This window comes from Micropterus salmoides, unplaced genomic scaffold (assembly GCF_014851395.1).
Source record: "Micropterus salmoides isolate LMB-PRFRI ecotype aquatic unplaced genomic scaffold, ASM1485139v1 Ms_hic_scaffold_8, whole genome shotgun sequence".
Taxonomy (NCBI): Eukaryota; Metazoa; Chordata; class Actinopteri; order Centrarchiformes; family Centrarchidae; genus Micropterus; species Micropterus salmoides.
Genome location: NW_024044570.1, coordinates 36944777 through 37007644, shown reverse-complemented (window position 1 = coordinate 37007644; position 62868 = coordinate 36944777). Strand labels below are relative to the sequence as shown.

Genomic DNA, 62868 nt, shown 5'->3' with positions numbered 1-62868 from the left:
GCTCTCTGCTTAGATCACTAAGGGTGTAGCGAAGGAAGTGGTCAATCACTTCTTTTGAGCATGCAAGGCGACTCCAGCTCTTTCAGGAACCTAAACGGGTTAGCTATGAAGGCAGTCTGCTTCTGGTTCTCTCTCTCCCCCTGTTCCTGTGCCATGCCAGGGTCCGAATCTGTCTCCGGGCCTGGCTCGTCCTGCGTCTCACCAGAAGTGGATTGTGTGTGTTGCGTTGCTCTCTCCAGTGCCAAGCATTTAATTCCAGCCTGATGTTGATGTTCTGTTTGTCATGGTTATAAGTAGGTGCCCAGCAGCAAATTTCTGTCCCAGGTCCACTAACAGGTTTATCCAGCCATGTGGACTTTTGCTTCATATCTATTTATAGTCATATGCATGCACCTAATGCAGTTTATTAAAATATATGTGAATGGATGATGAAGGCAGGACTTAGGCTGTTGTAAAGATAGCTTTCAGAATCAAGGTCATTTCCTGACACTGAAACCCCAATTAATAAAAACAGCAGCAACATGAAATACCTCTGTTACTCACTGGGACAACATCACACACACAAACACAAAGCCCACCACTTGTAGGAACCACACAGCGGGTGCATACTATTGATGTTCCTCACTGCAGATCACGGTTGTGACGTCAGCCTGTGTTTTTGTGCTGTTTTTTTAGCCTCTAGTAAACAGGAGTCCTGCCAGGCCTCACAGGGAGCAGGATCGAACCTGTTGCTGCTGCTGCGGCTGCTGATGGGGGATATAAGCAGCCTGGAACATTGGTCTGAACACACACACATGCTGCGACTGGACCGGCTGTTCTCACTGCAGCAGATATGGTAAGTGGAAACAAAGTATTTACGTTCAGTCTGTGAGGCTTTCTTTCATAACTGGGCTGATGTAGGTATGTCTTTTTTGGAAAAGTTATTTTCATGAAATTCAGTCTACATCTGAAATGTATTCGACTGATTTTGTTGAATTTCATTTGTGTAAAAATGACCAATTCACAGAAGAAAAAACTCTTAATTATATTTATTTGTTAAATTATTCATTCATATATTTATTTAACACATAATTATTAGTGATAATTAAATATTATTGTATTCTTAGACATATTGTTTTTTCCCAATACATCAATTTTGTATTTTATTTACGATTGTTACAATTGTTTGCTATTACACAAAATGATATCAGTTTTTAAACAGCTTTAATACAAATTTGTTTCCTGTGAAGCATTCACAGCTGGTATGAAATGAAGCAAAACAAGCAAACAGTATAATTAGAGAGGCTGACTTCAATATTTATTTTCACTTGATGAATGACTATTGAAATCAATAACCACTTCACACAATGAAGCTCCAAGTGCTTTACAAAAGACAAAAATGACCAGTGCATTTAAACAGCAGCTGCACTTTTAAAATATAGTTATATAGAAATAATCAAAATATAGTATAATAGCGGGAAACAGTACAATAAAGTACAATAAAGAACCGTTAAAAAAAGATAAAATAATGACGTGGTAACAACAGTAATAACCATAATGAGAACTACAAAAACCACTAACACCATGATTATAGCAATTGTAAATTCCTAAAATTGAACAGGCATGTGCATCATTTAACAGATCGAGATCAAATCAAGGCAGAAATTGAGTTTTTAGCAGGCACTTCAATTAATGATGTTGACCTCCGATTCAGAGGCATCTGCACTTCTCAGATACCAGAAGAATGGAAACACGAGGGCTGTGTTCAAAATCACTCTGCTGTTCACTCATCACTTCTCCCTATAGAGCAGAAACCCGAAGCACTCTGTAGTGAGCAGTGATGTCAGACACTTACTAATCCTCTTCATTCTTTGTCATCACTAACAGGTGGAGAGTCGCACTGTCATTTTTTGCTATTTCGATAAAACACAGAGCATTGTGGGATTGCAGAAAGTAGTGTACATGGATGGACATAACTTTTTGAGGGCTCTGTATAATGGATACAGTTATACACACTCACAAAATAGTGGACAGTAAATGTAGTGTACTATTTAGTAATTAGGGAGTGACTTCAGACACAGCCCTGTACAGTCTAATGCAGTATAATACATTAGTCCTACAATAAATCCTTCATGTATTTCCACTTTTGTTCGGTGTTTTAGAGGTGTTGATTCCACCTTATGGTCACTTTGTGCACTTATGCTGCTGAATAATATGGTGTTACTTTGAGGGGTTTCTAATGTTTTGTCTACTGTATGAAGATGACATTTTAATATGTGACACAAGGCATACTACTTTCCAGCGCCGTCGTTAGCCCTGGGCATCCGGGGCTATAGCCCCAGATGTTTTTTGAAAAGCCCCGGATCTCAGAAGGATTTTTAAAAAACAAACAACAAAAGGCTGAAAATTGAACTTGCTTAACTAGCGTTAATGCGAGAGAGATTATTGTTATTATTTATTCTGCTGCACATTAGCGGAGAATAAGATGATCCAGCTGTAGCTCTGTGTCTGTCCTCTCTGCTCCACCTGAAGCTTTGAGCTGCACTTTATCAGAGGCGCTGAAATTAACTTGTGGATTTGTGGTGAGGTTAATCACCTGATCTATGTTTGGTCCCCCTCTTTCCTAATGTAAAGTTTTATTTGGCATTGCCTTCCTGGCTCAGGCGATTTCGGAGCTGGCTCATATAGGAGGCGGTTTACTAAGAGACCAGTCACAAAATGTTGCCGATAGAAATGTTGAGGGAGGAAAATAAAGTTGCTCGATGCCGGTGCAGCTTCTTCTTTTGTGCTGCTGTTACTTCTAGCTGATACTGATACCTGTTACTGCCACAATCATTCTTTGCATTGTGAACATTATTTAGATGTTTCAGGAATAATCAGATTGTTTTGGCAGCCTGGTTTGGTTGGCTACATGTCCATAATAAAAAGCACAGGCAACAAAAGTTGGCTGGGCAGCAAAAGTGATACTTTAAAGTGATCTTATAAACACCTCCATGGAGATTTAAAAAGGAAAAGCTAAATAAGATAATACTTCACTGCATTTGCAGGAATATTTTATAATATATATATATAATAAGTTGCCTGGTCTGATGCAATAGACAGTCCATTTTTACTCTGATAGCCTATCTTGACTTTCCTCATGTGAACACATAAGGGCTGTGATCCTGCACAACAAAACATGCAAGAATTAAATCCACACACTACCATGGATCACTTCCACACGGTGCGGCACGCAGATGGACCACAGATTAATTGCAAAGTTTATGATGATTTATCCTGTTTGACCTCAATCAGGGCCGCCCATTAGAGGGGAAAAAGGGGAAAGCTTTCTGGGGCCCAGCTGCTAGGGGGGCCCATACAGTCCAGCACTAATGATCAACAAACAAACCAAATTTTATTTTGAATCAAAATACTCACCATTACTTATTAAAATAACAAAAAATTACAATTTATTTAATGTTTCTTTAGTAAAATATAGCCTGTTTCATAATGAAAACCCCCTCTCCTGAAAATGGTATGAGTAATGTTTGTTGTACCCAACATCCGAACATCAAAAGTGAGCCGCATGCGGCAGCCCATGTCTGTGTTTATGTAGGAGATAGAGAGAGAGCACAGCATGCATTGACATGAGTGAAGCAGATTTAGGGAGGGCCCATTAACTGGACCTTTTCAGGGGCCCAGTCATTTTTGTGGGCAGGCCTGGAGTCAATTATTATGTGAAGATATGAAGTTTTATGGGCTGGGCTAAGCCCCCAATGTTTCAAGATCCTAAAAACGCCCCTGCTACTTTCTGTGTGTTATGTATGTTTAGTAAAGCCCTGACTACACTGTCAACATCAGAGTAAGAAACTATGATCATAAATTATTTGTGCAGTTGATATCATTTGAAGTTTCCTGTTTTCAACATGTGTGTTCTCCAAGCCACATAAGTGATATGAGGGCACATTTCCCTACATCTTGTACGTATATATCCACATGAACTGTATGTCTTTCTGTGCGAATGGACACTATTGAATGCAGCTACTGTACATTACATTACACTACACTTTCATCCAAAGCAGCTTACAGTAAGTACATGCAATCCACTAAGGAACTAGAGCTAAATATCGACCAAATGGGAGTGTTTCCCATTTAAACAAATAACTGAAAGCATGTTCAGTGAGCAGTACAAGCGCTTAGAGATGTTTATTTTTCTTGAAAAGTGAGTGCTAGCAAGGGTTGTTTTTATTGATACTCCCGGTCACTGAGAGCTGCCAGATACATTTCGCTATATGGCTACAGTGACAAATTAAGTTTCTCTTGATGTAGCCTGAAAAGGTGGGGTTTTTAGCCTGCGGCGGAAGATGTGCAGTTATTCTGCTGTCCTGACTCCAGTGGGAAGCGCAGAACTGTGGAGTTAGACCAGAGAAGAGTCTGATGAGATGAGCGACGGCCGGGTATATGATTAGAGTTGTTTGCTTTTTGTTGTTCCAGAAGATTAAAGCCACAGTTGTCTGGACTTGTACTTTAGCCATCTCCCTGTTCGTAGAGTCCTGTCACACACACAAGGTAAAACTCACCAGCTACTCACATTTTCCATTGGTTTCCTGTACCACACCCTCTTACCAAAGCAAACTGTTGTCGTCTCTTTCAGCTGAACATCCACTGGGGTCCACAGTCCATGATGTACTTGAAGGGCAAACGTGAGTTAAAGCACAACGCAGTCTCTCTGCTGTCACGTTGATTAGAAGCAGAACTGGGCTGAAATACATTCATGTGAATCTATCGATCATGTCAACGTTTATCACCCTCCATATAGTCAAATTTCCAAATCTGGTCCAAATGTATTAGTTTGTATCATTATAACAGAGATTATATCTTTTGCCTGGTGCACCAGCTGAACATGCATTTGCTGTTACATCACTGCTAAATGTTGTATTGAGTTAATTTTGTTTGGATTTAACCTCTTGGATTTTCCCCTACATTTCCTCCTAAATAGTCTAGTTTATAATAAACTTCTAATTCTTCTTCTTTGTTAGGTTCTTCTTTGGTAACCCATTTTTCATGTTGTCAGTGTACTTATATACTGTTCCCTTTTCCCAACACATTTACAGAATGATAACACTTTGTCATACTGTTACTGGCTGTTAAAAATGTCTTATCCAAAGCACTTTTAGTCAATTTTGTCTGCAACATGCTGGCTTGACTGTTTCTTGCCCAAGGACACTTTGACATGTGAACAGGAGGAGCTGGAGATAGATCAGTGCACGACCCGCTCATCCTCCTGAAACACAGCCGCTCCATGTCCTCTATGGAAACCCCTTATGAATGTGGATCCAATTCTGATGTGTTATTACAATTAATAGCTGCAGATCTGGTAAAGCACCAGAACAAATGATCAGTTGTACCACAGATCTGTAATAAATCATCAGTCAGAGTGGGAACAAATCTTTTGTAGTAGAACTGGACTACAGTAAAAGAACTATCCTTCAGAATCAGGTATTTAAGCTAAAATCAGTTTAACCCTGTTCCCTGCTGTTCTTGTCTTCAGATGGCAGGAGGTTTGTGTCAGAGGATGACAACAGTGTTTTGAAGCGGGGTCTGCAGGGCTGGTATGCAGTGCTCAGAGGTACAGTATGACTTAACTTCATCTCAGTCTGTCATTTCAGACTAACTGGCTTTTTCCCCCTTTAAGCCTCACACAGTTGTTTCACAAAGAATCAACACTTGTTGACATTCGTAATCAATTAAACTCTGCAGCTCTACTGGCTATTTTTCAGCATATTTACTATAAGGTTCAGTCTGAGTACTCTCTCCAGCAGCAGGCAGCTGTTTTTACTGCAGTTAAAGCCGCTTTACACGACCTGCTCAGCAGCTAACAGCAGACTAAAGAGACAGATATTTCCCTCAGGAGGTGGTGGAGACCAAAGCAGAGAATCTTGGAAACAAACATGACTCCAAATGAACGCCAAGGTGTGTGTCTGTCTACTTCTGGTGTTATTCTGCCCCCTAAAGGACAATGATTGAGTAGTGCAGCTTAAACAACAGCTTAATATGAAAACGCTTTATTCTGAATGCCACTTTTGGAGCGTCATAGTCATTAATTATAACAGGCAGTGTGATTTACACCTGCACCAAGTGATCAGTGATCAAAAGAGACCCTGCACCAGCAGAACAACTAGGCCCTTAATAGGCGGGTTTCACAAAGATAGACCTGCACAAAGCTGTCTGATTACGTACGGCTCAGTGCCAGGTTACTGCACTCTCTAAACTCTTTCTCTTTTCATTCCCCGCCCAGCATCATTGTTAGCAATCCACAAATTATGAGCCATGTTATCCTCTTTTGTGTCATTTGCTGCCACTGATCAGCAGATGTCACTGATTGTTACCATGGAAACACTGGTCTGGCATATGATGCCCCCTCGAAACGCCTGGAGAGGCTCTTCACATGGAAAAACAGGACCTATTTATTACATACCCCAAAAGTGACTCTAAACTGAAATAGCCTGTCAGACAAACAGCAACGGCCAGTCAGGAGGAACAATGCAGGTGATGCTTGCCATGAATCAGATTGTGTGACTACTTAAGTTTCTACAATTCCATGATCTGTAAATTGTGTAAAAAGTTACTGGAGAATGAATTTAGACATGGCATCAATACATTTAAATGTTATACAGTGTTTGAAACAACAAGGTCGTCTTCAGGCAAACATGACGCTGCATTAATACCTACCTCTCCTCCTTTGTTTGCTGTTTTTTGTATTGCATATTGTCCTGGCGTTGGATTTGCACACTGTCCATCTTTTTTTCTTTTCATATGCGATAATGTGCCATCGTAGGTATAATAATTTATCATAGCATGTCCAGATCCATCAGGAGCCATTATGAAAAAATCACTATTTATTATAAGTGCATTTGAGTTAGCATTATGCTTCAAAGCTATGTTACAGTGATTCTTAACCCCTATGAAAACATTTATTATGGAGTAATAAATGTAATGCAATGTAATATTCTTGTCTCATGATTATAGGTCACCGGGTGTTTCACATTTGGCTGAGTGATGCATGTGACATACTGATGGGCATGAGAAAGTCAGGTTTGTGATTTTATTTTTGACATGGGCCTACTCTTGTGTGCAGGCATCCAGCGACTGCAGTCTCAGGAGTTCAGTAAACCCAGTCACATCATGAGCTCAGAGAAAGTCCTGATCCACGTCCTCCAGGAGAGATGAGACAGACTGTGTCAGAATGTAAACTAAGTAAACTAAACTAACAATTCACTGAGAACATAATAACAAAGACTTCAGTTCACAGCAGTCAGGGTCCTATTGTACGTGACAGGCACAAGTGGTGCTGCAACTCAGCCAGAACATCGGCAAGTTATCATGAAAGCTCTTGTGATGTTGTTACAGTATATGAATATTTAAATATGAAATATAAATATTTCACTCAGTTTTACAAAATTACTCAGTGAATTGTTATGTTTGACTCTTTGTATTTTTCACGCATGAATAATATACGTGTCCTCTGTACAGATATCTGCTTGCTGTATATAAAGCAACATAAAAATACAAAATGCTCTGAATAAATGAAGAAGATGGTCTTTACATCTTTTTTGTCTCGAACTTTCTGTCTCCATTGTGTCCTTTTGACCACCAGAGGGTAGCAGTCCATAATAGAAAGCCTGAATGTTGCACAGTATTCTCCAGAGGTGTTTTTACTCTGAGGAAAACAGTGAAGTAAAATTACTAGAGACATCAAAACTCTCAGCAGCTGGATCAAATATCATTGACCAGCAGCCTGCTGATATTCATTACAACACGCCTGGTTTGTGACTGCTGACTGAGACTTTTATCTTATCTGATTAGATGTAGGGAAGTATTAAATAAGCAAATCTTATTTGCTCAGTCTGACTAGTTACCATTAGAGCTAAACAAATTTGTTATAAAGCCCTAATGAATATTATCAGACTCACATGATGACAATACAACGCAAATTTGTGGTAAATTAATTACAAAACTATTTTTTGAAGCATTATTTTAACTGAAAGTAAGCTAAATGAATATGGGATACATATATTATTGTCTTATATTAGACCTAAAAACCCAGTTGCATTAGATGCCAGAACAGAGCAGTGACACAGAAGGACACAAAAAGTGAGCATGGTTTGTTGGGGGTATGGATATGACGCTGACCCAGGGCTTCACATCTCGTTGCATGCACATTTTTGTACTTAATATTTCCGAGTTTTTAATCTACATATGTTTATGTTTGTTGTGACATCTGGAACTTTTATTTGCTGGTAATTATAAATATTGAACTTTTAACGATTTGGATAGCACTCTACCTGGCATTTTCTATGATCCCAGGAAGTCTTGGACTAAATGGTGAAGGCCGAGACCGGCTTGTATATACAAGGGAACACCTGCTGACATTGAAGGCTCGAGATAGAGCTTTTGAGTCTCCACTGCCAAATGACCAAAGAAAGCAAAGAACAAGCTAAAGAAACAGCGTTCAAGAGGAGTCGCAGTTTCCCCTACCTCAAATTATACTCTCAAAAGTACGCTCCCTCCACAATAAATTGGATAAGTTAATCAGAATCAGCTTTATTGCCAATTTGACTCTGGATTATACAATGAGCAGCAATGCAATGAGCAGAGTGCAAAGGATGCAGGAGGAAATTATTATTACCATTATTGTTATTATTATGTACATGTCGGAGGTGGATGTGATATGCAGGTGCACATACACATACAAGCATGCATGCATACATGTACATATGTACACAGTGTGATGAGTGCAAAGAATGCTGGAATAAATAAGTATTATGTGCGGTGTTATGTACATGCGGTAGGTGGATTTGGTGTACAAGTTAATGCTATACGAGTTAATGCTAAGAGTGGGGTATGAAGGGGACTTATATCTTATCTCTTGTCCACAGAAGCAATCAATCAATCTGATTCCAAACACTAAACTAAGGCCAAGACCAAAGAGCTGTCCATGGATGTCAGGGACAAGATTGTAGACCTTCACAAGGCTGGAATGGGCTATAAGACCATCGCCAAGCAGCTCGGTGAGACAATGGAATTAACACAAAAGAACTGTCAGTCTCTCTCGGCCTATAGGATCTCACCTCATGGAGTTGCAATGATCATGAGAACGGTGAGGAATCAGTCCAGAACTTCACGGGAGGATTCTGTCAATGATTTCAAGGCAGCTGGGATGGTTGACGGGGCCATGTACCGTCAAATCTTGTGTGAGAATCTCCTTCCAGCCAGAGCATTGAAAATTGGTTGTGGATGGGTATTTCAGCATGACAATGACCCAAAACACATGGCAGAGGTTTCAAAGGAGTAGCTCAAGAAAACGCACATTAAGTATATAGTATATAGTCACCAGACCTTAACAACATAGTAAGCCTGTGGAAGGAGATGAAGGTTAGAGTTGCCAAGCATCAGCATCAAAACTTTAATGACTTGGCGAAGATCTGTAAAGAGAAGTGGAACAAAATCCCTCCTTAGATGTGTGCTGTCATGGAAATTATATTCCCGGTGAGGGGCTGAGCAAATAATTGAGTAACAACCAACCGTTGTCTTTGAAGAATTTATTTAACAAAAGAGAATAAACAGAAGTACTACAACACAAATCAGCCGGACCAGAGGTTCTGTCTCCTAAGACAGTCACTAACGTCTGGCCCCGAGCAAAGGGATGCATCATCATTTACACAGTCTAGGTTTCTATGTTTTGGCGAACAGAGATCCTCTCTCGGCCTTGAATGAACATTCCAGGAGAGGAGAGGAACAACAAGAGAGGAAAACACCAAAACAACACAGCTCGGACCTAAACCCTAGTAAATGTGGACAGACGTATAGAAGAATAGGAGAGGAAAGGTTAAGGATAAAACACAATACATAATAATAATAATAATAATAATAATAATAATAGTAAAAGAAGAACATACATAAAAGATTAAATGTAAGAGGACACAATTTTCTGCCATAACATGTGCAAACCTGGTGACCAACTACAAGAAAACAAAACCAAACACGGGTTTTGCCCCCAAGTATTAAGTCACCGTTCAGCTAAACCTACCATTAAAATTATAGACTGATCATTTGTTTGTCAATGAGCAAACGTACAAAATCAGCAGGAGATTAATTTTTCCCCTCACTGTATGTCGGCTGTCCAGCGTGCCAGTTGCGAATCCTCAATCAGTGTCATTGTAATGTGCCTGAGGCATACAAAGCGTCTCTACCTCTTGGTAATTCGGATCGCAATGTTGTACAGTTGTAAAGCCAAGTTGACATACAGTTTTTTAACAACTGCTCAGGCACATTTTCAAAAGTCTCTCCATCAACACAACTCCACACCAGCTCTCCCTATGACAGAGAACTCCTTTACTATCATGAGTCCCTCCAAACTTGATCATTTTGTTGACAGTGACACTGCGAATGACACTTGACTCCATTGCCCCGCTTAAAAAGAGAATAATTGCACAAAGAAAGCAAGCACCTTGGTATAACTCACAAACGTAGACTGAAGCTTATATCACGGAGGCTTGGGGAAAAAAATGGCGTTCCACTAGCCAAGAAGAATTACACTTAACATGGCAGGAAAGTCTCAGAACTTACAGAAAGGCCCTCCGTGCAGCAAGCTTACTTTTCATCGTTCATTAGTTGAGGAGAACAAGGACAACCCCAGGTTTCTCTTCAGCACAGCAGCCAGGCTAACAGGGAGTCGCACCTCCACTGAGCCTTGTATTCCTGCTAGCATCAGCAGTGATGATTTTATGAGCTTCTTTAGAGAGAAAACTCTAATTATCAGAGACAAAATTCATTAGCTCCTGAACTTAACCAGTAATGATTTATCTTTATCTTTATTTACTATTTTGAAAAAAGTGTTTGCCATCTGATGCCAGTGCTTCATTTTGGGGTGTGTTTATGGCATTCTGAATGCAGTGTTTTAATTTTGAAGGACATATGAGACGTAGTTTTGAAAACGTGTCTGAGCAGTTTTAAAAAGCTGAGAAGATTTATTCTAACAAAGTATGGTTTCTAAAGGAATAAGAAGTATATTTTAATGAGAGGAGAGTTGAAGTTATCAATACGAACATGAGTTTAGTAAGGGAAAAAAGGGGGGAACTTAGAAGCAGCAGAAGACCACACACTGGACAACAGAAGATTGGAAAAACGTTGCCTGGTCTGATGAGTCTCGATTTCAGCTGCAACATTCAGATGGTAGGGTCAGACTTTGACATAAACAACATGAAAGCATGGATCCATCCTGCCTTGTATCAACAGTTCAGCCTGCTGCTGGTGGTGTAATGGTGTGGGGGATATTTTCTTGGCACACTTTGGGCCTCTTAGTACCAGTTGAGCATTGCTTAAACGCGACAGCCTGCCTGTGCTGTCTTTAAAGTTAAGTTAATAGTTGAATAAGTTAAAAACTGAGCTTAAAAAGTTAAATTACAGGGGTTCATGCAGGGTGCTGCCCTCTACTGGTCAGAGTTAATAATTCAGTGAAGCACACTCTTCAGTCGAACACAGTTATAAGAAAGACAGTGCTGGATTCATGTTGCTGAATGTATTTCTGATCTGCTTCTGCCTTGGAGACTATGTGCCTGTAAGTAATGTGTAAATCATTTTTAACTGGTTAACTTAACTGGCTGTCTAGCTTTGCTCAAGAGATCGCATTGCTGTCCATGTCCATCCATGAGTTTTATGAACCCAACTGCAGGAAAAACAACGATAACAACAAAATACTGCACAATAGTACATTATAAACAGATTGAATAGGTCATCAAAATAGAATGTATAATTTGAATGTAATATTTGTAGCTGTAATTTTCGTGTTCCTCTTCAGCTCGCTGCAGAAGGCATACTGCTGCTTGATGCTTGTTGGAGGGATGCTGTTTGAACCGCCGATAGGGAGGTGTGGAACAGCTCAGTCAGGTTCTCCTGTGTGCCCTCTATGGATTTCTTGACGATGACCTTGACACTTGAGCTATCTTTTCCCTCTTTCTTTTTATCCATATTCTTATCTTCTGTTACCCGCTGGGTGAAAGATACTTTTGTGGTATTGTTATATGTACTGGAGACTCTTGTCCTTGTAATGTACACACTCTACGTACATGCAGCTCTTGTTGAATAAGTTGCAGCATTCCTTCTCTAGTTCAGGATTGGCAGTCAGAGAATTGTTAAGATCCTCCTTACATTGCCAGCAGATGGAATCCTCAGCAAATCTCTGTAACCTCTATTTTTTGACAGATTGTTGCCACTTTGTGTTTTGTCTGCTGGTACTTGTTACTGACATCTTTAATCAGTGATTGTTGATACAGCAACGTCTTCCTGATTCTGGGGTTTACAGGGCAATGTGCTGTTAGCTCATTCACCTTTGACCGCGGTGAATCGGAATGCTTCTTTAAATGTTGTCTCTTTTTGATTTTTCTTTCTGTTTCCTTTGTTTGTCCAGTATTTGAAGAAGTTGTCTATTTTCTTCTTTAGCCTGTTTTTTTCTTTTCTTATTTCTTTCCTCCCTTCACATGTTGCATACAAACATAATTAATAAATTAAAGCTGCAAGCAGCGTTGGGCGGGCCCTCGCACTTGTGTGAGCCGGCCGAGTTGCATATTCTGGAGCTCTGCCGGTGCGGCTGTGAATTTGCTACGTGGTTCTGACGCTGCATGAAGGTGCTATATGTCACTTCCTGTGTCCTCTATGTGGAGCTACATAGCACTTGCTGCTATGAATATAAATCGGTTTGGCGTGTAGATGTCTGCGGGGTGGGAGAGTTATCAAGCACGTAAAGTTTGTTTCAGATGTGAGCATGTACACTGAAGTTACAACAACTTCCTGTGTCGTGGCGAAGAGTTGATCTTTGACGCCACGCCACGGACACACCCATTGACGAAAACTCACAGATAGCACAACTTTTCATCGTCAATGCCTTTAGAAGGCACAGCACAAATTTGAGGTCGATCCAACTTAATCCCTAGGAGGAGTGTGTAAATCATCCAAAAATATCCGTAAAATTCAAAATGGCTGACTTCCTGTTGGGTTTAGGGCATCGCTCAATGAGGCTATACATGTAGGTGAAACGTGCGGCGGGGGCTGCTTCGTTAAAGGTCACTTCCTGTTGCCAGCAGGTGGCGCTATGACTGTGGGTGAATGTCGGCATGTACATGTGTTCAGGGCGGGACTCTCATCCTACATGTACAGTTTGGTCCAGATGTGAGCATGTACACTGAAGTTACAACAACTTCCTGTTTCATAGCGAATCGTCGACGCCACGGACACGCCCATTGACGAAAACTCACAAATAGCACAATTTTTCTTCTTCAATGCCTTTAGAAGGTACAGCACAAATCTGAAGTCGGTCGGACTAAATCCCTAGGAGGAGTTCGTTAAAGTACAAAGTGTGTAAATCATCCAAAAATGACCATTAAATCCAAAATGGCCGACTTCCTGTTGAGTTTAGGATATGGTTTCTTGAGGCTTTTTTGTGCGTCTGGACATGATACATGTCCCCAGAAAATTTCGTGCATGTAGGTTGAACGTGGACGGGGGGCAAATTTTTTCCCATAAAATACACAATTTTTCACCACTTCTGACATGTGTGCAAAGTTTGGTGAGTTTTCGAGTATGTTTAGGCCCCCAAAGTTGAGCTTACTTTGCAGGAAAAAGAAAAAAGGGATCAATAGGGACCTCACATGGTTCGTGCTCGGACCCTAATTAGTCAGGAATGATGAGAAATGGATATGATGGACAACAGGGGAAAGGATGAAAGAGATCAGGGCTCTGTAGATTGGTAAATGGTCTTCGGAATCCAGTTGATGGCTGCCAAATGGTTAGCAGCCATCAATCAGATTCTTTTTCAGTCGAACAATCACATGCAACCTCAACAACTAATAGTACTTGTTCTCTACTTGGTTTCTACACTTTTCATTTTATAAATCTTTCTCACACTCAACCTAGAGTCTTTACTGCTCGTTGCTCTACCTTGAAGATCCTGGCTGTGGATACTGCTCTGGGGAATGATCTGGCCTTTGTGGAGCAGTGCTTACAGTCCCCAGGGCTTCTCTCCTCGCTTCTTTTGTAAGCTACTCTTGACTTTCTACACTCCTGCCGCTGTTCTCTTTCACTTAACTCACTGATTCCTTTTCTTTCCCTGTCTCTATAAGTGATATCATTAAATCAAACATTCTTTCAGAGCAATTTTCTTAACACTGAGGTGTGAAAATCTAGGCAGAACACACGTGTACACACACACACACACACACAGCTTTAACATGGACATTATCACATTAAATGCATGTGGTATAAGACTGATCAAATACAATAATTCATTTAAATTATTGGATAACTCAACCAGTGTTAAAAACACAACCCCGTTATGATCAGAGAAGTAACAGGTGTGACAGGGTTGTGATTTTTTGCTCAAGATGACCACTGCTCTTCATGTGGTGCACCACAGGAGAGCACATGGAATGCATGAGGTTAGGAAATCATGCATATTGATGAAATAGCAAAGTAATAGTTTTCTAAATGTATTTCATGTAATTGGGTGAGTCGTTTAGCTTGACAACCACAATGTCACAATGAGTGAAATAAAGTAACTTGCCTGTGTCTGCACGATGCTGCTCATTAGACTTCTATGATGTCACTTCCTGTTGTTGTTTTCACATAAGGATCAGTTCATTTTGTGTGTTTTATGATGGAAGATACTCATACATTATGTTACTCGACTGTTGTGATGCCTAAAATTGTTAAATTTTTATGAACCAAAGATGGATGTCTTAGGCCTATTTTAGGGGGGCTGAAGCCACCCTAACATGGTTCTAAGCCCCCCCAAATAATAATAAGAAAATTAATTATTAGATTAACATTTTTTTATTATAATCATTTTGTTTTACAGTGCAGACATGTACTCAACAAAGAGAAGCAATAACGTTGATAAATACTATAAAATAATACTATAGCATTTAAGTCACAGCCTCCAGAAGAACTCAGTCTGGCCAGTGAATTCCCCCCATGCAGCGTTGATGTGTGTAAAAGCTAAAGCTCGCGCTGCAGTGACAGATAGGATACCTGCTGCTCAGGTGTGTCTTTGTGCTCACACACTGTCACTAAAAATGATGCTTTTTAAGTGAATGTTCATCATTTGTTCACCTGATGCTTTTAAAGGCATCATGTAGTCTTTGTTGCAGCACTGAATTACAGTTACATAAAACAGTGTTAAAAAACATCACATCTTGTTCTCTTGATATATATATATAGGCTATACATATACAAAACATCCATGAGGAGGACCCACCCACCTTTATTTTGCTTCTAACGCCCATGTAACATTACAGTAACTTGTTCAACAGAGGAGAAATGGAAGTATTTCTGTCGCTTTTTATTTGTTAACATCTTTGCTCCTTCACTGGTTGTTGACATACAGTAAGTGTAGTTCTAATACAGTAACAAAAGATGCGAGTGCAAAGATTTTGCAGGTGCAAATTAAGCACACCCTGGGGGCTAAGCCAGGGACGTCACCAGGATTGAAAGACAGGGGGCAGGGTGTCCGCGGGGTCTTAAAAAGTCTTAAAAGGTTATAAATCAATTTTGCAAAAATTAAGGCCATTAAAAAGTATTAAAAAGTCTTCATCACCATTTAACAAGGTATTAAATTTTGAAGATTTTTTTTCAATGTGAAAATCCTGTTTTTTCAAAAGAAAATCCTGTTTTTTCAAAAGTTTGTTTGTTAAAAGTATGGGTGGCATGTGGGTTTGGCTAACGTTAGCTGGCTATTTAGCTAAATCGGTGCCTTTTATTGAAACACGTTAAACTTTTCATAAAGCCGATGCTCGTCAGTGTCACTTTTTGTGAACAGATCAATCACAGCCTGGATGGAGCGGGATTTAAAAAAGTTTGATGTGCTGCAACAAACTTTATAAATGTTGAACTCAGTGTTCTGCATAAACGGTTATGATTATTGATGAGTTAGTAGCCCACCATCAAGGTTGGAGACTATCAGGTAGCCTTGAGCATTATTCTTGCACAAAGTTAATGAATAAAAAACAACCCCAAACTGAAACAGCTGTAATTTGAATTAATATTATACTAGTGGTAAGTAATATTCTATTATATGAAATTATATTGAATATAGTAACATAATGAATATATTAATATACTAATACAGTCATTTAGACCAGTTCCTCCTCCAGGTTGTGCATGTGCTACACGGCCAACACTATTATTCATCACTCAGTTTATTCTCTTCATCTTTGTTCCCTCCTGGCCTATTTGAATTTTGTTGTATTGATCAAGTGGTGGATGAAAGTTATCACACATAGCATTGCAGGCAAGCTCACATTATCTAGTTTAAACCAACTAAAACACAAAATCACACTGTTTCACATGATTTTCTGTAATGTTGCGTACATAAACGTCATAGCTTATGTAAGACAGCTGCTTTTCCCAGGAAATCTGACCTTCACATAGAAAACTGTTGGCCCATACAGGCTGTTATAGGCAACTGAGAACGTTGGTGAATGCTTAAATTTTTAGGTGGCCTTACAACCTGATGACATATATGCAATAAATATGTTATAAATATATTTAAATTCCTTTTAAAAACCTAAATGTCCCTTTTAAAGGTGTGGCTGATTTAATCGGTTACAGCTCAAAGTGGCGCGGCAGTCATAAAATATCTTGAAAAAGTCTTGAAAAGGTCTTAAAAAGGTATTGAATTTTACTTCAAGATTCCTGTATATACCCTGGGGGGGTCTTTCAATCCTGGTGACAAAATAAAGATTTTCATGATAACTAAAAAGGATCAGTTCATTATTTCTATTTATTTATTTATGTATGGATTGCATTAGTCATATCCTAAGTTCATGAGGGACATGCCAACCATGTCAACTGAAAAAACAAGATTTGTGATATAAAGATAAAATGTATGTAATGTTTTTACACTTTATTAAGGGGATATTTCAAGTGATACAAAAAGCTTTTAAAAAAGATGTTATTGACCCAATAGATGAATTACACTTAAAAAGGTCAGAAGGACTCAAATCATGCTGGTTTTGTGCAATGACTCTGTTACCAACTGCTGCTTTAGAAGAACTCAAGACGTAGCATCGATAACTCAGGAAGTTGTGGAGATATCTACCTGCATGCTTTTAGCAGGAGAGGCTGGATTGAGTTAAAGGCACTGGAGGAGTCAAAGACCACGATCATCCCACTGTTGAACCTATTGAAAAATACCTTCAACTTCTTAACAAACTCCCAACCAGCTAGCTAGTATAGGATAACATTGCACAGCTAGCAGTAAACATGCTAGCACATTAGCTGGCTAGCAGCAGGGCTAGCTGGGTAATGCCATGGAGGCAGTCACGTGACCCTAGCTTTGAAGGCTGTAGTGGTCCCTTGAGAGCCAGTGATGGTCAGTCTTGAGACCAGGTGACCCTATGAACGAAGGCCTTTTGCACGACTGTAGCCTGATAAGCTGCGCTGGCTGCCTAAACCAGAGCCACAAAACCTCCATCTGAACACTGTGACCTCTCTGTTTCTCTTTCTCTGTCCTCTTCACAACCTCGCCCCATTTCCTCCAGTCATTTAAACACCCTCTATTCGCCTCAGTTAAGCAAACAGCAGCAGTGCTTGGGTTAGCTAATCCTGTAATGGATATCACCGGCTGATTACATTTCTGGCCAGACCAACCCTGCTAGGTTTCATCACACTGCTGCTGGAGTCAGTTTAGACATGTCTTCCTTTTTTCTTCAGCAGGAAGGCTGGGAGAGAGCAATGTGTGAACTGAACCCTACGTTCACCTTGAAGGAGGTCTGGGATCGACTGTGGGCCCTGAAAGTACACATGTTGCGAGCAGATATCTGCTGCGGAGGTAGGTAGAGAGGGAGTACAAATCTTGGGCCGTTTCACCTCTGATGCACCCACATATGATGGTACTTTGCACTACAATGCAGTGTTTTCTGTCACTTATTTGGAAGAAGCAAAACTAGAATATTCACTCTGTAAAAGTTCAAAGATAGTCATTCACATGGATTAAAAAAACAGGTAAGCAAGAAAGAAAAAATGGAAAAAAACAGAAGTGTTGCCATTAAAAGAATGGAAGGGAAGGAGAAATGAAGGAAATAAAGGAAAAGAATGGAAGAAAGAAGGAAAAGAAAGGAATAGGAAGGGGGAAAGAACGATAAAACAAATGGAGGATGGCAGGAAAGAAATGAGAGTGGTCAAAAGGAAAGGTAGAAAAGAAAATGCAGAGGAGTAAATGAAGGAAGCAAGGTAAATGCATTATGTAAATGAAAACAGAAAGATTTATTTATGCCTTTTAATAATACTTTATTTTTGATAATCATCTTATTTAATCTCCAAATGACATTCACAGTTTAGTGACTGCACATAGAAACCAACTGTGTTCAGCGCAGGTTACTCATATCACACGTCTAACAAGAAACCTTCAACGGGCTCGTTTATCCTGCTGTCCTCATCACCTGACACAACCTGCTACATCAACTGCGTACTGAACATCACGCAGGTCATGACATCCAATGAAACGCAAGTATCCTCATTCAAAAAGGCACTTCCTTTGTTTTGTAAAAGCTTGTACAGTCAGGGGAGGACATCTTCATTTTTTGCTTAACCACACGACCATCCAAAACATCTCCAAGCTGACCTGCTATCATGATGTGAATGGGCTACATATGGAGTTACACAATGATGTTACACTGAGGAGTTTGGCAACATGATCATCACATGCAGACTGGCTGTTAGTCAGACATCAGCAGTACCGTTTAGCTTCAGGGACCATTTTGCATCACCAGAACGACTCGGGACAGCAGGAGAACCAATGTAAACTCAGTTTATCCTGCTTGTTTTCTTTGTTGTTTTTTTTGTTGTTTTTTTTTACATGTAACAGTAACTCGAAACAGATCCAGTTACATGAGCTCAGGGTCCTTTATGGCCATTAATTAAAGGAACAGACTGGTGTAGTGAGATATGTTTGTTTTCTTATCCAAAGATGAGAAGATTAGCATCGGTTTCATCTCCAGGTCCAGCTAGTGTTTAGCCTAGCTTAGCAAAGAAAAGGGTGGAAACTGATAACTAGCTCCATTAAAAGATGGGAAAAATACACGTTTAAAAAATCGTTTTTAAAAAAGTGTTTAAACCAGGTAACTACGACAGGACTCAATATGTTGCATGCAGCAGTGTAGCTAGACGCAAAAAAACAAATCATTGGAGACTCCAGAATTTTGAGCTGACCTGAACGCTCTGCTTCTGGGTGAAGTGAACGTTCTTAAAGCTCCCAACATGGAATTCGGGACAGCCCAACCAGAATTTCTGGGCAAACTACTGAACTTAACACACAACTGATTTAGTTACAGTCCAGGACACACTGTTGTGTGTTACAAGCAAATAGGTTACAAGGACTGTGTTCCTGTAACATGAACCACACTGAAAGAAAGGGTTTGACAGGTGGAAGTCCAGCTTCATGAGGTATCCAGGCTCAGTTTTCCACAATACATTCTTGACATAGTTAAGGTGATGAATAATTACACTGTATCCAAATCAGCTCCATACCATTTGGCCGTTATAAAAATCAAACAAAAAAATAGCTCCAACACTAACTGCTCCTGAACACATCATTTCTTGTTTTTACAATTGTAATTTTATTCAGCAGACAAAATACGTATAAATACACAGTTGGAGTAAGACAGAGTAAGGGGCTAGGCTTGCAGTTTCCCCCTGGTTCTATTCTTTGTGCTAAGCTACGATAAGCCCATCCTGGGTCCACTGGAGATTCACTTGACTCTGGGTGAGACTGGACTGTTTCTTTGTTGGCGTACACTCCGAATTAGTCTGATAGGGGCCCATAAGCAAAAATGAGCTGATCAGCCGCCCCCCCACCCCCCAAGTTAGCTTGTGATCATTGACTACACACAGATTTAATAAAAAAATAAATCCCCTGTAAGCACCTTAGCAATGGAAATATTACAGGTAACAATGCAGGAGCCACTTTCATGGCCTTATCAGAGTATATTCAGTGTACATTAGGTGTCCATGTAGCCAAACCAATTTATTGCCACATAGTGATGCTGGGGCCTTTGGAGCCCTGGTCCGCTCCAATTGGCCCAGTTGATAATCCAGCCACGCGTACACTAGATTTTAGTTCAGGTTACATGCTTGACACAAATTGTTAATCATGTAACAGCAAGGGAAAATGATCCTTCCAACTATGGAGTTATAAGCCATGATAAGCACCTATGTGACCCTGGAATGACTGTGCTGACATGCACACCAACGGTACTTCGTTTGGGGGAATATTCCAGGATTTCCATTATTAACATGGTACATTGAGGCATGCATTCATTAAAAATTGAAGGAGAATTTAATTTTAAGCTAAACTTTGAATTCTGAAAAAGACGTCCTTGATCTTTAAGCCACTAGAACCACATTTGCTAAAGACAAACAGAACACTGTGTGCATGTTAACACATTCAGCAGCAACCTATCACACACTGTTCACCTCAGTTGCCCGTCTCCTCTCATATACAATTTAAAAATACAAGAATAAGAAAAATACTCTCCATATTTTACACATATTATAAAATTTTCTCTTACATAAAAACTTCTCCCAGGTAATGAAAATCTCCCTCGTTTCATAATCTCACATTTACATTTTACAGTAACATACATTAAAATGAAAATGGACTGTGTGTGTGTGTGTGTGTGTGTGTGTGTGTGTGCATTAAGCAGTTGTTGACATCAAACACAATATTCTGGTCAGGTGCACTTGATTTATCTTTCCTGGCTCTTGAACAGCATCAGTGGACTTGGATGACATATTAGGCACCCCTAATGCCTTCCTTAAAACTCCTCCAGATAGTTGCTAGTAGCATTTTAACAAGCAACATGATCAGAAAGGCTGTGTGTAAAACCTGCTGACCAAAGTGGAGAAAACTTGGATTAGTGCTTAAAGGTTTCATTTCTAAAACTCAGTACCATGTTTTAACGATAATCAGCAGCCAGGGATTGACTGGAGAAGCTACAGCTGCTTCTGGCTCCATGGCGGCTCTGCCTTTATTCAACTGAATTTTGGCACGTCAGGAGACAGTTACATTTGGCTGTTCTATACACACAGACCAGTGCTGGGATCAGTTGTGGTGTAGGACTGCTACAGGAAAACACAAAGCCCAAGCAAACCAAACTTTAAATTGGTAAGTCTTCTGTGTAACTGTATGGTTTAGCTGTGAAACGTAAGGAATGGGTGACAATGAGGAATTGTGTGGAAAAGTGTGACAGCTGTCTCATATAAACGGGTCCAACAAGGATTGAACGTGTGTCCGCTAGACCAGCGCACACATCCCCTGTCAGAAAGAGATATTAGACAAACCGCTTTATCTTTGCGGGAGCTTTAAGCTTCGTGCTTCGTGATCCTTTGAAAAGGTCATGGCTCTCATGGAAATCAATTCTTTCTTTTTTCCGGTAAGAGTTCAACTCGATTACCTCTCGGTGTTAACAGCTGGCTCACAAACTGCTTCACTCACAAATGGCAACTATTTACCATAATAGTTGCTTTTAACCAGTTAAAATCACATTTCTTTCAGTGCATTGAATGGCTCTTATGTCTATATGGTTTGCTTGACTTGTGTTCAACATGGAGCATAAACTGCGTTTTCCTCTGCCTTCTCCAGGGCACAGTGACTGTTCTGAGCAGGATTACATCAACACGGCACTGAAGGAGCATTGACACTGTCAGAGGACACTAACACAAGCACACTTAGGGTGTTATGACTTGTTTAATTTCTGATGAATCTTAATCTATTGCATCCAGTATAAATGCAGTTGGGGCAGGCTGGCATCACCCAAGGCCAAGCTGGCGGAGAGGATGCACGTCTTCTGTTGGACGTCATGTAGCTGATATTATTTTGTAAACATTATTGTGACATTGATTCCATTTGACAGTCAGACCAAAAATATTTTGGTGTAATTGGAAGCAGAATGTGAGATAGAGGAGTCAGTAAAGAAAGAGCGCAGTGTGTGACTGAGTCAGCCAACATTTCTGACTGTAAGGCAATACCCCCAGAGCTCCAACAACAAAGACTGGACTCACACACACAGGTTCATATGACCCAGATAACAGGGCCTCTGTGTCCCATACTGCACTGCTCTCAGTCTGAAGGTCCTTATTCTGGCCCTACTCCCTGATGTTTAACAGTGTGTTTGTGTGCATATGTATGTGTATATGTGATTAGAGCAAGTTCGGTAGGAAGGGAGGCTGGTGTCTCTGCTTCTTTATATATATTAGTGTGTAAATCATGAAGAATACTCACTGTGTACCTGCATCAGCCATGTGACATAGCTTTCCATCTCCCCCTGCCCCTTTGTCTGAATAACAGCTGCTGAAATTGTTGTGCAATGCCAAAGCTGTCTAATAATATAGTCAACTGACCACCTTTTTTTAATAATGTAAAAACATGTATATCCAATGTATATTTCATTTTAAATTAAACTAATGAGATGAATCAACATTATTGTCTGATAATTGATTAAGTTAATTACAAGAAATTTAAAAAGCAAATAAAAAAATGGCTAATACCTCTCACTTTAACTGGTTCAGCCACATAACGTTTCCTTCTCTCTGTTCTGCTGTCCTGTACATAAGTTGGATTTTTGGGATTTCTAACACAAATCAGGGCACTATTTCGGTGTTGCAAGTAAAACGACCGGTGCAAAGTGGTACAGCACAGACTGTGGGAGTCTTCACTTGCTGTTTAGGTGACTGAAGGTGATTATAGAGCAGAGGCTGTGGTGATTCATTAATATGCTCTCTGCCAATCACAAGAATAAAAAGTTTAAAACAGTTGGAGCTGCTTGCACTGGTTGTAGTGCTGCCACGGAAATAGAGCCCTTATTTCATTGTCTTGTTGTACTGCAGTTAACGGGGATGTTTGTGATTGCTGTTTCTGCTTGTTTGTTGGTTTTGTTATACTTCACCAGCAATTTTGGGATAGAGATGATTTCTTAAGTATGCTGACATCAAACTGACTCATGGCCTTTACAAGAGCATTTTCAATTATTTCTCAAAGTTGTTGTCCACACTGATCAGTTAACACATTATGGCATTTCAATCATTTCTCTGGGGTGAATATAAACCTTTTTTTTACGTACAGAACCTGATATTTCAGCTCTGTACATTAGCAAAAGTCAGTGTTGTTTTACCTGTAGATTGTGAAAGCCCATAATCCACCAAGGCTGGCAAGGGGTAAGAAGCTAGCAGAACCCGCTGTCCTGTATCTCTGCGGTGCTGTCAGTGTCAAACACTCAGAGTCAGTCCACTTTACAAGAGGAACTATCAGAGAACCAACAGCAAGAACCTTTAAAAGAAAAGGTGCTGCTGAGTCTGGCTGACGGAAGCACAGCCATCTGTAATTGTCATGGTTACAGCACTCTGTGGTTATATTTCATTGTTCTGACTGTTACAGTGTAGCTGTCAGTGTTGCCGTGGTTACAATGTTATTATGTTGCCATCTTCTCTCATGCTGTCTTGACTGCTACTAGACGTGTGGGCAGGGTTTCCGTTGTGATTGGACATCATCATGGAGCTGTCACTCAGGGATGCCCCAACGCTATTGGGCAATGACACACTCTGTGGGAGGGGCCTAACCACAGTGGAGTTGTGCGGCCTGTTGCTAGGTGAGTCTCTGTTGAGGTTGGTATTGTTGCTGTTGGTTACCCGGTGGGAGTCGAAGGGTGTCAGACAGTCATTCTCCAGAATGAGGTCGCCATCGTCATCTTCATCGTCACTGTCGCCCTCTGCAATGCTGTTGCTGTGGTAACAACAGACAAGAGAGCAAATAATGATTATAGAATTAATCTAGAAATGCACTGACAGAGAAATGCTAACCTTCTGTTGAACCTTCATTTATCTGTTTTTGTCCACTTTGTTCATCTGATGAACTTGAGTCCAGTATTCTCTCTCTGTTAGCTCTGTTTTAGTCTCCACCAGCTCCTGAGGGAAACATCTGGCTCTTTAGCTGCAAAAGGCTCCACTGTTCACCAGTTCGTCTCTAACTGTGTCTGTCTGCTGTTTGCTGCTGAGCAGGTCGTGGCGGAGGCTTTATCAGAGCTTTGTCAGGGAAAACATCTGCCTGCTGCCGCGGCCATCACTGCGATGAGACGGAACCACAACAATAAAGTTGTTGCCTTAAAAACCAAAATAATGTGCAGGGAGAGGCTTACAGTAAAATCTCATAGAGCTGAGGGGAACTGCAGAGTTGGTGATAATTCTGTTTGGTGTATGGTTGATTAATGCTGGTTTTCTGTTGAAGTCCTGAAGCTACATTATATTGCCACAGTTTGAACTGATGTATGTGCAAACTTTTCATCGTGTTCAAGGACAAATTGCTGGAATTTTTCATTTCTTTCTGCACTAAAGATATGAAATATAAAAAGGTAAGTGAGGTTTTAGCCACTACAAGAAAAGTGAAAACACTGTTTGGTTGTCATAAGCCAGACCGTATTTAGTTGTATCACCGCTTTGAAAACATGAATAATTGCTTATGAACTCAAAGTCTGATACTAATGAATCTTGTCCCATCTGTTTGGGACAGACAGGGGGGCTTTGGTTCATCACTGACATCACAACAGATCATGGGGTGTCACAGTGAAGATGTTTACATTTACGCTTGTAATTCTTTAACCAGGAAAGGCTTTTAAAAAATGTGAATTTAAATGTTCTTGTAGACATATTATTTTAGGGCTGCTGTCATCATGTTCGATTACATAACCACAAAATGGGTGCAATTTAATAAAACATAAAAAAGGTGTGTGTGATGCTGTCTTCTCTGTGTGCGCTGCAGTCTGCTCATTATCTCCGCCCACACGGGCTCTCGCATGTGGCTCTACAGACATATGGGCCTACTGTGCAATCAGAAAAATGATTCATGGGCAGTGTGCAAGTCATTTTTAAGACAACAACCTACAGTAACCCCCGCCCCACCGATAATCATTCAAAACATAGTCGGACTCGCCTCCGGAGCACCGAGAGAAATTCCGGTGACAGAGACAGGGAGACTGCAGACGAAGCGGTCAGACAGAAGAAAAGTGGGAGAAGATAAGGAAGGTTTGAGTATGGTTCGCCGGCCATTTAACGTTAGCTGTATCTGTTTTGTTGTTCAACATGTTTTCACAGAGCCGACGTCCTTGCCAGTGACTTTTCGTCAGCTGACCAATCACAGCCTGGATGGAGAGGGACATTAAAAAAAGTTTCATGTGCTACAGCAAATCATTAAATGTTGAACAATATGGTTATTGACAAGGTAGTTCATTGCATTAATAAATAGAAACATATGTAGAGCCTTTTTCTTGCACGTGGATTTAATAAATAAAAACAACCCACAGAAATGAAACAGCTGTAACTGGATTTAATATTCAACTAGTGCTAAAATAGTACACTATTATATGAAATTCGAATGAATGTAGTATTCAATATATTATTGTTATACTAACAGTGTACTATTAACTAAACATTATACTCTTTATTTGATACACATCCAGTTCCTCCTCCAGGTTGTGGATAGAGACTCTGCATTAGACAGATGTACATGAAGCCAGTGTGCCAATATGTGCTGCTTCAAGCCGCCTCTTTCTGACAGCAAGCTGCTCCCCTTTACATCTGTTTTACTGTTATTGTTAGAAATATTGTTTATTGTTAACTTGTAAGTCCTTGTTTTGTGGATTTTCTTGGCATGAATGAGCACAAAGCTGGCGCATAAAATCAGCAGCTTCAGTCTAAGTCCCTCTGTCCAGTCCATGTCATACCTTGCAGTAATGGGGTTGCTCTGAGAGGCGGGGCTTGGTGAGTCATGTGACAGAGCGGAGCTCGTAGATCCAGCTGAGCCCACAGAACCAGAGTTGCCTACTGAAGTTTTACTCCCACGATGCACCACATTGTTCCTCTGGTTAGCCGGTTTGACAGTCACTATGAGGTTGTGACTGTTGGCCACCATCATGTCCGTAACCTGAAATGACAGATATACCAATCAGACATGTCTCCAAAGTTCCAAGGCAAATGTTCTTAAAATATATTTACAGCAGTGGGACAAAACATTTGGTCAATGATCTGTTTGTTTGTCGATTTACCATAAAATAATGCCCAGAATTAAGAACACTTTGTTAGTTAGTTGCTAGTTTCACAATAAAAGAAACCCTGCCAAAAACAAGAAAAACATCCTCCTTACTATGTGTGAGATCCCTGAAATGATCAATGATATTGATATGAATACTGACAGGTTAATGCATTTGGTTAATAGGGCTATCCCCGACTAAGGATTTACTTTGTAGAATCAGATTTGTCAAGTGTTGCCTAGGTAAGCCAGGTAGCCAAGGTAGCTCCGCTTTAATCTTGAGAAGCTGCATAGCTTTATCGCGGTTCTTCGCGGGTCTATTTGAAGTAACTAATATTATATCGTTTAAAAACGATATAATATTCTTTGTGTGGTCCATCGATGGTGATAAATGATCCGAAAGTCCCGCGAGGTGCGGACAACTCAGCACAACACCAAGGTGTGCTGTCTCTCAACCTGACCACACACACTTGCATTGGCTACGTAATACACATACATAGCTACGCCCACACATGTGCTCTGACACCCCTTTCCTTAAGGGTTAGGGTTATAATTTTGGATTTTGTTCACGCACTTTAACCACTTGACGCCTGAATTTTATTACAAAAAAAAATTTGATTTGTGTTTTTACTTGCTTTCTAGCTGATGTTAAATTAAGTGAAGATTGTTAATTTGTCTATAGAACATAGAAAAGATATCAATTCAGGTATGATGTAGGTATGATGCAAATTAGTGCCAACAGGCATAAACGAGAAACCAGGGCTTGCAAAAGGTTCCTAGCTACGTATGGAATATGCACAAACAGGCATTGGGGAATACAAACGCTATCTCAGCTGCAGTCTGAAAGGAAGAGGTGTGATGCGAATTCGCGACAATCTGCGTTAAGGGGTTAAAAATAATTATTAAAAGCATCTTTCTTTTCACATTTTTATTTCCATCATTATATGTTGATATTTACATCATAATAGGCTGTATATTAACTTACTGGGAGGTAGTTCTGTGTAAAATCAGACTTTGAGCACCCCCATATCGCAAAAATGGTATGATCCTCGTTTCATCCGCCCATCGAAGCATCAAATCTTTGACTATTCGGGGTCAGCCCTAATGATTAATAATATTACAGTGTAACAGTACATAGTATATTTTGGCTTTTGCCACAAAAAAAAGATGATGATGAAAAATGTACACATAATTGGTTGAGCCAGTTTTGAGTGAACTCTAGTAGTACCGTCTCCAAGAAGGTTCATTTTGGACCCTGTATTTACCTGATCTAAAGATTTCCCTGCTACATCGATGCCGTTGACCTCGAGGATCTCATCATTAACTCCCAGCAGCCCTGTGCTTTCTGCTAGCCCGCCACGTACCAGACGGGATATGAACACCCCTGGAACCTACAGGAGGACAGAGGAGAAGGAAAAAGAGAAGATCAAATGTCAAATGTTACACAACATGTTTCACAACCTGAGAACCTAGATTTCATATTACCAAATCTACAACACATACAGCAGACAACATGTCCAAATCTTTTCTATATTATTATATTAATAAGCTCCTTTTCTGGCATTGGCTTTGTACACAACTGCAGAAACATTAACTGTGTCATTTCAAAAATGTTTGTAGTCCTCATATTAAAAACAATGATAAATTACAATATGATAGGAATGAGTTGGTCTGTCCTTATGTACCTGCATGTCTTTATGTGCCAGAGGGACTCGTGTAGGTGTGGGTAGCGTTTATGTCTGTGTGCTACTGTATGCTTCTATGTTGTTCTTTTGAAATTGTGCCTAATAATATCCACAATGTTGCCCTGTTTACTACATATTTCTGTTAACATTTTTATCCCCCATTTTATTGCTGTGTTGTATGCTTCTGTGCTGCATGTATTAATTACCTAGCAATGTAGCATTATTATTGTTATGTCTTGTTTGATATATTTACTAACATTAATAATCATTTGTATTACTATCCTGCATGCTTTTAACTATTACAACAATTTTTCAAATGTAAATATTGTATTCTTTGTTTATCACATCTGTACAGGGAGTAGAGATGAAAAATAACCTTATTATGGGTTTATTGATACTGTATGCACCCTGTTAAATAACCCAATAAAATAAAAAATAAATTTAGCTTCTCCTTCAGTATTTTCACATCAGTTGAGTCTCTTTTAAAGACATCAAAATTAAAAATCAAGTAATCAAACGTCACACCGGGAAAGTGCTATCAAAACAAATGAAATATACAGTGTGAACACACATTGCAGAGAACAGAATAAACACAAAAAAGCCAAACTGCTACTCCTCCAAATTTAGGATTCTCTAACTTCAACAGTCATGAATGTGTGCCACTCCCACTATGATACCTGGTCACATGTGCTCTCCAGTGAATAATGCTCTGTAATGAGGTGCATTAACACAACTTGGCCTGTACAATGATTATTATGTTGTATACAGCTCAAAAGTGTATGCTCCATGCTTTGTAATATCTCAATTTTATGTTTACATAGCCAATGCGAGTGTGACATCAAAACATGTCCATAAACTCTCTCCATGTTTGGTCATTAGTTATCTGGTACACACAAATTAATTGCTTGAGATTGCATCTAATGAAGGCAGCAAAGGCAGAGGAACTCTCTGAATCCTTTCTTAATCATCATCCTGACCTTCTTACCCAGTTACTAAGTTTGGCTGAATGGCCTGCTCTATGTTGAGTCTCTGAGTTTCTATTTCACAAAGACTGGTGCGCACTGTGAGAGAATTTAACCTTCCCATCATAACATTCTATAATTACTTAACAAATGCAGTCTTAAAATATGTATTATTGTCAGGATGAGAAGAGAAGCTGAGACATATTTCAGAAATGTAACTGGCAGCATAATCAGGAGTGCAGGAGGTGGTTTCATTTGAGGTGTAGGTAAGATAAAATCTGTGTTTATTTAATCTGAGGGAACAGTATGAAAAACAAAGTGATCAGTCTTTCTAACAGAACTTTGTATTAAGTTCTCACAGCTGACATTAAATGATTCAGTACTGACATTAGTGGCATGATTCATGCCGCTAAGACCAATACATATGCTGGCCTTCCCTTTTCTCCCTCTCTCTTCTCTCAGAGTGAATCTTTTCAGAGAAAATGAAGGTGTCCTACTGGCCCAAAATAACAATGTTGTCAGCTTGAAAGGTGTGAAGTTATCTAGAATGGTAAGTAGGTTAAAATGAAATCCTTTATCTCACCTTCTCCACGCCCTGTGGTGTCACCCGCATGCTCACCCCATCACGGATGTAGAAGCCCAGTGGTTTGTGGGTACCGTGCTTGTGGAGTCGTACACGTCGGTGTGTCTCGGGTAAGATGTCCACGTCAATGATAGATGAGATCTGTCTGAAGTTCTGCGGCATGCCAATCATAAGGCCCGGTTTGTTCTTTGAGTGGGTGGAGCCTGAGCCAGTGGTGCGCAGTCCTGTTAAGCCCAGCCCCTTTTTACGCCTCTGAAGCGAGTTGGTGGCAAAAACTACAGGTTCATCCTCTAAAAAAGACACACAGAAGGATAGAGAGAACAGTTAATTATTTATGTATTTATTCTAAAGGAATATTTCAACAATCTGATGACTGACTTAGATGTGGAAGCAACAGAAATGTGGGCATAAAAATTATCCTTGTGTCCCTGATAGATCATGGACTCCTTACTAATACTTCAGCATTCAGTACACACAGCTTTATGCAGTTTTGTTACCATAATATACCAGACGTATGGGCACTGTTCTATTTATACTGAGGGAACATGGAGCTGTTTTGAGTTTGAAAAGGGACTATCGAGCCGCACATGAATTAAGTCCAATGGTGTATAGTTAATATAGTTTTTTAGTTTAGTGGCATGTGTGGAGTTAACACCTCTGACACTGGAAGCCAAGAGTGGACTGGGAGTATTTTTCCCGGTGGGCCGCTGGACAATTGGGCCAATAACCCACATAGTATTAAAACAGAGACACAAACTGTAGTTGAAAAACCATTGGTATGTGCCTTGATCGCCTAGCCAAAAGTGTGTGGTTACTAGCCCAGATGTGAGTGGGGCGGGGCTGTTTTCATATGATTGGCTATGTCAATCAATCACACACTCTACTTCAGAACATAATGAAAAGCTTGAAATGTGGGCCTGGTTATGTGTGCTTCAAAAATCGTGGATAAAAACAACCACAAACAACACAAAGGTGGTGCTGAAGGGTTGAGGGAGAAAAAACCGTTGCTTGAGGCAGGTGCAGCCAAGTGCCTCAAAATGAGAGCCTTTTCTTTTGGTGCTGCTGCTACTTCTACTGCAGAGACAGCAGTGAGTATGCTGGCGGCCCCAGTACGAACACTGACACGGTGAACATGAGACGGGCAGAGGAGATGACAGCAGAGTATGACTGATGAAGCCATGGCTTATTTGGCTAGCTTGCTATTTATCTAAGGTGATATCTGTTGCAACCGAGGTAGCTAACAGTTACACAGGTATCAATGAGATTAACGTGATGGCTTACTGTTTTTTTGTTTGATTAGCTTAGACACTAACCACAAGTCAGATATGTTTCTGGGTAAATAAAACATAAACCACAGAAATGATAAATGTTGGTCTTCAAACTGCTGTAGCCACTGTCTAGGTGAAATTATCATTTCTACGACTGTTGCTTACCTTGTCTGATGTTAAAGTTGGCCCCTGACTAGTACTACTAGCAGGTAACTAGTATACTAAGAAAGTTATATTTATATCCTAACATTTTGTACTAATATCAATCCTACCATTTTAATATTTTACTGATAGCGTTATGTTTTTGTGGTATAGTAATCCTTATAATAATTATAATGCAAGTCACGAGCTTGAGAGTTTGTGTATTGGTCATTTTTTTTGGCGCAGAAAAAAATTATTGTCCATATCATTTACATATATTATAATTATCATTTACATATATTATAAAAAAATTCTCAATAATACAGGAATCAATGTCTCTAAAGGCAATAAAACCCCTCTACAAATACTTTGTCCAGAGTAGGCTAACCAGGGACAAATTCCCGGGAAGATTCTTGCCCCAGTCCGCCCCTACTGGAAGCCGAAGGAATTCCGTCTTGGATTCATATTCATTCATAACGACGTATTTTAGCTGCCTATGCCTACCATAATACAAAGTAGCTGAAACATGCAGATATTGTAGTAATAATGAAATGGAAACACTGGTAGTAGACTTTCACTAAAATCCAGATTTGACAGAAAATCTACTTTGTGTTTGGCGAGTAGGTTGTGGGAACCAACAGCAGCAGCAGTGGTGACCCCTGGCAGTCATGCACATAGATGTGTGGGAGAGAAAACCAGGGTTATTCACATACTTGCAGAGTACCATCACAGGTTTATCTAAATAATCTAATCAAGTGGAACAGTGTATCTGAATCTTTTTCTTCATTTATTTTAGAGGAACATTAATACAATTCAGTCCAAAAATATTATTCTCTGTGTTAAATTTCATATCTGGATCCATTACTCTGACTGTGTGTGCAAGGAGAATTTATAAATATTTGGATTACAATATTGACATCATTTTCTAATTCCACACTTCACTGTGTGCATATATCTCTGTCCTTTTTTTGATTTCGTTTATTTTGCCATATATTTCTCTATGCAGCTTCAATAATGAGATGACCAGATAATAAATGCACATTACTACTACTACTGATTCCACTCCTGAAAACCACTTTGGTTACTGGCTACTTCTCAAACTTCAGTACAACTACACGTATTACTACTATTAGTAGCCATGTTTCCCACAGGATATTGTGAGACTGCGGTGGGTGGACTTCTGACCTTCTAGGGGGGTCCTGGCGCATGCATCCCAGGAAGAAAATGTACATGTATGTATTTTCACATTACACTCAGACATTAGCAAGAAAAAAGTGAAACAAATATTCTCATTGATGAAGTGCCAGGTCCTGAAGTAATCCTTCACATTTTTGTGAGGGATCGCACTGTGCCATAAAAAATAACAATGACAAAATACCACTGGTTAAACAGCTTTACAGTGAAGGGATTTGAATTGTGATTTGTTCATCTCCCCAAAGTCAGGGTAAAGCCACTAACCAGCTGTAGAGGAGGGTAGTTTTAGGATTGCATCTTTATCGTATCCACATTCTTATTGGTCCAGCTCTTTAGTAATATTCGGACCATTTCCTTTTCCATTACTAAAAACTTTAAAAAGGCGAAACGTCTTCAAGTATCTTCAACCATGTCCAGGTACCCATGATTTTAACCTTGGATAACTATGACCAGGGTTCTGGGTCAAATTAAAAGTCCACCAATGAGGAGAATGATCATTCTGTCTAACCCACTGGAAGGCTTTTAATGTTGAGCATCGCTGCAGGTTATGTTAAAAGAAAAACTCTGTTTTATATAAAGGCCTGGTTCTCTCTGAAGCTGAGGTAAATACAGGCCAGTGTTTGAGTATTTGTGGCATTCAAATGGCTTACTGGCAAATGATCCAATGTATTGGATATTACGCTATTATGTTAGGAACTGAAAGCATTTAATCATATTTCAACAACTACATTAGAATGTGATATTTATTGTCAAATCCACATGTGTGTATCCCACTGACCGTACCACCCATCCCCAGGCTGAGACTTTAACTAAGACTGCAGCCCTCACTTACTTCCCTGATTGATTAAAGATTTATATGAAAAGATTGTAGAAGCCTCTGTGTCCGCAAGCTGTGGAGGGTCAGGGTCTCGGGTGAGACTCTGAAGCAGATTAAACACTGACAGATTTAATCTCAACCTATAATCCCATACTTGTTGTTTAGCAGCAGATGATTCTTTTTTCCTCCTTCTTTGTGGTATTAGCTGCCTCCATAAGTGTGTGTACATGTATGCACACCACATGAGATGACCATTTACTGTACTCTGAGAGCATCTTTAAGCGCTGCTGTGTATTGAATAGGCAGGATGACAGGGGTCGGATTGAAAGGTTTAAAGGGCTATTCCATTCCAGATGTGACTCAGATGTGATCCCTTCAGCCACTGATTTCTGGCTGTCAGGACATGACATTTGACTCACACAGGGTTAAAAATAGGGCTGGATGATTTCACCTAAAATCAACATTTCACCTCGATTACGATTATTGAACGATTATTTAGTTTTTGAATGTTGTTTTTTTGTAGTTGTTTTTTTTGCCCTCATGTTTCATTGATGTAAATAGACAAATAATGTGCTCAACTATTAAAGCTGGGTTTATTTACTCACAGATTTCACAATAATGTTCATTAATAAGGTACGGTTGATGTGCAGACACTGCGGAACAAATGATTTTCACCTGCACACTGTGTGAGCACGGTAAAACACGCTTTGCTAGCTTCCTCTCCTCATTCATCAAAGGACATCTACGTGACAGGTGCTATTATAAAAACACCTGTAAACTGTAAGAGCATGAACGAATGAGAGAGTGAGTGGCAGAAAGTGACAGTGAAAGTGAGCGAGTAATAAGTTGTTAATCTGGCGGTAAATGTGCAGTGTGGGTCACAGTGTGTCCGTTAATAAAGTCTGTCTGTTGTTTCCACAACTGCGCTAGCTAACATCTCCCTGTGCATTAGACCCTGGTCTGAAGGCTGCGCAGGACGGGGCGGAGTCACGTGACTACACGCGCAGTGTTTCAAGGGAAAAGTACATGAACACACAATATTAACAGGATTAAATAACCGAAATAACCGACATGGGAAAATTATGTCGTTAGATTCATAGCGATTTACTGCACAAAACCAGTAAATCGCTATGAATCACCATCCAAAGACAGCCCCCCTACACACTTTGGTTTACTTCATGATCACTTGTTGGAAGCAACACTGCTGACAGAGTAAACTGTCTTTCCATTTTTCTGGAGGCAATGTGTCATTCCCATCACATGACTGAGACAAAGGTCTTCAATTATTCTCGTGGTTTGACAGCAACTTCCTGAAGCTCTCTGCCAGACCGCTAATGTTTACGTTTTGGACAGGAAACTGTGGGTGGAGACACATAATGAATGCTGAAGCTTCCATAGAATTCCAAGAATTGCTGGTCATGACTGAACATTCAAGAAATGAAGAAAGATCAAGAAGGCCATACATCTGACGCCAAAGACCATCTGAGCAGAGACAGCTGAGGACTGCGGCTTACTTTTGCTTCTGAACAATCAATCATGATTTCAGTTATATGGATTAAACGAAGCCTCGATGCATTTTAGTAATTGATTGAATCGATGAATCGTTTCAGTCCTAGATAAAACGCGTCAGTAAACACTGGAGTTCAGGAGGTAGACGACCCCGCAAATCCCCCCCAGAGAACGGTAAGACAGGACTTCCTTCAGAAGGACCTGGAGGTGAGTGAGCTCTGTAAAACAAAGCTAAATTCAGGTAATACTCTGTTTAGCATTCCCATCAGTCATCACACTCAAATCATATTCATAAACACCTTAACTGTCCTGCAACACTCATGGGTACTGTGGTAACAGCAAGAAGAGTTTTAATATTACAGCAAACAGTAGTTGAGCAGCCACACACTTCAAGTAGTTTCCTACAACAGCAGGACGTAGTAACTGGAGTTTGTCACTGTCACAGTGTCCGCCTCTCTGTCTCCCTCTTCAGCCACAGCTCCATTTCCCAGGCCAGATCCTAACACTCCCATCTGCCCTGCAATTACCTCATCCCCTTCACCTGAGCTTCCCCGCCCATCATCCCACCTGCACCTCATTCCCTCATTAGCCACTGTCTATATTTACTGACCCACTAACTCTGTTCCTTTGCCAGTTTGTCAAAGTTGCAATGTTGCTCATGTCCTACTTTCAAGCCTCTGTATACACTGTGTCCTGCTATCTGGGATCTGTACTGGATCCCGCCTGCCTGCGTACCTGTACCTGCCTGTAACTGTATATATCACTTCTGCAATAAACCATTCAACTGTCACATCCTGCCTCGACTGTGTGCGTCGGGGTTCTTCCCATGCTGCCCGAAATCACCCCCTTGACACTTAACAGTCTTAATGTATGTCAACTAGTCAACACACAGGGCCCACTTTTCTTGACTGTGAAACCACCAGTGCAAACAGACCTCCTGCTTTCCTGACTTTAAAATTCTCTTTGTAGTATTTTGGTGGGAGGACAGGAACAAACAGGTGGGAAGTTTATTCAAATGAGGCAGCACAAAGTGAGTTGTTTCTAGGGCAACATCAGAAATAAGGCAATAACACTGAGCACATGTATCAGGCCTTATTGCAGCAGCCCAGGTTCCAATCCGGCTCTGGCCCTTTGCTGCATGTCATCCCCTCTCTCTCCCCCTGCCTTCCTTGTCTTTCTCTACTGTGACTATGAAAAAAGGCGGAAATGCCCAAAAATAACATTTAAATAAATAAGGCAATAATGCTTAAAAGGTAAATAAATGTTTTAAACACCGTCTAACCAGCAGATGAATTTAAATTGACAACAAAGCGTGTATAAAGTGCCTGAAGCAGGATTTATGTTGATTTCAGCTGGTAAGCCAGTCTGCGCTGATCTATAAATGAGTGAGTTATTCGAACAGTATCTACTGTCTACAGCTGCTTTATGCTGAATGAGAAGCTTCTCCTTCAGCTCATGAAATCCCTGCAGCCATCTGAAGGCAGCAGACACATATGTTGATAAATCTGTTACATCCGATTTAGGAAGTGCTGCGCTGGAGCAGAGCGCCATCACACAAGGCTGTCCTCTGTGTGTGTGTGTGTGTGTGTGTGTGTGTGTGTGTGTGTGTGTAGCTTCTTTAAAGTACATGCAAATGACACCTCGCTGCTACATGTAAACACATCAGACTGGTCCACTATTCTGCTGGTGTGAGAGACTTTGGATTACGGGAACTCATTAATCCCCTGCGTGACAGCCTCCTTTCCAACTTAAAAAAGTCAATCGTTCTTCTTTTAAAAAAAATGTTATTATGAAGCATATATGATATTTATAATATACTTCTTACTGAAATAGCGTTGGATTCATGCGATCATGTAAACGGCTATGCAAAACAATTTCAGTTATTTGTTTCCATCATGTCTGTACTAATTGTACATTTAACAGTTAAAAACCCCACACCATCTGCCTCTGGCTGCACTGGCTCTGTGGTGCTGTGTGTTCATGTGCCGTGCTGCACCATACAAACTAAATTATAATTTCCTGCAGAAGCTGATTCTTCATTTGTTTTCAAGCTCCACTGTGATTGGCTCAGCTGTTTTATGGCTATGAGACCAGTGATGTGAGTGTATTTACTTTTCACCACATCACTCTGATGCAGACTGGAATGTCTTTTTGTTTTTACATTCAAAGCTTCTATTGAGGTTTTCAAGTGAAGCTTCTGTCGTCATATTTTATGAAAATCCTTAATTTGAATAATTTGAAAAGTGATTCATCTTCTCTAATGAATACAACTCATCAGTTTTGTCACTATAAATACATCTAGTAGGCAGCAGGCTAATGTGAAAATCCCAAGAGTCAGGCGCAGAAGCTCGTGTGACCCGACACTCACTCGTGCAAAGGACGGTGCTGTAACCTAACTAGACTGTAGCTCCTTTCTAGTCTCCCGACCACTCAAGGTGCTTTACACCACATACCACATACATGCAGACATGCAGACTAGTGGATCCAGGGATCAAACCACTGACCCGATTAGTGGACCACCACCTCCTGAGCCACAGCTGCCCCAGAAGTGAATATATGGACATGCAAATACTGTTTTTTTTTTTTTTTTTAAAAGCTGTGCAGCATTCAATAGTTGTTTTGGAATTTCAAAGTCGATGTTATGAATAAAGCTTCAAACTATTCGGTACAGCCCTACACTGACATACACACACCTTCAGCCAGCCTGTTTGCCCTTCCTGTTGTTGCACAAACATGAGCTGGTGGAGACACCAACATAGTCTTTGTTCCCAAGAACTACAACTTTGCATTTGTTGTAGGGCTTGCATGATTAGATAGGGCCCACTGTCTCTTACTGGGCATCAAAAACAGCAGATAGACATCTGTCTGTTTTCCTGTGTTGCTATGAATCCGTAGCCAAACAAACCAACCTGTCAGTTAAACACCTATTAACCTCCGAATCAGCGTGCAAAGTATTTGAATAAAATCTGCCTGTGCTGGCTGAGGGAAATCACCTGCTGTGATGTCACTGATTGGGGTGTGACCAACAGTGCAGGCTGCCTAGTTTCAACTGACAGAGCTGTTTGCTGCCTCGTGTGAGTCGCTGTTCATTTAGCCTTTAAATGAAACAGATGTGAGGAAACATCCTTTTCCTGCCAGTTGGTAAATGGTCTGTACTTACACAGAGGCTAATGAGCCACCTGCTGATAAAAACAGAAATTAATATTCACACACAACCAAGGACCGAACGGCCGCTCTACCTCCTGAGCCACAGCCACCCCAATAGGTAAGGGGTCCCTCAAGACTTGCCTCTAAATCATTTACTTTTAGCATATATCTTGGACATCTATTAACCTAAGACCCAGGATCAGGTCTCCCGGTTCACAATAACCGAAGAGCTGACTAAAACTACTCTACAACTCGGTATCGGCAAAGGGAACAACAAGGAAACATGTCTGTCTGAAAAAAGCTGTGCCAGGTCAAAGAGAGACTACTGAAGAGAATAAGACATATTACAGTGAGAGTGGCAGTTAAAACTACAGGCCTTGATACGCCAACCTGACAATTGCTGGGCACCACTGGGTCAAGTCGGTGCTTGTGGTCATCTAGCCATCAGCGTTGCAATGACTTCACTGCAACCTGACATGAGGCCGGGCACCAGTGAAACTGATATGTCAACTGATTTGATCAGACTAATTCTTTAATTGATCAACAGGAAATGATGAGCAAAACTACCAAGCATCCCTAAAATGGTTTAACAACGCTGAACGTGGAATGTTTATCCAAGCATGTATATGCCACGTCTTACATAATGCATATTCACTCAAAGATTAAAATATGTCTGCTGACATTTCTGCGGCGTGTACATGACACTTGAATAAAGGGCCCTTAACTAAAGTGTGTAAGCAATGTGGGAAGCAAAACTACATTCTATCAACACCTGTACGACAACATTCTATTATGCTGAAGGGAGATGACAAACCGCATATCTTCCAACTTCTTGTCGTAACATTTATCTATTGACTAATGATGACGTTTGCCTGGCTATACTGTTCCGCTGATATTTGCACACACCTACCAGTTTTCATTATTCTAATCAAAGGTCATATAAATTTTATTTCAGTGTTTTTTTGTGTTTAATTTGAATCTTTATGTATTTTTTATTTTATTCCTAACTGTGACCCACTTTGTAAACACTTCTTTGATATAAGTACTTTAAACTCCTTACAGATTACCTTTCTGACATGGTACAGGTGCATGTTTGAGTATTAATTTAAATTTGGCTTTAAATTTTGACCCTATTCAAAAGATCTGCATTTGATGACATGGCTGTTCTTTTCATTGAGACTCCTGAGGAGCAGAGGTCTTCATATGAAAACTCTTTGATTAAGTCTATATCCATTTATGGCTAACTGTGGGCAAATATCTGTCGTTCTGTTTACACAGTCAGCAAAGTCAGCAATTTAAGTGGAAGGTTTTACTGTAAGTGGAGTCATACAGCTAGGTGATCTGTAAATAATAAGAGACATTGTTGTTCCTTTACTAGTGTCTCCACAGTTTGGACCGTGTCACAACAAATGAGAGAGTAAGAAAAAGCAAAGAAGCATGACACACATTGACCCACGCATTAATTGCTAAGTCTCCTACTGGCTTTTATTTAGTTGGAAAGGAAAAGGAGCAAACAAAGTAAAGGCAGCTTCTCTGCTGGAGACAAATACCTGACCTGCTGCATTCCTCATACAGCATTTTTGATTTTTTACTGTCACACACACTGTTCCCTCACTGCGTGTGTGTGGTAGTGGTGGTGGTGCATTAGGTCACTCTCTGAGAAGCATTATCAACCAAGTGAGAGCAACAATAATTCTTCTGTTTATGTAAAAAATAATTGTTATTGTTTTGGCAATGTAAACATCTGTCTCCCATGGTAATAAAGCCACAATGAAATTGAAAAGGAAAAAAAATAGGAGACAGAACCTCAGTAGAAAGGGCCAGACTAAAGCCTGAAGGCACAGACACTACTAAGCCCCATCTAAACACACACACACACACACACACACACACACACACACACGATTGATAGAACAATATTGTAGGCTTTCTCCTCTCCCCAAAATATGAGACCAACCCTGCCCATTACTGCAGTGTTACCCATAATCTGATTCCAAAACAATATAATTCCATGTAAATGCTACATTGTATTGTTAGATAGTCATGGTTAATCTATGAATGTTTATGGCAACATCATCAAAAATTAAAAGCATAGTCTAAACCAAAAATATTCTGTAAACTGTCCTGATACAACAGCTCTGAGACAAGCACTCACTTGGACACATATGCTCAGAAACACTTTGGTACGCAAAGATTTGATTTTGTGTTATGTTGCGCATTACTCTGAACACTGCAAATACGGGTTCATTGAAACAATTTGTTATTGAAATATAACATCTGTTATAGAGAATACACACTACAAATTGAGCATCATGCAGTCCACCACGGACCTATAAGGTAGAGGATACCTACTGTATTTGTCTTTCCACGTGGCCTACAGTCTGCCAGTACAAGTTGGTGCATGTGTGCTTTTTGTGAACTGTTTATAGAGTAAAATGCAATTAGGTGAGATTATTTACATGTAGGCCTGTGTGTATCTGTGTTATTCTGTGGGAACCAGAGTTTTAACCTTCAGAGTGAGAACATGTTTTTGGTGTGAAGTCATTCTAGCCCGTCTCCACGTTTTCAAGGAGCTGTTTAAGAATCAGGTGTAAAACATTCCAATGAGGTTATAGTGTGGGTTGAAGTTATGGTTAGGTTTAGGTTTAGGGGCCAGGTAATGAATTCCATTAAGATACAAATATTAGGAGGTGTGTGTTTTTGTTACATCAGTTGTATATTTATGCACTGTGGCAGCAAAAAGCTAGAAAATGTATATTCATAATATCAATAAAGATTTTTATTTCATAAGTTTAAAGAACCAGCGTCTTGTTATAACTGTTGGGGCTCAGTTTATTGATATGAAGGCAGTTCTTGCCTGGCAGACACGGAAGACAATAAATATCTAAAATAAAATAGAAACTTCTGCCTGCCCCCTGCCCCCACCCCCAGTGTTGCAAAGAGCCAATGAACAATACAATAGTTACATGCTACATTTATACCATGACATAATTACTGTAGCAATATCCACATCTGAGCTATTTCATGTACAGAACTAAGTTACTGTATAGGGCAGGGCAATGTCATCTGAAATCATCATCATCGTCACATTTCTCTCACTAAGGATGAATAAAAAAGTGTGATTGCAGTGGAACTCTTATTAATTCTTTGGACTGAAAAATAAACAGAAAATCATGGATTATGATAATGGGCGAGAGGCAGGGTACACCCTGGACCAGTCACCGGGCTGACGCAGAGACATTTTTTTTTTATCATGATTCAGTATTATTCATTTAATATAATATTTATGAATATATTTGAAATCATTTATGAATTTAATGCTTGTTAAATGTAGGAATTCTAAGTAAAAATGGGCTCTGCTTCACATAGCTTGTGATCAGAATGCATCACAGTATAAATAGATGAACAGCACATGGTTTCTGTTATCTCATTCCATCTGCAGGATGTTTTCTGGTGTGGAGTGATTGGCAAATGCCTGTGAGGCAGACTGCTGCATCTGGAATGTGCTCTGCTAAAGTGTGTGTGGTTTTCTGACATTACTTTGTCTTAGCCACGCATTCACCATGAACTCAAACTCATTGTCTGGCAAGGATGTGTTTCAGGTGCTGGAACAAATTGTTAGCGCGCTCTAAGCCGCAAGAATTTTCTTACAGTGTTTAAAGCTAAAGATTTTGTTTTGTATTGGTTAATTAAATCCAATGTGCCCACACAACTGATATCATTTTATAAAAGCTTGTCCTCATCTGGAACCATGGCCCCTGCTGCAAGTTCTCCAACTTTTTGAAAAAACTGTATGAAAACCGTTCTAGTCAGAAGTCCAGATGTTGAGTTTCATTCATAGAAATAGACCAGTCTTTAGTCTTTTTGCTAGTTGATGTCTAAAACATTATGCATTTATGCTTGCCAAAATGTACAGTTTGTAAAAGTAAAATAATCTGTGTATTAAAGACAATGGCTGAATCAGGACAATATTTTCCTATTTCTCCATACTTAATCTACGCTTTGTTTCACAGCAAGGTTTCTGACAAGGATTTTGTCAGTTACTTGCCATGTCTTCTGCTTGTGAGTATTTATTATGGCTGGGTTAATTTACTTTGGATTATATGTTTGCCCTTTCCATATTCTTCGAGGGGAACATCTGTCCAGTTTCTTTCTTTTTCTTTATGTATTTTCTTTGTTGTCCATTTTGGATGATGAGATGAGTGAAGTGTAACCTTGGAAAGTGACGTGCTGTATCATGACAGTAACTACCTAAACATTTAGGCAAGGAGTCATCTTAAGAGGCTGATCCCCTGAGCTTATTTTGCATAAGGGACAACTTAAGTTTGAAACTGAAGTTAGTTTTTGCAATGGGGCACTGGCACTTAACGTTTACAAGTTTAGATCATGTGAGTGAAAACAAAGTCAGTCACTACAGCACTTAAGTGTTGAGCTGATTTACCTGACTTCTTCAGTGACCGGCTGGCTGTCTTACTTGATTGTATGTTGTGACCGTTCACGACATAGCACACTATTATAGACCAAGGCACAAAAATGACTGAAATTAGAGACTTATGTTCTAGTAAGGATGGTTAGGTACACTCCTGAACTAAAATACTACAAATGTAGCTCATTTAGTAAAAGACTGAGACAATGGATGGCCAACAAAATATAATTAGGATATTATCATGTCATTACCTTCCTCGGTTTGTCTGTTCCCGTGTGTGTGTGTGTGTGTGTGTGTGTGTGTGTGAGAACCAGTGACCTCACTCTTTAGTGCCCTCCATCTGGAGCCCAATAGGCTGCCATATGGCTGAGTCCAGTGCAGGTCTACAATGAACTTGTGTACAGAGGAGAGACAGAGCAGGAACGACATGAAATAAAGAGCACACTTGCTGTGAGGGTGTGCTTTTAACCCTTACTACTTACTACAACTGGAAAATACAAATTCAGACATCCCGTTAAGAGATCAAATTGTATTTTTCTCCCCGCTGGTTTTTATATTTTTATAAAGATCTAAAAATGTAATTTCACTGTGATCTTTAATCAAGCCAAACCTTGACCATGGCAAGGGCAAAGTATATACCTTGTTTAATCATTTGGACACCGCTCTCCACAAATCAAAGGCTTAATCATACTTAAGCATATGGTATTTTACTGTACGTCACTTAAATGAAGGCTGCTGAGTTTGAAAGTGTGTTTTTGACAACCGAGTGTTTTCTCTTTGGTTCACCGAGCAGACAAATCCACTATGCACTAAAGCAGCAGGGTCAGGAATTACTGCCCTCCAGTCTACAAATCTAATTAGATGGCAGTTTATCATCAATAAACAAGCCACATAAGAGTTCTAATTTGCTTGTGGTTTGACTGTCTCAATCTAAATGCACTTATAACAAAATGGTGTCAAAGACAAAGTATCTCAGTGATTTAGGTCAAAGAAAGCCACAAATGGCCTTCAGCGTGAACACAAGCTCTTGCAACTGTAGCCGATTTTATTGGGCATTCTGGGCAATTTTTCTGACATTTTACAGGCAAAACAAAGAATCTATTAACTGAGAAAATAATCGACAGATTAACCTGTAGATTAGAAAATAATTGTTAGTTGCAGCCATATCAGGTATTTTTCTTTACTCAGAATGTATTATTAACACTCTTGCTGCCTTAAAACCTGCCGGATCAAACACTCTGCAGGTGGTCCATGTTCTGAGCTGTCAGCGCATGACTCTGGCAAGATGAGAGGAGGTGGTGTTTTTTATATTGGTGATGCTTGGTGCTCAGACGCAGTCAAGATGGACTGTTTCCCAAATGTCAGACTGTTTAATGGAAAGATGAAACCATATTATCATGTGGTTGCTGCCGTTTCTATTCACCGCGGATGCAAATTCAAAAAATGCCGTGAGGAATATTCTTGTTGTGTACATGTCTCTATATACTGTATGTATATAAATAACTGTATATATTGATTTATTTTATTTTCTATGTTACAATATTTTAATATAGGCCTGCACTTCACAATATGTTGTCTGTGTAGCATGAGGGAACTACAAATGTGCAGCCTTGTGCTGTATAATGACTAATAAACAACCTTTATTGTTGATGTAATTGTTATTTTTCAAAGTGTTATCTAAAGTTTTTATTTAAAAGACACCTTAGTTTATAAATGTCTATATTGTACTTAGAAGCATGATTATTCGCAGGTGGGTAGTAACAAGTTACTCAGTTACATGTACTTAAGTCACTTTGTTGAGTAAATTGTACTTGTAGTTTTAATACTTTTTCGGAAAAAAAACATTACTTGTATTCATTAGGATACATTAATTGGGCTACTTTTATTTATTTATATATTATTATTATTCTTTTATGTATTCATGCACATTTCCTTAGGAGGCAGGTGGTCAACTGGTCCCAGATCTGCTGGCGCTCTGTTGTGCTATCGTAGCCATGCCTCCACATGACTCTGTTCAAAGCAGTATTATGGCTGAAGCTTTCAAGTAGCGTTAGCAGCTAATATTTACACACAAATTAACGCACAGCGTGCAGTGCACAGTGCAGGGGGCTCCGGTTCTGAATGCTGGTCTTAGGTCAGTACATCAGAGAAGTGATAATGAGCTGATAGAGTGCAATAATCGTGTCTGTTGTGTTAGTGTTAATAAGTTTAATAGACAGTATATAACTGCTGCTACTGACATAATGTGTGCATTGACTGAACACAGATTGTCTTCCTCAGGTAAAAGTGAGGAAGTGAACTCACCTGTTTTTAATAGGTAATTAATGATGAAACATCACAGCATTTTCTCCTTATTACACTAAATGCGTCATCTGATATGAGACATTTTCAGACAGATGAGAGACTGATTTGGCCTTCTTCATGTGATGGGAGAAACTAGGAGGTGGGGGGCTCACACCTGATCTGTGGCTGTCTGTAAGGGGAACTGGGACTTGGGACATCTCTACTGGTCTTTGTAACATGTTGACACTCTTTATATTTACTTTTTGGCATAACAGACACGCTATTTTTCATATCACAATATAATATAGGGGACCACAAGCAAAGCATGCAATTAAAAAATCTTAACTTATTCATAGTTTTAACATGATGTCACATTCCAAAGAAAACGCTCCCTTGGAGGGCAAGAAAGACGTTATTTTCCGCTGCCCGCCAACCAGGTAGCAAGTGGTACACATACTTTTGCGTTGCCAAAATGCTGGATGGTTGTTGTTCTTTCGGATGCACGAATCGACATAACATAACACAACACAACATAAACATTACCACAGTCGAGCGCTGGCAGGGACCTGGCGGTATTTAAGGTGCTGTTTATGGATCGCAAGTGCCCAACACTTGCAGTTTGTGTCAATATCTATCTTCTTCTTGGGTTGAGAGCTGATCCAAATAAAATTTAACAGCTTTTGTGGCGTCTCTACAAGGGAGTCCGGTGTGAGCTGCTATCTTGGTCTGTTGCTTTGCCCTCCAGGTCACTGCGCACGTCATGTGACGTGTGTGTACACTGTATAATATTAATGTAATCACAGCAGAATATTGTCCAAGTGTACATGTGGCAGGTTTTCTAATGAGGGGATGATGACTCGTATAATAAGTAAATAATTCTAGTACTATCCACTTTAAATAAAAGATAGCACTGAGCCGGTGTTCCACGCGAAGAAGAATCAATCAATCAATTTTTTTCAGTAAATACTAAAATTCTTTCCTGCTTTTCCAGCCAGAGCCATGTGCACATTCTGTGCCAGCAGTGCCGAAGCTCTTCAGACAACATTTACTTCCTTCCTTATGTCACAAGTCTTGCCTATAGCAATTTGTTCCAATTGGACTCATTTGAGCTCATTAGCTGAATTACTGTGATGACAGGGTCTCAATACAGAGCTGCAACAGAACACCTCTTCCTCTCCTGCTCTCTGATTTTCTGTCTCTTTCTCTCCTTCCTTCCATCCCTGCATTTTGCTGCTTGTGTATAAATTTTTGATTTCCTCCTCCTCTCATCATTACACAGATATTTTCAGCCGTGTATAGCTAGCTCTCCGTTATAACTCAGAGAATTTAGTCAGAAGACCAGGGGAGCTTTGCCACTCACAGCTGGAACATTTAGAAGTGCATTCCTACACACATTTACAGACACAAGCACGTCAGCAACTGTGCCAGCGTTCTATGTGTTTATTTGTGTATGTCTGTGTGTTGGTGTTATTTCTGGAAAGTCATTTCTGTGTTACCCTCCGGCAGGAGGAAGATAAACCCCTCCTTTTCTTCATCCACCCGCCTTCCCTTCTCTTCCTCCGCCTGCTCTTTCCCAATCTCTCTTTCTCAATCTTTCATTTCCTTTGCTCTCCCTCTATCCCCCCCCCCCTCTCTGTCAATTTCCCCTCACAGACAAATACACACACACACATCCCCCCCCACACACACACCAAGCTTTGGGTTACAGGTATTGTATGTCAGCTTCTCTTTTATCAGCATCTGTACCTGTTAGCAGAAGGGTGCAAAAAGAATCTGGCTCACTTGCTGAAAACTGTGCAGATTAAATACCAGCTGCATCATGGATTACGTCACCAAACATTACAGCATTAGTTTTTTAAGTATACAAAATTCATCTTTAGCCTTACTTATTTTACTTTCTTGACATCATAAATAACTGAATAAAATGTATGTCTGCATGATAACCATGTTTTTGTTCACTACCACTGTACTCATAATTTCATTTCAAAAGTATTTAATGTAAAGCCACTTTTGCCACTCAGGTCAAGAGTGAAGTTCACAGAGAGCAGACACATCCACTATGCTTAGCTAACGCAGCAGAGTCAGAGAAGACTCTTATAAAGTATTTTTTAATATCATTTTAATCAGTCAGCCGGGATAGGCTCCATCCCCCGGCGACCCTGTATGCAGGATAAGCGGTTGACGATAAATGGATTTTAATCAAATGCGCCTCTGACTAAAGATTTTCAGACCCTAGGCCTGAAAAGCTCCTTCTCCCAGCAGTCCAAAGGTCTTGTACCAAGTGAGGTGTAAACACCACCAAATCTCCAGGGCAACAAGGTTCCAGTCTGGGGAGAGTCAGTTAATGTTGCATTCCATTTACCTCGGAAGTCTGAAGTCGGAGCTGGGAATGACATCACACCTGAGTTGACCACGTTCCAGTTACGTCGTTAAGTCGGAAAATGTTGCACCATGTTAGCTATTGTTAAATTGTTAGGGTTTATAAAAACGAATTAGGGGAGAGAGCAGTTCTCAGAGTCCGACTTAAGGGGGCATTCCTGTTTGAAATTTCCGACTGGGAACTCAAAAATTCCAATTTCCCAGAACAACTAGAACGCACCATAAGAGGACAGCTAGATGCACGGCTAACTGAGCTAACTAGCGAGCAAAATTCATCTTTGTTTGCTTTTTGTTAATAGTTTTAACATGTGTGAATATGTGAACAATTCCTTTGTCTCTCACACAGCTCTTTCTGATGTACGTATATTTACCACTTTACACATAATCATAATGTGTTGTCTAAAAGTAGCTGGGAATATGATAAAAGCATGTAGAAATGCAGAAAATGGTTTTCAAATACGTTTTTAGGAACCCGAGGCTTTACTGCACCCCACCCACTTCTCAATCCAATGTTATGCTTGAGCTAAGGATCAGATATCTTAAGGACCACTTCACTCTATTATCCAAAAATGTTAAATTTCACACTGTGCCAACTCGCACCTGAAAGCAATGAGTTTCCCATAATGTTCCATTATTTACTGTATAAATGTTCCAGCTGGTCGCGGGCTAGATAGTCAGTAGAAAATATCAGATCAAACTCACGATTTACAATGAATGTAACATTAGGCCTGTGCCTAAATGGTGTGGGTTTTTACTGGGCTATGTTTTCTAAAGCCCTTCTCATGTCAGCGGGCGTGCTAAAAATCTTTTACTGGAATAAACTGTTGGGGAAACACTGAATATTACAGTAATATGGAGCTGTCACCACAACCACTATAGAACTCCTGCAGAACTGTTACCATGGCTACCACTGAAACACTAATACAGGATGAGACTGTTAGCTGGGTACCACTGCAGTACTGATGCAGATAATCAAATACACACACACACACACACACACACACACACAAAGTGGTGGCTGTGAGTGGAGCTGATTTGATTGATGATGTCTTTTAGAGTAAGATAATCCCTCTCAGTGGCTAATGGCTTACAACACCAGATGGGCTGCTATCACCCTCTCTCTCTCACTCTCTCTTAGTCTCTATCTCTCACACACACACACACACACACACACACACACACACACACAAAGACCACCCCAAGTAAAGGTCATAGAAAATGAAGGGAAAGTAATATGATTTTAAGGATAGAGAGAGAGAGAGAAAGGGGCACACATAGAAAGACAGAAAATCTGCAGTTTAGTAAGCAAAATGAAGGCCGAGAGGTTAATGATGTTGTGGGCATTCACAAAGCATTTATAACCGAAGGATCAACACAAACACTATGACATCCTGGTGCAGTGCAGTATTATAACAGTGTTACAATGTTGCAAAGACTACTATGAATAATTTAAAGAGGCAATTTCATTGAAATAAATGTCTGTTAGGTCCCAATCAATCGCTGGTCCACTGATGATGGTACAGAGATATTTATTTGCAGGATTACAGACTGGGTGTCTGTGGCAATAGTCCTGGAAAAATGTTGTATTAATCTACTGCTAATGCACTGTGAACATTTCCTACTGCTGCAGCTTCACATTAAAAGCATTTAACGGGCAAAACACAAGTTGACTTTTCTTATGAAGTAGTCATAGGAAATGCAGTGTGTTTGTCTGTATGATCAGCACCAGCATTGGGCAAGTTACTCAGATATTGTAATAAATTATTAGTTACCTATTATTATTCAAAAAAGTATTAATATTACATTACTTGTTACTGGGTGATAAGTAGATAAGTAACTAATGAACGACAATGTTCTTTGCATCTTAGACTGTGACACAATAATGGCATAATACAACTCCCAGCTGTGGTAAGAACCCCTCTCTCCCTCCTCCTCCATTCTTCCTATAGCTTTTTGACTAACAGCTGACTTGAACAACATAAGGTCTTGTGCTGCTCATGTCAAGGATGGTGCGTTCACTAATGCAGCGTTACATGGATTAGTAAGTGTAATATTATTACTGTTTGGGTAATAGCAATAGCCTTACACTACTAGTTACTGGGAAAAGTATTATTATTACAGTAACGTATTACTGTCCAACAGTGATTGCCACTGGCCGCTATCCATGTGTCATTTGGGCATTTTCTGAAATATTGCAGGGAGTAATGGAAGAGTCAGGGGCAGCCACAGGTAGCTGTAAGATCAAGAGTTACAGGCGACAGGCTGCACACCAAGGTACCCAACTCTTATTTTATTAAATTTATTAAAACGACACTAGATCAGTTTGTTTTCCTGTAGTATTAAACTTGCTGTTACCACCAGAAACTACAGGTGTCGCCAAATCACCGAGGAATGAAAAAATGATTTCCACAGAGCTGAAACTAGGAACACCTGATAAATTCCAAAGAAAAAGTATCTGTTCCTGCATGAACCTCCCAAGACCAAGTGAGAACACACTGCTGCGTTGATTCTATCAGAGGCTTCAGCTGTGTGAGTCTCTCCATTCACGTGGATGTGGTGTATAAACAGGATTACACTTCAGGGCCGAAAGATGAAGTGATTGGGTGAGTAGACTTTTAGTTGGCAAACTCATGGCCTAATCCTTACTAATGAGGTGCACGCTAGCTTCTACAGCACAATGGAGATTAAATTACGCCATTGTTCCTAATGCATCTGGTGTGTGTGTGTGTGTGTGTGTGTGTGTTTAAGATTTTACTGTGTTGGATTTGGACATTTCTCCATGTTTTGGCTGTTGAACTCGCAGCATAAAATAAATGACACTGCTGAACAGGATGTTGAGTTCCTGTAGTTCTCTCTGTCTTAAACATCTCGCTTTCCTGAGCAGTCTTCCTCTCCTTCTCCTCCGTCTCCCAGACCACTGAGTTAGGCTAATCTGATTAAACTAGCAGCTGTCTGTGATTCTGAACAACAATAGCAGCAATAACAATTAGTGATTCTGCTAGATATGGAATCGTTACCAAATCTTTGCACCAACTCAAAGTATTTCTGATAATAACAGGGACAGCTAGTATTACTTTCTAGAGGTAAAATATAATACTGTTTCCCAGTAGAGAGTCATAGAGCTATGCCAAGTTGTTATACAGCTGTTAATCATTTCAAAGTACCCATTCAGGTATGCTGAAATACCAGCATTACTGGCAACGAAATTAAAATCACTGACCAATGCAGGTAATACTGAAATCAGCCCACCTCCCCTAGACAAATCCATCCAGTCCAAATGGGGCTTTAGCCTAACATTTATTTTGGTTATGACACAGATTCTGTACTGAAAGAAACTTTAGTTTTGACCAAATCTAAGACTGGCACAGTTTATCTGTGACTCCACCACTATCATTCATCCATGCTCACCACTCCTGCCTCCTGCCATTACCAGCCACGGTGTCCCCTATGTCTCAGAATTATCTTTGACTTTTATCTCAACATCCACCTGCAAGTCTGTGTCCGCTCTTGGGTCTGCTAAAACTAAAACTATTCAGAAAGATTCCTTTCCTCATTATATAAACTGCCAGACCATCAGTAATCAACATTAATGTCAAGAATATAATTTTTCCATAGAGTATGTCTGTGGTGTTCCCAAAGGGAGTTGCGATACTTTCGGATTCTCTTTACCTGTTTATCTTAAACAAAGAGTGTTTGCTGGATAAGAGCAATCCACTTCCTCCAACGTTTCATTAGTTACAAGACTAGTTAGAAGTGTCATAAGGTTGCTACAGCTCAAAACAGGATGTATTTTCACAGAAAATGTTATAATAATGTATATAATGTTATAAAAATACTGGCCTATAGGATAAGCTACAAGTACAAAGATGTGTAAGTGTTTTACTCTGTGATAAGCACAACTCTAAATGCACATTTGACTTTTGAAGGATATGCGAGGCTTCTTTGTGCAACATGATGACAGATCACATCCAATGAACCCTGTAGACTGTTTAGAGACCAGACTCTCTTGCTTTCCCTGGTGAATGTATCAACACACAATACTATCAATAAATAATTACTTTACAATTTAATAGCAGCTAGCTTAGGTCATATGCCTGTTGTTATAAATATTGAATGATTTTTGCTGCTGCTTAAGTGCTCTGAAACTCGTTCCCCACAGAAATCAAATCATTAATGTTTTCTATCTCAGATCAAGAATGAGCTACCAAGCTCAATTTTAAGCCAACACAAACAAGAAAACAAAGTTTTCACAATAATGGAAAGTTTCGATATCCACAGTTTTGTGACAACTGAGCAAACTCCTGCTGATGAAGACAGTGTAACAAATCTAACAGAATAAGGATGTATCCCTCGAATCTGGATCGCCTTCTCCAGCCCTAGATATAGCAAACTCTGAAGCGATGGGTTCGCAATGTTTAACAGCGTCTCTGTCACATCTCTCTTTGCCTATCTAGACAGCAGTGTCTAATGAGGTAGACATCCAGAAAAAAAATCACAACACAGCCTACCCAGAGGGAGAACTGCATGAAAACAGTTTAAGAAAAAAGCGAGCAGGCAGAGAATCATCAGGTGGTGTGTGTATGAAGAATAAAGCATGTTTGATGTGGAGAACAAAGGCCTTCCCTGCAGCTGTGCACAGCCCCTGGCTCACACACCAGCAGACATGGCTTGGAAGCAATGAAGGACAGCCCACAGGTAGAGCAGTCTAGCACAGAGAAGAGTCTATTTTCATCCAAAGCTCTTCTGTGGGTTCCAGTGAGTGGTGAAGAGAAACAGGTGCAAGGATTCAGACCATTTCTAAAACTTTCTCTTTTCTTCTCTAAGTTACATTTTCTCTCTGTATCCCTCAGTCTGTGCCCTACTCGTCTTACCTTTCTTGCTTATGATAATGCGGAGCAGCGGATTGGCTGACGAGACAGCTTTGTGGAAGTTGTCGTCGTTGTTGATTGGAAGAAGGTCTCCGTGGACGTCGGCGTATCCCAGCAGCACGTCAACCCCGGGGATGTGGTGGATGGTTTGGAGGAGGTGGTAGAACTCCTGGAAGCCACCCGGGCCGTTCCTCCTTAGAGCAAAGCGACGGTATTCTGCCTCAAACTGAAGAAGACAACGAACACACACATTAACCAGTGTTTCCCCCTCAGATATTACACGGTTTAGGATGCGACAGGATCAACTTGGGACAAGCTAGATGACTATAACTGTTTATATGTCCAGTTGGCCATATACTATCAAGTGGTACCACTAATTCTTGACCAACAAGGCCCAGCAGGTCAGAGTGAACCAGCCATTATCTGAGTCTAAAGTCATTAACGCAGGTGTTCATTCTGTTTACATTATATACAAATGATTGTACAGGCAGTCATCCCAGCACTTTTTCTAATGATACTGCCACGCTCTTGGATACAGACACTGACATTTCCAGTTATAGTTTGGAGGATACAATGAATGATGCCCATCATCTCATTGTAAATACTAAGAAAGGTAAGGTAGATTTTTGAACCAGTATATCTGGAGCCACTACTGGAGCACTTGTATTAACAGAGATATGTTTTGGCTTTACGTCATGTTGTCCATCTTTAGACACAGCCTATGGTTCATTCTTACAAATAATTGGGTGGACTTATTGACTGTAATATGTAGTCTTGGAATGTGAATTCTGTATGCACTAGGATCCAACGGCGACTCTACTTCTAACATATACAGTATGTTAAATTAAAATCACAAATAAACAGACTGGTCCACATAGCAATAGAAGTGATGGGGGTGAGGGAGCATCCCTCATTCCAACTGCTCTTTTAGAGGACTACAGTAACTGGCTAGGAAAATAATCACCGACCCCTACCATGTCCTGTGTGTAAAATACAAACTGTCTGCTCCCATCAGGTACATACGCTACAGGGTTTCAATTACATAGAGGAAAATATACCTGAATTAGGGGTGTGACGCACCATGAGATCGCGCGAGATTAAATTTTGACAATATTTCTTGCCAGGTAAAAAGCTGTCTTGAGAGACTCACGCAAATGATATTTTTCACATGCTGTCAAGCCACACATCAATTTTAAATTTTCTGGTGCAATCATCACCTGCCACCTGAAATTTGTGTTCTTTACATAAATTTAAAAAGAAATCACAAACATCATAAACTGGTGCAGAAAAATTCATCAGAATGCAGGACATAAAGTGTTCAATGCTCAAAATTTTCCTATCTTTCAGCATTAAAGATTTCTTAAAAATATTGTTAAAGTCTTGTCTCGTTCTTGTGAACCCAATCTCGTCTTGTCTCGTGTGTCGTCACACCCCTAACCTGAATAGGTATTAAAAACTTAAAAATTTAATTATATTACATTTCTTATTGTTTAAATGTTAAGGGCAAATGTTAAGTAAATATAATATATTTAAAGTCAACGTTTCCCCTACCATTATACGGAGCGGCCTGTCCCTCCAAAACGACCCCCCGCCCCGTAGTATCTATGCTAATAAACTATGCTAATGCTCTGAAACTGTATGGTCAGGTAGCTAATGCATTTGTTGTTTGTGTTGTGTTTTTTGTAACCAGCTCTTACGTTGGTTTTGGGATTTCGAATAAATCTAAAATCATCAATTCACGTGTCAGACCATCTACCCACTTTCACTTTGTGTTCAGCAGCATGTGGAGGCTGTCAAGTCGCCCGCTCTGCGACACTAGTAGTTCTGGGGGGTTCCACCAACCCCCCTAAAAAAAAATCCTAGAGGAAACACTGAAAGTGGTAATTTTATCATGTACACAGGAATACAGCATTAATCCGGAAAATATATATATTTTTTTCTTTTACATACCTGCTGCATTTGTTTTTTCAGTGATGTCTGAGGTGGCTGATGTGTTTTGTTCTATGTTTAGTCACGGCACACCATTCACTTAAAACGGGTTTGTGAATGTTGTCATAAACACCTGTGTTAAAATTGACTTCACAATGTTAACAAAAGTAAAACATAATTAGTGTATTGCATTTTGTATTGAATATTCGAATGCCCTCAGAATTGAAAGGGTTCTTCCTTGGCCCATGCTACATACATCTTTCTGAAGGAAATAGTAGATTTTCTATAATCCTGCTGACCGACAGACAGACAAACAAATGGCAACGAAAAATTCAACAGCAACATCTCCTTCTATAGTCACTGCCCACTACAATAGAGGTGAATAAATAATCCACAGACTGACTCTTTTTTTAAGGGACTACTTTCTACTGAAGAAATAAACTGCCCAGGGTTAAGTCCATTTACCATAATTTTACTGAGGGAAGAAATCTCAGAGAGGGATATCTACTGATCCTGGACAAATAAACTACAGCATGAGGTTGCTGGCAAACCCCAGAACCTCCTCGAGCCCACATGTCGAAGTGCACAGCAAGACACTGAATCTCAAACCACAGCATGTTTGAGTGGGGAAAAACAAAGCAGCTTTGGAAATTAGTGTCTAAAAAAAGAAATAGTGTCTACCAAATAAATGTAATGCATGCAATGTAATAAATAAATCTCACCAGTATTGATCAGGAGTACAGTTCAGACAAATAGTCTGTTGTCAATTTAAAGTTACTAGATCTCATCCACCTGTTTCTCTATCAAAATGATACTAGGTACTATAATAGGTACTTTACTGATAGGAAAGGTAACACACATGTTTGGAAATACTGTCAGGTTGCAACTAGGGCTCCACCGCCCCTTACGCACATCCACACACATAAAAATCTGGAACCCAAAGATAGCGCGTAGCCTAACGGCAGTTGTGCCCCACGCTTTCGGGGTGAGGACAGGTTCAGTGCGTCCATTTTGGTTCCTAGCCCTTGCTTTAAGGATAATTTGGGTATTTTTAAACCTGGGCCCTATTTGCACATATTCTGGGGGCAAAATGTTAGATGGCGTCAGATGGCTGCCGTGAACCAGCTGCAGCGACTGCAATGTATTCCCACGGGGTGTGTAAATATCATTGGCATTTATAGGTTTTGAGACTGCTTTTAACATTATTGGTCCCTGATTCCATGATCATGCCCCCGCATCTTTACAAATTTTTTTGTCATATGAATAACTTAAATATAAAAAATATCACCAGTTATCCATGTTCAAATATACAATTAACAATCATAATCTTCTCCATTTGGGAACTTTAAGTCCATCCTCTATTAACAAAACAAACCCCCTCCTACTTCAACTTGTATGCGACGCTAAAACTGACGTTTAAATGCTTAATCTGCGTGGTGGAAGATAAACAGGCATCCCGGCATGGCTAAGGATGGTAAAACTCTCTAGATCTATCTACATTCCGGCAAGGTGATATATCTGAAACTGCAGGTGTACTTATTCCAATGCTGTTACGAAGAACCAGTCAATTTGAGCCTATAATTATTATACATATACATACTCGCTGCAGTATGCTTTTTCAGTATGTTTTTCAGTACAGCATTTACAGTACAGAGAAGAAACATGATGTAGGTGAGCTTTGTCGCATTGCTCATCTGGAAATAATTATGGTGGAATACTTGACAGTGACATCAGGGTCTGAGGCATACATGTGCCACATCTCACTTTTAAAAATTTTAAAGTGATATTAAAGAACAATGAAAACAATGAATAACCATGCGTCAGTTTAAAATGTTATCATTGACGCATTGTCAGCGTTGACGTCATCAATTACGTCGTCTAGGCTTCTCGCGGCAGCCTTACGGCCCTGTACAACTGATAATTTGGTCAGTAGTACAGTATGCATAGGTTGCAATGTGTCCATCTGTAAAGAAGAACATTATAGTAATGGCCGGATGATGTGGTTCACACACAAGCCCAGTGAGTTGCTGTTCTGCCATGGCGTACTCTCTAGAAACATCTGAGTACACCACTACACCGTCATTATATATCTGCCCTTTTCAGTGTCACCAAAACTTAAAATCCATGTTCATGTGTACATCAGAAAGTCATCAGTCATTTTTTACATACTGTTTGTTAATTGTCAGAAACACATCTATTGTTCTCTGGAGCTCCACATACAGTCTACAATTTACAGGATACTGTGTGGTGCACAGTATTCCACTATTTCACAAGCCTAATCATTGATCCATTATTGCACCATGCTCTTTCAAAATAGGTACAGCTTCCTTTAAAGGTATATTCTGGATATTTAATTCACACAGTTCCATTTCTAAACTTCTTCACTCTACATGACTGAAGTCTCTCTGGACTACCCAACCTCCTCATCCAGAGACTCTGGATGGTGGGATGTACCAACATCATAATAAGACGTTAGTGCAGAGACATTCCTATAATTGTTTTGGCAAGGTGTGATTGTACCAAGACAAGAAACATGTTATTTTGGGTGGAGAGATGCATACTGGTAATTAAAACACTGGAAATGCTTCCGTCTAGTTAAATGGATTATTATAGGTAAAAGGCAGGTTTATGTAATTATGTAAAAGGCTTAACAGGACTATTACCAAAATGGTTGGTTTGCATTACTGTGCACAAGTGAATAGAGCCATTATTAAAGCTACAATGGTACAGTGGCAACCCGTGTCAGATTATCATGAAAACACAGCCTGATGGGAAAGCAAATTAAGGCATCCACCAATCAGAATCAAGGATCATGAAAAGTGATCATGTGACGTGTATGCGCTCACAAGTGCCTTCTCTTCTGCTCCCCTGCAACACTATTAGCCTACAAATGGAGTCCGCCAACATCAACAAATGACCGGGACCCACCACAACACAGGTCCAGCACAACGTCCAAAGTCAACGCTAACATTACTGTGGAAAATGTTGTGATATTGTGGTTTTAGCTGGCTAATGTTAGCTTGCTTGCTAATGCAGACAAATGCTAGCTAGATAACTAATTCATTCAGACCCTGTTGGTAGATTGGTTGGCTTGCCGTTTGCAACCCTAGCAAATTACTATCTGAGTGCATAAAGAAAGTGGGGCAACGGTCCAGCTCCCTCAATGGCTGTCTTACAAGCTGGGTTTGTTTAGCTGTAATCCCAGCTCTCTTCTGACTGGGTGGTCGGAAGAAGCAGTGGGCAGTGATCATCTTAAGGTATGCTGCACTTAAATCCGGGGCTGAGCCACGGACAGTCCCGTCCCAATTTGACCCCTGTGTATAACTAAAGTCCTTCAAGGCAAGTCCTGCCACTTGGGAGCCATCTTGGTAACGCCTCCGGGCAGTTATTACGGACAAACAAGACCAGGCCCCTGTCTGGATAGTTAGAGAGAGAGCCACAACTGATTCACTGGTCACTGGGACATAAAAACTGTATGAAGAGAATCAGCAGTAAAATCTGATAAAAATCGCTAAAAAAGTTTGGATGGCTTTGCCAAAAATTTTTTTCAGATCGGTTATACTTCTACTGCTCATGTGTCACTACTACCGCGCATGCGTAGTAGACCCTTACATCAGTGGAACCACACAATTGGCTGAAATATGTTTCCCACCTCGGCTGTTGAAAGCAGACGATTGGCTTTCTAGTGAGACGGGCAGGACAACCGCCATCTTGGCCATTTAGGGTTTTCCCTATAGAGTTGCGGATTGGGGATTCTTGAAGTGGCGTGTCTCCTCTGTAAATGTCTCTGGTATAACGATTGCTTTCTACTAGCCAAGAGCGATGCAAGGCAGGGGTGACCAACTACGTAGTTAACTGCAACCCAAGCAGTGGCTTTGCTGCGTGGCGTGGGTCTGGCGTTCGCTGCTTTGTGGGAGTTTACTGATGGGTTGATTTGCAAATGGCAAACTAGTCAGTATCATGGAGCCAGTGGTTCAAATAAAACATAGGAACATTACAGATAGTAACGTTATTTCCAGCATTCAGAGTTCAGTCTATCACTCAGTCAGTGTATGTCACTTCACTGTTTTGGCTCATGCCTACAGAGTTCGAGTCAGAGCAACAGGATGCTGACTGCAGTCCAGTGACATTAATAACAAGGGTTTTCTGAAAGTTTAAAGAACCTTTGAATAAGGAGTCTCTTTCATCTTTTATTTACACCTTAGAAATGACAAATGTGTTATTAACCTATATTAAAATTCAGATTCAAACATTCTAATTGCCTAAAAATGATTACAAAGGACAGGGCAAAGTTTGAACTCCTGCATACTTGCTGACCATTTCTGCATACAGGCAGATTTTATTTTTTCCAGCTATTGCAATTAAACCGCAGCACTGGAGAAATCTAACGCTGCATCTATTATCACTCTTTAGCAGTAGTGGAAAAGTCATTAAAATGTGCAACTCAAACATTTAAGCAGGCCTGCTCTTTGTGAAGAACGCTTCCTTCCACTGTGGTACATTATTAATGTATTAATCTGGAATAAGCATTTTAACGCTGTAGCTGTTTACCTCACAATGCTGGCATATAAATCGTAACAAAGGGGAAATCATGTTAAAGCACATATTTGCTTTATCTGATTGAGACTCTAACTCCAGGGCACATCTCTCAAGCAACGAAAATATTAGTACTGAGAGTAGGCCTATGTCACAATGTATTCACAATACTGACGGCATTTTATCTTTTTCTATTGTGATTTAAGTGTATGTTTCCTTGATTTTATATGAAATATAAATATATAAAACTATTTTGATGTCAACATCAAACATCAATTTATCTGTCACCCATCCAACAAAGTGTCCATTCATTTCAAAGTAATGAATACTGTCCTTACTAAGTTAAATCAATTAGTTGAAAATGTGTCTTTTAAAATAGAAATACTCTGCTACTGTTCTTTCAAAACAGGCAACAGTGCGTATGTATTTACAAAGTACAGTCTGACCGTAACACCTGCTGTAGCAGGAGCTACGTCAACACCGCTATAGCCTACTGATACTAACACTAAAAGTAATACTACACTACAGTATCTCAGTAACACAGCCTAACGGGACAAGTAATTGTATGAAACTGAAGCGACACAGAGACACTGGAACAGAGCGATGGAGAGATTCCGGAGGCTGGACACCACATTCGGTGTTTTGACACGGAGGACGGAATACATTAATCGGAGCGACGGCTCGGTGAACAGCAGGCGCACCCAGGCCGCCTGTCAGCTGCCCCCCCCCCGCTCGCTTTTCATTTCTACTGTATATTTTTCCTGAATTACACGTGTCGAACGGTGAAACGTACGAGTCGGCTTGTTTGTCGGAGAGCAAAAAGAAGAGACACCACGTATAGTATCGAGACGACAGCGCAAGGTTATTTGTGTTGTCGCTGCACCGGCAGAGTAGCAGCATCAACCAGACCCTAAATATTGTCACTGCCACTGTAACGAACAACCAGACATCCCCATTAGCCCACCACTCACTTTGCTCTTGACCTCCACCACGTTGTCGGTGAGTTTTAACGGCGTCCGGTGCTGCTGCTGTCTTGACATCCTCGGTTGGTTTGTTGGCTGAGGCACTGCGGATAAAACCATCCACCGGAATTATGGTGGTTGTTTCCACTTCTGTCCTCGAGTAAAAGAAAATAATTCAGTGAGAGCCTGCGATAAAGGCTGTTAATTCTCTGTTTTCCTCCGACACTCCGGTTTATTAAAAATAGCCAGTTCTCTCGCCCCCGTGTTTGTGGCTCGTGCCGTGCTGTGTCAGAGCGCACTTGGCTTACGACAAAAACACAGCGCTCGCGACAGGTGGAGTCCGGTAAATCCAGTATGGGATGTGAGGCGCCAGTGTAACCCGTCCTCCTCCTGCAACCTGACGAGACTGGAGGACACAACAGAGGAGGCGGGACATGACGCTGGATTAACATAACAACACAACTCTTGCTGTAATGTATGCTCTTAATGCTGAGAGTGCTAAACTAGCTTACTAATACGCCGCTGTTGTGCTACTCATGCACATTTTCCTACAAGCAACACTTTTGCTGCTGTCACAACTGTACTTCTACTGGAAAGCTACTTCATATTTAATACATATCATGATATCATTGCCATCGTTATGCTGCATGTTGCAAGGCCGTCCTAAGCCTTTTTGAAGTCCCAAGTAGAAACTGACCACCATACCCATAAGTGAACAAAACAGCCACCCACCAAATTTCTGTTCTCATATTTTAAGAAAGAGTAGGATAATATTTACTTTAGTTAAATTCCTTTCAAGTAAAAGTACTTTTACTTAAGTATAAGTAAGTACTTATGTATAAATGTTTATAGCCTACATGTAAAAAGTAGACAGTTAAATTGTACTGCATGAACATTGTGTTACATTTTTAAAAGGGGTCTATAAAGAAAAAATGTTATATGATGATGCAAATGTTGAATGCTAGAACTATTAAATTTTAGAAGGCTACAAAGTAAAGTGCATTTATACTGTCAATGTACACACTATTGGAAGTAGCCTACATCATGCCACCGAGCCTTCATGTCCAAACCCACAATTATTTCTTCTCTACATTTGCAACTACAGCTACATATATGCTACAACCACCTTCACTACAATTAAGCAGAAAAGAGGACAAAACTCAGACAATGAACCAAAAATTACAGACTAAAGAAAATAACTATGGATGCCGCAACAACAAGCAATCTTACTGCTAGGGTGCACCAAATGTTCGACCACCGAATTTAATCGGCTGAAAATAGCAAAAATTTTGGTGTTAAATGTAAATGCTCCATATTTGTATAGCGCCTTTCTAGTCTCCACTCAAAGCACTTTTACACTACATCTGCATTCACCATTCACACACATTTATAGACTGAGCCTTAGTGCTCAAACAGAAACTAACATTCACACACATTTATAGACTGAGCCTAAGTGCTCAAACAGAAACTAGCATTCACACACTGAGCCTAAGTGCTCAAACAGAAACTAACATTCACACACTGAGCCTAAGTGCTCAAACAGAAACTAACATTCACACACATTCACACACTGAGCCTAAGTGCTCAAACAGAAACTAACATTCACACAAATTCATACACTGAGCCTAAGTGCTCAAACAGAAACTAACATTCACACACACACAGAACAGCAGTATCAGTATCTTGCCTAAGGACACTTCGACATGCAGGCTGGAGGAGCCAGGATTGAACCGCTGACCTTCTGATTAACAGCCAACCTGCTCTACCTCCTGCGCCACAGCCTAATAAATTAAAATGCCAAAGAAATCTTTCAGAACAATTACTTTTTTTTACATTTGAAAGTGTCTGAGAAAGCCGCAAAAATCGCTGTCTGCAGACTGCTGAATTTTCTCCTCACACATTCACTCCATCTGTGGCTGACATCTTAGAAAAGGCAACAAACGGTCTGACCCACTTTGAGTGTTTCTGTCACTCTTTTTTTTTTGAGACGGCGATTAAGCTAGCAGCACCTAAATTTGGAGTGCACACGTATTCAAGCTTTTATGGTAAATCCACTGAAACCGAGCAGTGTGAGCTGACAGGCAGGTTAGATACTTTATCCTAACCTGCCTGTCATTTTCTCTCTTTACAAAGACAAGTGTTGCAGGATGAGAGTCCTACCTGAAGAGAGGCTGTGAAGTCTTCATGTTACGCAATACGAGAACCACATACAACATTATTTATCAAACTGGGTCGGACTTGATGAATTTAGTGCGAGGATACACATATTGACAACATCTGGTTTTCAAAATAAGGTGTCTATACAGTATGGAAATAAGATTAATTGGATCATATTCACAGTATGAAATATATTAAATGCGTCCATTAAAAGTAAATGGACAGATGTAATTTATTTTACAGGACCCACTTGGGCCTCGGACCCACCCCCCATAGTCTCTCCACATCCTGCAAGAAACACTGAGTAGAAAGCACATTTTGACTATTTAATTTATGCAAAGGTAAAAGAAAGGCAAAATAAATGTGAATGTACTTGTTTGGTATTTGGCAAATTTTTTCATTATATTCAGTTTTCTTTTCGGTGCATCCCTACTTACAGCTTTCTACAATTGGTAACATATTCCTCTTCACTGAGTTCACTTTTTCAAAACTGTTCACACAGTTCTTTTTACCGACAACAGTTCATCTCACATCCAAAATGCAATTAAACACTTCTGACACATCTCAGAGATATCTTTAATGACAACCTGGTCAAAGCACTCATCTTCCAACAGGATGCAAGCACACAGCCAAGACAACACACAAGTGGCTTAAGACTACACGACTTTCAGCGTCGGCCAATCGCCGTGCTGTTCACACTACACAACTTGCCGTCTTGTGACGGGAGTCTTGAAGTTGTTGTGGCGTTCATACTACGTCACTGATCGGTGACAGGGGGTCACACTACACGAGCTGACAAGGACTCTGTCACTGGACGCTGGTCTCCAAATCATGTTTTGTTAAGAAAACACGTGAAATGTGAAATGAAACGAACACACGAAACAGCTGTTGTTATGTGTTATTATAAAGACAGCAATTATAAAGACAAAGAATCTGGGTGAAAGAATGGATTAGAGTGGGAGTAAAAAGTGTTTTGCCTGCTCTCATTGGCTGGATGTGGATGTCGAGTCGGGAGATATTTGGCATGCTAGACATCTGGCAGACGTCTGTGATGTGTTAGAAATGTGTCGGGGAGCTGTTTTGATGCGTCGTTGACTAGTTCACACATAACGGCTGGCGGCGGTCGCCGAGCTCTCAAATTGGGCTAAATATCGTGTAGTGTGAACTAGGCTTGAAGGACAACTCTGTGAATGTCCTTGAGTGGCCCAGCCAGACTTGAATTAAATCAAACATGTCTGGAGAAACGGTCAGAGTGCTAAACTAATACATTTAATACTGAAGGGGATACGAGCGGCCTCTCCCCAACTTGATTCTTGATTCTCGACTGATTCTCATTTTTGCTGAAATCTGATTGGCTCAACGGCACAGTTTGAGGCGTGGTTTTTGTTCCCAAATCTACTTATATGTTAGCTATACCAACAGTGTAGTCTCTAGCTTCATAACATCTCACTCAAAAAGAAATACAATTAGTGTAAAGTCTTAGACAGAGGAGCTACGTTCCTTGACCCCAAGGCAATTCTAGTCAAATATGGATGTGTTTTTGTCAAATTCATTGACCATATCTGAAGGATTGTCTCTAGAGGCGACTGAAGGAATCCTCTCTGATAAACACAGGATTATACCTAACCTCTGCAATTAGGTCATATCTCAGTTCATCACACTGATGAAATAATATCTTCATAATGCATTAATATGAAGATGATTCACCGTGATGTGTGGAAATGGTTCATCCGTCAATATGTTTTATTTGAGCTTTTCACATCTTTCCTTTCTTCCTCCTGCTCAGTTTTTCCTCCTCCCCTGCTCCTCCAGATTTACACCCTGTACTAACCCGTCCTAATCATTTTCAGTACCAGCGCGTACTGGGGCCAGTGTGTGTGTGTGTGCCACGGCAGGACCCCTGCATGCTTATGTAAGAGGCTGTAATTACCAACAA

General features: G+C 40.2%; 1 protein-coding gene across 1 annotated transcript; it reads right to left on the bottom strand.

The window, feature by feature from the left end:
- Positions 1-18283: 18283 nt before the first annotated feature.
- On the bottom strand, positions 18284-59080 carry pard6a (par-6 family cell polarity regulator alpha). The gene is made up of 6 exons (XM_038706222.1): positions 58785-59080; positions 51352-51574; positions 29317-29606; positions 27352-27477; positions 25782-25981; positions 18284-23788 (listed from the first exon to the last, which is right to left on the bottom strand). The coding sequence occupies exons 1-6, from the start codon at positions 58893-58895 to the stop codon at positions 23467-23469; spliced, it is 1272 nt and encodes a 423-aa protein (XP_038562150.1). The 5' UTR covers positions 58896-59080; the 3' UTR covers positions 18284-23466.
- Between the last annotated feature and the right edge of the window lie 3788 nt (positions 59081-62868).

Bases quoted from the DNA above. Each gene is read 5' to 3' on its own strand.
- pard6a (XM_038706222.1), bottom strand. From the start codon at position 58,895: ATGGTTTTATCCGCAGTGCCTCAGCCAACAAACCAACCGAGGATGTCA. The intron at 29,607-51,351 runs GTAAGACGAGTA...TGTCTTTTTTAG, and splicing joins CATTATCATAAGCAAGAAAG to AGGATGAACCTGTAGTTTTT. The intron at 23,789-25,781 runs GTATGACATGGA...TTGTTACCACAG, and splicing joins AGCAACCCCATTACTGCAAG to CAACAGCATTGCAGAGGGCG.